This window comes from Lactuca sativa, chromosome 1 (genome assembly GCF_002870075.4).
Source record: "Lactuca sativa cultivar Salinas chromosome 1, Lsat_Salinas_v11, whole genome shotgun sequence".
Lineage (NCBI taxonomy): Eukaryota > Viridiplantae > Streptophyta > Magnoliopsida > Asterales > Asteraceae > Lactuca > Lactuca sativa.
The window spans coordinates 15730239-15802327 of record NC_056623.2 but is presented as its reverse complement, the minus strand read 5'-3'; the positions used below and the strand labels follow the sequence as shown (position 1 = coordinate 15802327).

The window sequence follows — 72089 nt, the reverse complement described above, 5'->3', positions numbered from 1 at the left end:
GCTATGGTGAAGGCAACCCAAAAGGACCATGCACAACCGGGTCAAATACTTGCCTAATATAGTTGCAGCCTTAGACACTATTCCAAAAGTTTCCCACTTGGATAAGTCTAGTAACTATATGCACAAGTACAATTCGGTTTGCAATCGTAGCTCTCAAACACGCTGTCAAACTCTGATCTAATCAATCTTGTCCTTTAGATAAGGGATCATACAGTCCTCTGTTAGATATCATGCTGACAATACTATGGAATTGTTAGTCAAGCATTTAGGTTTCTCGATCTCTGATTTATTTGACATAGAACTTAATCGAACACATCAATTCAGTTCTGATCGGGCCCGACACATAAGTCAAATCAAATCATCGAGCGGCCGAGATATCACTTTTACCTTCTTAGATAAAAGTTACAGATAAACTTCGACTTATATGCATTTACTTATTCATTAATCAACTATACACAACAATGTGTTTTATAACACCGAGTTACTGATGTGTTTTCGCATTATCAATGTACAATCAATTAACAAATAACAAACCATATATCTAGGTTTTAAGACTATATGATATTATCGTCTTGTGATCACCTTTTAGATCGTATTCCATAAGGTGATTCCAGCAAGCGCGGGTTTGTTCCAATGCTCAAAACTAGTTCATAAGCACTCATGAACGTTGCAGCAACCCTTTGCTATGTCTAAAACCATTTAGACAATCTACACACCAATTCATGACAATCTTCATTCATATCTACTTTCAACATATGAACGATTGTGGACAATTTGAACAATTCGATTATTCTTAATAAACTCAATTATTCTGGAAGTCAAAACATGCAAAGTGAAACAATAGTTAAACAATTAACATAAGACAGTAACATTACTCATAAATAAAACTCCTTTATTTAATCATCAAATGTTAATTACATTTATCTATTACACGTTTCTAATACTATCTAATCTATGCTAATATCATCCTTCAGCCCAATACTCCTAGCATGCTGCAAGTGCTTAACCCTACTCAGTCCCTTCGTAAGCGGATCTGCTGGGTTATCTTCTGATGATATCCTCTTCACTACGAGTTGTCCTTCTTCTACACGATGTCTAATGAAGTGATATTTTCTGTCGATATGTCTTGATCTACCATGATCCCTTGGTTCCTTGGTTAAGGCAACCGCTCCTTCGTTATCACAGAAAATCTCCATGGGCTCCTTTATGTCAGGTACAACTCCAAGATCACCGATGAAGTTCTTTAGCCATATTGCCTCCTTCGACGCTTCGCTCGCTGCAATGTACTCTGATTCGCACGTTGAATTAGCTACGGTCTCCTGCTTGGAACTCTTCCATGTCACTGCTCCTCCATTTAGGGTAAAGACCCAGCCCGACTGCGAACGGTAGTTGTCCCTGTCGGTCTGAAAACTGGCGTTACTGTACCCTCGCACCTTCAAGTCATCACTCCCTCCGAGTACTAAGAACCATTCCTTCGTCCTCCGAAGATACTTAAGGATATTCTTCACCGCAATCCAATGTGCTCTGCTAGGATTCCCCTGATATCTGCTAACCATGCTCAAAGCGAAGGCTACATCAGGGCGAGTACAAGTTATAGCGTACATGATTGAGCCAACTGCGGAAGCGTATGGTACTCGGCTCATTTCTGCTATCTCAGCTTCGGTACTCGTACTTTGAGTCTTACTCAACTTGGCATTACTTTGTATCGGTAATTCTCCCTTCTTCGAGTTTTCCATACTAAATCGTTTTAGTACTTTATCCAAGTAAGTATTCTGACTAAGTCCAATTAGTCTCTTACTTCTTTCTCTTACTATCCTTATTCCCAAAATGTAAGAAGCCTCTCCGAGGTCCTTCATAGCGAAGCACTTCCCGAGCCAGGACTTAACCTCCTGTAGAGTCGATATGTCATTTCCTATGAGTAATATTTCATCGACATATAGAACGAGGAACCTTACTATACTCCCACTGGCTTTGACATATACACAAGATTCATCTTCGCTTCATACAAATCCAAACTCTTTGACTTTCTCATCGACGCAAAGATTCCATCTGCGAGATGCTTGCTTAAGTCCATAAATGGACTTCTCAAGCTTACACACTCTATTCGGATGCTTCGGATCCACAAACCCTTCTGGCTGAGCCATGTAAACATCCTCAGCCAACTTTCCGTTAAGAAAAGCGGTCTTGACATCCATTTGCCAAATCTCATAATCATGAAATGCGGCAATTGCTAGCATCACTCTAATAGATTTAATTTTTGCAACTGGTGAGAAGGTCTCATCATAGTCAACTCCAGGAGTTTGAGTAAAGCCCTTCGCAACCAATCGTGCTTTATATGTGTGTACCTTTCCATCCACGTCGGTCTTCTTCTTGAAGATCCACTTGCACCCAACAGTCTTATGTCCGGGCACATAATCAACCAAATTCCAAACTTGGTTATCATACATGGATTGGATCTCGCTATCCATTGCCTCTTTCCATTTCGCAGACTCTGGGCCAACCATGGCTTCCTTATAGCTATTAGGTTCATCAAGAATTATTAGCGTACCATCACTAATATACATGTCCCCTTCGGTAGTAATATGAAAACCATAAAACTGGGGATGAACTCTAACTCTATCGGAACGTCTAAGAGGTAAGGATTCGTCAATCGGTTCAACCGGAGTTTCCTACTTGGGTTGAGTGCCAGCGGTAGAGGTTCCTTCATCTATCGACTCTTGAATCTCTTCAAGTTCGATTTGTCTCCCACTGTCTCCTTGGCTTATGAGTTCTCGCTCTCGGAAAACTCCTCTCCTCGCAACGAAGACAACATTGTCCTTCGGTCTGTAGAAGAGATATCCAAAGGATGTCTGCGGGTAGCCGATGAAAATGCATCGCTCACTTCGAGGTTCGATCTTGTCGTGAGTATCTCGTCTTACGAAAGCCTCGCAACCCCAAACCTTGATATGTGCCAACGAGGGAGCTTTCCCTGTCCACATCTCGTGAGGTGTTTTGGCAACCTTCTTAGTAGAGACTTGGTTAAGGATATGGGCAACAGTCTCTAAGGCATACCCCCAAAAAGAGATAGGTAGTGAAGCACGACTCATCATAGAGTGAACCATATCCAATAAGGTTCGATTACGCCTTTCTGCCACACCATTCAACTGCGGTGTCCTAGGAGGCGTCAATTGCGAAACTAGTCCACACTCCTTGAGATAATCGTGGAATTCAAGACTTAGGTACTCTCCTCCTCGATCGGACCGAAGCATCTTGATTTTCCTGCCCAATTGATTCTCCACTTCATTCTTAAACTCTTTGAACTTTTCAAAGGTTTCTGACTTTTGCTTGATTAAATAGATATACCCATATCTACTATAATCATCGGTAAAGGTCACATAGAAGCGGTTCCCATCCTTCGTGGTTGATCTAAACGGTCCACATACATCGGTATGTATTAGGTCCAATAGAACCTCTCCCCTATCACATGTACTCGTGAAGGGTGACTTAGTCATCTTTCCAAGTAAACAAGACTCGCATGTGTCATCTTCCCTAAGGTCGAATGACTCCAACACTCCATCCTTTTGGAGTTGGGCTATGCGTTTCTTGTTGACATGTCCAAGACGACAATGCCACAAGGATGCTTTATCCATACTAGTGGAAGAATCTATATTCAAAACATCATTTCCTAAGTTATCAACAATCATAACAGTTTCATATATTCCATTACATGGTATAGCTTCAAAGTAAAAGACACCATTTAGATAAGCCAAAATAGAACCATTCTCATTATTAAAAGAAAATCTTAATCCTTGTCTATATAAACCATGAAATGAAATGATGTTTCTAGCCATTTCTGGCGAATAGCAACAATTGTTCAAATCTAAACACAAATTATTCCTAAGCACTAAAGAATACACTCCAATCTTGGTCACAGGCGATGATCTTCTGTTCCCCGTGATTAGATTGATCCTTCCTTGCTCCACATCCCTACTTCTTCTTAGTCCCTGCGAAAGATAGCTTGATCTTTCCTTCTTTGATTGCTTGCAGGTACTCTGGGCAGCTTCTCTTCCAATGTCCTATCTCGTGGCAGTGGTGGCAACCTGCCTCCTTCAGGTTAGGACAGGGCTTAGCGGGATCAACTTTGGTCCCACTAGAAGAGGCACTATCTCGGGCTTTGACCTTGCGATAGTTCTTCGATGAAGCCTTCCTCTTCTTTCCCTTTCCTTGACCAATAGCCAAGACAGGAGCAGCAGGCGGATTGGGAGTTGGTGCAACAGACTTGTCTTTGAATTTGCTCTCAGCAACCCTCAAGAGACCTGGGAGTTTGCTTAGGGTGACCTCTTCTTTGTTCATGTGGTAGGTCATCCTAAATCGGTTGTACATCGGAGGCAAAGAATGAAGCACCATGTCGATCGACAAGTCTTCTCCAAAGTCAACATTTAACTTACGAAGGCGGTCGACATACCTTTGCATCTTTTGCAGGTGCACGGTAAGAGATTCTCCATGACCCATCTTAGCGGAAATCATGTTGGTGAAAATCTCATAACGCTCTTGTCTCGCGTTCTGGTGGTATCTCTCCAATAAGTCTTGGTGCATCTCGTACGGGTACATGTCCTTGTAGGACTTTTGGAATTCGGAGTTCATGGTGGCAATCATGAAGCAATGTACCTTCGTTGCATCTCGCTCATGAGTCTCAAAAGCGGTGATTTCGGCCGGAGTAGCGATTTCAGGGTTGATTTTCTCGAGCTTCTCATCGAGGACATACTCCTTATCCTCATAGCGAGCAATGGTGCGAATGTACCTTATCCATTCGCTAAAGTTCGTTCCATCGAAGGTGACCTTTTGGCAAAGGCTCATCAACGTGAAAGAACTAGCAGCAGCGTTGTTTGCGTTCGACATCTACAAAAGAAAAAGGACAAAGATAGATTTGAATAAGAATCCCTAATTATCACCCAATAAGAAAATTAGGCTAGGATCCAACAATAACATTCACATACTAGAAAAGGGATGCCATAATCTAACATGCAAATAAATTGAAGGTAAGTGAATGATGTGACAATAGTCAAATTCGGGTCAAGTCTAAGCCGGATAAGGTCAACGAGTCAAACCGGTCAACTCAATTAAAACCTTGTATAATAGGGTTTATATTATGTAATTACTGTATAACTCACTATCTTAATAAGAATACATCACTTGGAAAGTTCGTGTGTTTAAATTTCTTTAACCTTAGTGCTAAACAATGAACAAGAACAATAAAACAATGTTGCATACTCATAGGGAGTGTGTAAGATCCTAAAACATGGCATAACGGGGTCTAAGGACCTTGCATTGCGAAGCCAGACACTCACATTCATCACACACGAAAACGCTCTCAATCGTTTTCACTCTATCTCTTCTTATCAAAAATCTCTCCCAAATCTCTCTGAGTATGTGAAATCTCTCCCAAATATCTCTCTGTATGTGAAATCTCTCCCACATATCTCTTTGTATGAGAAATCTCTCCAAGTATGTCAAATCTCTCCCAAATCTCTCTGAGTATGTGAAATCTCTCCCAAATATCTCTCTGTATGTGAAATCTCTCCCACATATCTCTTTGTATGAGAAATCTCTCCAAGTATGTCAAATCTCTCCCAAATCTCTCTGAGTATGTGAAATCTCTCCCAAATATCTCTCTGTATGTGAAATCTCTCCCACATATCTCTTTGTATGAGAAATCTCTCCAAGTATGTCAAATCTCTCCCAAATCTCTCTGAGTATGTGAAATCTCTCCCAAATATCTCTCTGTATGTGAAATCTCTCCCACATATCTCTTTGTATGAGAAATCTCTCCAAGTATGTCAAATCTCTCCCAAATCTCTCTAAGTATGTGAAATCTCTCTCAAATCTCTCTCGAAATCTCTCCCAACTTTCTATAATCACTCGGGGCATCCCGACCCTCGAATTTGGCGAAAACAGCCCAAAAACGGAAGTCTAAGCGAAAAATGGACCTTAGGAACCAAAACCCCTCTTAGGAACCGAAGGTACTGTTCACACTAGCCGAACCTCGCCCATAAGGAAGATCCGAACCGAAGGTACTGTTCACACTAGCCGAACCTCGCCCATAAGGAAGATCCGAACCGAAGGTACTGTTCACACTAGCCGAACCTCGCATAAAAAGGAAGAACCGAACCGAAGGTACTGTTCACTACAGTCCCTTCGGTTCTGACTACACTTCGGACCGAACCTCGCTTCGCTTCTCGCTTCCGACTCAGCAGCAGCAAGGACCGAGCATCGGCCTAGGGACCGAACCTCGGCCTAGGACCGAGAGGTCTCGCTGGGAAGCTCTTTTCTCCCGGTTTTCAATTGAATTCGCGTTTTCAGCCCGTTTTTAATTGTTTTAACATGGGATTTTCACCCAAAACTTTATTTTAAAATATAAGACCCCTAAATTAATAATTTAATCATATTTTAAGGATAAAACCTTATCCAAAAGAGAGTAGGTAAAGTACAAAGGTAGAATGTTGACTTTACCTTATTTTATGACACAAGCAACCCCATACCCACTCCATGATTAACCCACACCCCTCCCCACCATACCTTGTCACTTCCTTGTACTTTTTACCCCTCTCACAAGCCATCCCCACGTTCTAGGGCTGGCCACTCAACCTCTCTCCTCATTTTTCTTCAATCACTCTCATTCCACCAAAGATTCAACTCCAACTTTTTCTCTCCAACTTCTCTCTCTAATTCAAGATCTCAAGGCTGATCATCAAGTGTTCTTCCACTCTTGGTAAGTGTAATCCATCCTCCTTGTGATTTTTACACTTCATTCTACTCAAATCATTGATAGCTTATACAAACTCCATAACTATGATGCTAGATTCTCAAAAATCTTCAAGGCATCTCCAAGTGTTCTTGAGTTAAACACCTCCATTCTTCAACAATCATCTACTGAAAACACTTAAGGTGAGTTCATACCCCTACATTTTTTATGTTTTCTTAAGTTTTTAGGGGGGGAATACAAGCTAAATCACCAAGAACATAACTAAATTTTTCTAACAGCTTTCATCAGAAAAGTTGGACTCCATTCACGGACTCTTTTGGGCACCCTAAACATTTTAGTTTGAAAAACTGTTTTAGGTGTAAGTAGTTCCAGTTATTAGCTTTAAAATGACTACTTGCACATCTCCATACGATTTTTCTACAATTTATGGTGATTTTTACAAAACTGTCTATAATTTCAAACACCAATCCGGACCAGTCTGTGATTATGGACTTGGTTACACAAGTTAGAGGTCCCTAAAAATTATGGGAAAATTTATGAACCAACTAGACTCATTTTCCAAAGTCCCAGAAGTTACAGAACTTGATTTGGACATTTTATGATTTTTCTACAAATTTTCTAATAACAGTTACAGAAAATGTTATAATCAGAAAAGCACTAGCAATTTCATTACACCTTGTAACATGTTGAGCAAGGTGTATATTATTATGTGTTTATGCATATTGGCAATATGTGACATTCTTGTGTTAGTATCTAGACATAAACCTGTTAACAAAGGGATTTTTACTAGATAAAGCATGGATTACACAAAGCGTTATTATTGAAGTATACCCATTACACACAAACATTTAATAAAACTATGTTAAGTAAAATTTACGTACTTTACTGTTACTACCTTTATTTTGATAAACTATAATAGGTATAGTTTACGATGGATTTCAAAATGCATACATTACAAAAGGGAAACTTTCATTATGTTAAGTGTAAATTCGTTAATAACTTTGTGAGACATTCACTTCGCATAAATCATAAGTCCTGTATTGTAACCAGAGTCTCCTGGAGGGAGAGCGTGATAGTTGTATATAGATCTATATTGGGCTTGACAACCCACACCAGAGCTGCTTGCAACAGCTAGACCGGCAGGTCTGTGGTGACAAGTGTCATTTCAGTTCTACGACGCCTGAAGAACGTCGTTTTCAGGCCACCTAGGTCATAGTATGGTTATAATAGCTCACGGAAAGTATTAACAAACTTAAGAATTTACGAGAATTTCACTAATATCATACGCGTTTGTATTGAAATAAACTTACATTATTTTCTGTAAATAAGGAAGATTACTCATACGTTTCAGTCTTTGGATACAAGACTACATTACTCATTTTAAGGAAAATATCGGATTTTTCTGGAACAACTATACAATTACATGACGAGCTTTTTCATAATTATATACAAAAACTTATGAACTCACCAACCATTGTGTTGACACTTTTTCAAACTGCTTGTATTCTCAGGAAATCGCTAAACAGGTAACAAAGTACTTTTGAGGATGGGACGTTGAGGCGTCAAACTTATCATATTTTGTCAACATATTGTAATTGATTTTGAAACATGTAATTCATACAATGATGTAACTCTTTCAATTATATATATGTTGGTTGTGTTTACTTTCATCACTATTACCATTGTGGTTATGATACTACACATGAAGTCCTCCACCCCCGGACGTTTCCGCCATCCTTGGTTTGGGGGTGTGACAAATGACGATTCACTAATTCTCCATCACAAAACTTAACTATTAGTCCTAAGTGTATTGAGAATTCCTAGGTTCGAATGAGATTCATTGAAACTATTCAATGGCATGTTTAAATCTCGATATGCCCCTCTTGTTTGTGACTGGGATACCGAGGATCACAAAGAGGGTGTGAATTACCATGCAAATTCACATGGTGCCTTCATTGTAACGATCACCTATTCGATGTGCCGGTAAACCACACACGCTCTATCGAACTATGATAAACAATGAATCACCCTTTGCCACCTTTTCTTAGAACCAATTAGTGTGCCGGTAAACCACACACGCTCCACTAACTTCTTAGCAAGGGTGCAAAGTGTAATTTCATGGGATTGCATCAATTCACTTTTTCTAAAGTAACTAAGATTGGGAAATTTTAAAAAAATGTTTAGTTACTTTGTATTACTTATTATACTTTTAATGAGAGGATGAGGTTGCCCTATCCTACCCGTTCGGCTAACGACCCTCCACCAATCAAGCAAGCGGTGGGTGTGAGTGTACACCCATTAAGCGCCATTTTATAGGCCGCAAACCTTATACCCACCTTATAGATCGGTTTCGTGAATGAGGCCTACTAACGGTAAGACTAGCATTTAGTTATATATATATATATATATATATATATATATATATATATATATATATATATATATATTATTCTAGTAATATCATATTAGTATAGGGTTGTATTTTAAACCTTTTTAAAATCTAGGGTTTGAAATTTAAATTGTCTAAATTAAAACTTTTAATCAAAAATATAAATTTCAAAACTTGAGGGAAAGTTTTAAAACATTTAAAACATAGAGGATCAAATAACAAATAATTCCAATTAACAATTAATATCCTAATTATCTATATTTGATTTTATTCAAGATTTCTTTGAAAGATAATTACCAAAATAATTAAAATAATTAATTAATTATCATATAAGGAAATTAAATATTTTATTAGTTGATAAATACCTTTAACTAGATCAAGATAATAGTCATATATATCAAAAAATCGGATTTAGGTTGATCTATTATGATTAAGGTAAGTTTCCATAAGATAATTATGAAAAAATCCCGAATCTGGCCATTCCTGATGCCTGGACTCGCCGAGTGCACAAAGGGACTCGCCGAGTCAGGCCTACTCGCCGAGTCCACTTTGGAACTCGCCGAGTCCATGACTCAGAAACCAAAAAATCAAATTTTGCAGGTTTGTTTCAGTTAATCAAGCAACAATTTAAAGAAAACCAAGCTAGGCTCTGATACCACTAATGAGTTTTTGCCATAAGAGCTTTCTTATGTGCATGCAAAACCCTAATGCTTGGATCTAGGCTTTCTAATTAAACATGCTTTGAATCTAAGACTTCTAATGGCTAATTAGGTTAAATAACAACATAGAAACAGATCTAGAACCATACCTTTGAATTCCTTGTTGACCTTGTTGTCTTGGAGCTTCTAGAGTCACAAATGTCACTCCTCTAATGGCTTACAAACACCAATAGCAAGGAAGATGATTTAGGAGAGAGGAAAGGGGAGGAAATCGGCCAGGGTTCTCTTACTTTTAGTGAGGTTCCGATTTCTCTTGCCCATGGGGTCTATTTATACTTGTAGACTCCTTAAGGGTTACAACCTAAACCCTAATTAGATAATCTTCTCTTAAGGCTATCCAAATCCTTTCCTTAGATAACTCATTGGACGATTTTTGAAGCTATCCTAGCTTCTAGAATCCGTCCACTATATATCTATAAGGATTTATAGTCTAAAGCTTAACTATCAAACAATTGACAGTTTATACCCCTTTATTTAATTAACCTCTTTAAGTCACCAAATTAATTCCAATTAATTCTATGACTTATATTAATCAAATAACAATATATTATTCTTTATATTATTCCCATAATATATTAATAATATTCACTCTCTCTTAATAAATTATCCTATCAAGTTGCTATGGTGAAGGCAACCCAAAAGGACCACGCACAACCGGGTCAAATACTTGCCTAATATAGTTGCAGCCTTAGACACTATTCCAACAATATGATGTGGTGATATTGATACACTATGTTGTCTGCTTTGTTTAGGATCGTTCCATGTGAACGGTATCCCAATACAGTGTAACATCCGGGATTTCAGGTATATTAATTAATCTTTTCATTTTGAGTTTTGAGAAGGGACTCGGCGAGTTGGTGCATAGACTCGCCGAGTTAAGACTCGGGTTCTCATCCGGATTGATGCTCGGACTCGGCGAGTCACCTTAGTGGACTCGGCGAGTCTGCGACGTTTAATGAAACCCTAATTTCTCGGGTTTGCGGCCTATTTAAAGGGCCTTATGGCCGTCATTTGCACTCATTAGTCCCCAGAGTGAAACCCTAGATCAATTGAGTGATTCAAGTGAGGGAAGAAGCCATTGTTGATTCTTGGAGTTATTGTCTAGCAAGGGAAGAGAAGATCTATCCAAGAGGAAGCAAGAGAGGGGTGGATTCTTAAAGAGCTAAGGTCCAGGACATCACATCTGAGGTACCATTCGAATCCTTCTTTGTTATTGTGATGTTCATATAGATTTAGGGTTTTTGAACCCATTTGTGGCTAGATCTAGCATCATTATGGTCCCTTGCCGAGTTATGGCTCTGAATCTAGACCCATAGAGGTCCAGTGCACCTCCTTGCCCAAGCTTTATGTGCATCCATGGAGGGTTTTAGATGGAGATCTATGTATTTGAGGCTAAACCTCCATTAATGAGCTATATGATTCTTATTGAGCACCAAGACTCGGACTTTACGTGGTTAATAAGCTTAAGGGGACTAGATCTATGAGTTACTAGAGTGGATCTGACCTTAGAAGGTCATTTAAGGTTGTGCATGGAGTGCACTCGCCGAGTCCAATCCCAGACTCGGCGAGTTGGTGCGGGTTGTTCAGGGACTTCGGACCAGGGACTGTGTAACCGAGTCGGGTGAGTAACTCGGTGAGTTGGAAGAGATTCAGAGGGAATCGGGTTCCTGTAGGGACTCGGCGAGTCCACGCCAGACTTGGCGAGTCGGGTTGACCATTGACCGTTGACCGTTGACCAGTGTTGACTGGTTTGACTTAGTGGTATTAGTCAGTCAGAGTCAAGTAGTATTAAGTAAAGATACACCTGTGTTGTAGGAGGACAATAGCTCGGGAGATCGAGCACTAGTGGTTGAGAGCTTTACGAGTTACCGAGACATGCGAGGTGAGTCTTCTCACTATACGTTACCCTGAGTGGTATTATGAGTTGACCAGAGGGTCTTATGTGTTATGTATGAGATTATGTGCTATTTATGAGATTGTATGCTATGTGTTATTGTATGTTGTATGACTATATACACCGGACCGGAGGGTCCAACGATTCAGATCGGGCCAGAGGGCCCAATGAGCTATGACTGGACCAGAGGGTCCGACGAGCTGCGGGACTGGAAGGTCCCGCTGAGACATCTTGACCAGAGGGTCGGGTTAGCCTCGAGTGGCGTATTTGTTGTATGTGGTATTTTGGGGAACTCACTAAGCATTTATGCTTATAGTTGTTATGTTTGATGTCTCAGGTACCAGCGAGGACCGTGGGAAGGCGACGGCTTGACACGTACACACACACTGATGGAGATTTTTATATCAGAGATCTTGGGAATTGTTTTGAAAACAGAATTGATTATGGATTTTGATTTGTGATGTGATACATTATGTGATTTTGGAAATGAAAAATTATTTTGAAAATTTACGGTGTTACATACAGGTGTTGTTTGACTCAAGTGCCACTCGATCATTTATCTCTCTCGCCCTTAGCAAGAGGTTCCCTGAGTCTTCGGGCATGTTGGATTGCCCCCTTGAGGTTGAGATTGCAGACGACCGGGAAGTACGGGCGTCAGAGGTTTATAGAGATTGTGTTCTGAGATTATTCTAGGAATGCTACTTGGTCGACCTAGTTCCCATCCCGTTGCGTGGGAACAAGGTCATCATCGGCATGGATTGGTTGAGTCCCAATAAGGTTGTGATCGACTGCGCGCAGCAGTTGGTACGAGTGAGGACCCCTGGTGGGGGAGAGCTGGTGATACAGGGCGAGAGGCCACAGTGTGAACCAGTATTATGTTTGACAGCAAGGGCTAGGCACTACATTCAGCAGGGTTGCACAGGGTATGTCGCCTATGTTATGGATACCTGAGAGGCGGTTAAGGCGACGGTGAGCAATGTACCGGTGGTGCGAGAGTACGCGAATGTATTCCTAGAGAGCTTCCTTGGATACCTCCGGAGCGACAAGTGGAGTTCAAGATCGACCTAGTCCCTGGTGCGGCTCCAATAGCCAAGGTACCATATTGGTTGGCTCCTCCTGAGATGCAGGAGCTGCTGGACATGGGATTCATCAGACCGAGCAGTTCGCCTTGGGGAGCCTTGATCCTGTTCGTCAAGAAGAAGGACGGGTCACATCGCATGTGCATAGATTACCGGGAGTTGAACAAGGTAACGGTGAAGAACTATTATCCACTCCCGAAGATAGATGATTTGTTCGACCAGCTTCATGGAGCATTTTGGTTTTCCAAGATAGGCTTGTGGTTGGGCTACCATCAGATGAGGGTTAGAGACGAGGATATACAGAAGACTGCTTTCCGGACTCGCTATGGCCACTGAGAGTTCGTAGTGATGCCCTTCGGGCTCACCAATGCTCCTGCCGCGTTCATGGACCTCATGAACTGCGTGTGCAGACTGATGCTAGATCGGTCTGTGATAGTTTTCATTGATGATATCTTAGTTTACTCCAAGACGCAGGAGCAGCATGAGGAGCATCTGCGAGAGGTTTTGGATACCCTGAGGAGGGAGAACTTGTATGCCAAGTTCTCCAAATGCGAGTTCTGGTTGCACGAGGTGCAGTTTCTGGGGCACCTGGTAAACCAGAACGAGATATTGGTCGACCCAGACAAAGTGGAGGCAGTGATGAGGTGGGAGCTTTCGAAGTCTCCATCTGATATTCGGAGTTTCCTCGGATTGGCGGGCTATTGCCGGAGATTCATTCAGGACTTCTCCAAGATAGTCGTACCTTTGACCCGACTGAAAAAGAAAGCCGTTGTTTTTCGCTAGGGGCCTGAGCAGCAGGCGACATTCAAGACACTAAGACAGAGACTATGCGAGGCGCCAATCCTCGCCCTGCTAGAGGGCTTGGATGATTTTGTAGTATATTGTGATGCGTCCATTTCAGGTTTGGGCGCAATTTTGATGCAGAGAGGGCATGTCATCGCCTACGCCTCGAGGCAGCTGAAGCCTCACGAGGCGAACTACCCGACGCATGATTTGGAGATAGGGGCGGTCGTCTTCACCCTCAAGATTTGGCGACACTACCTCAATGGGGTCCGTTGTACCATCTACACGGATCACAAAAGTTCGAGGCACCTCATGGACCAGCCGAACCTGAACATGAGGCAGCGTCGGTGGTTAGACGTGGTGAAAGATTACGATTGTGAGATCCTTTACCACCCAGGGAAAGCCAATGTCGTGGCCGATACGCTTAGCTGCAAGGCAGCGCCAATCAGAGACATCTGCATGAGGATGACCATGGTGACTCTGCTGTTGGAGCGGATTCGAGAGGCCCAACAGGAGGCTATGAAAAAGGAACATCGGAAGAGCGAGCGTATTGTGGGACAGGTTTCCTCCTTCGATTATGACAGCCGAGGGTTATTGACACTACATCGTAGGGTATGAGTTTCCTATCATGGGGGTGTGCCCCAGGTTTTGATGGAGGAGGCACACAAATCCCGATTCTCGATTCATCCCGGGGCGACGAAGATGTATAGGGATCTTCGACCCGATTACTGGTGGCCCTGCATGAAGCGGGACATCGCCTGGTACGTAGAGCGGTGCTTGACCTACAGGAAGGTCAAGGTCGATCACCAGAGGCCACACGGAAAGATGCAGCCGTTAGACATTCCCATGTAAAAATGTGAAGATATTACTATGGATTTCATCACCAAGCTTCCCAGTACTGCACGGGGAGTGGATTCGATTTGGGTCATCGTGGATCGGTTGACCAAGATTGCCAACTTCATACCGATCCAGGAGAGCATATCGGCCAAGAAGTTAGCCGATATCTACATCTGAGAGGTAGTAGCTCGACACGGAGTGCCAGTTTCGGTGATTTTGGACCAAGACGTGCAGTTTACTTCCAGGTTCTGGAAGAAGTTTCATGACGAGTTGGGTACTCGTCTACACTTCAACACAACGTCCCACCCGCAGGAAGACGGTCAGAGCGAGCGGACTATCCATACATTGGAGGATATGCTACGAGCATGCGTATTGGACTTCGGTGGTAGCTGGGATACCTACCTTCCATTGGCAGAGTTTTCTAATAACAACAACTATCATGCGAGTATTGATTATTCCCCCTTCAAGATGCTATACGGGAGAAAGTGTAGGACCCTGATATGTTGGGGTGAGTTGGGACATAGGGTCATGGGGAGCACCGAAGTGGTGCTCAAGACGACGAAGAGGATACTATAGGTTTGGAGCAGGATTCAGACTACTCAGAGTCGGCAGAAAAGTTATGCCGACAAGCGACGTTTAGACCTAGAGTTCCAGGTCGGAGATATGGTTCTCCTGAAGGTGTCACCTTGGAAAGGTGTCATCCGATTTAGGAAACGGTGCAAGTTGGGCCCCAGGTACAGTGGCCTTTTCCGAGTTGTTGCCTGAGTGGGCAAGGTAGCGTATAGGTTGGATCTGCCAGCTGAGCTTAGCCAGATTCATAGTACTTTCCATGTCTCCCAGCTGCGAAAGTGCCTGGTAGACGATTCTGTGGTGGTAACTCTTGAGGATATTGAGGTGGATGACAACTTGAATTACATCGAGCGACTGATAGTCATTCTAGATAAGAAGACGAAAGTGATAAGGAACAAAGAAGTGGAGCTGTTGAAGGTGTAGTGGTAGCACCACAAGGGCTCGAAATGGACTTAGGAGCCAGAGGAAAAAATGAGGGAGTTTTAACCCAAGTTATTTTCGGCAGCAGCAACGGACTTCGAGGACGAAGTCTAATTCAAGCGGGGGAGATTTATAACATCTGGGATTTTGCCAGATAAAATGAGTAAATACCTTAAGTAAATAATGGAAATGTGTGGTTGGGACTTAGATTGGGCTAAGGGAGACGCGTACATAGGGCGTATATTGCCATGTACGCCCAACGTACACATGAGAAGGAAAGGCGGATGCCTTGCACGTACGCCCAGTGTACCAGGAGTATGCGCAACCTACGTGTGCAGGTCATTAAACCCTAAAATTTAGGGTTTACTAGAAGCATTTTGAGAGTGTTGTGAGGGTGGTGTTAGTAAGGAAAGAAGAAAGGAGTTTGAAGAAGAAGCAAGGATCCATCAAGAGCTTGTAGATCTAGAGGATTGGCATCATTCTTGATCCCTTTGAGATATCAAGTTCCGTTCTTGATCATAGCACGCTTAGATTTGTTATTTTGGGACTTTAGGTCATCTTTAGACCCCATTGTTGAGAATACTTGGGTATTAATGGGTCCAGAGCTTAAGAGTTGTCCTTTTTTACTCTTGGAGGCATTTAAGGTCATAAAAATCGGATCTTGATGGTTAAGCAACAACCATGCAAGTGCTAGTTAGTCTTGAAGCTTGTTAGATGGGCCAAGATCATGTTTTGACCTCAACCATGCATGCAAGCACATAAAGTTTGTGACTTTATGGCTTAGGAGGTCTTAAACGACCTGGATATATATTCTGGACAAAAAGACTTAACGGATTAAGCCATAAATGAAGTCTTAGAGAAACTGACCAGTACAATGAGCGTACTCCCTAGTACGTCGCGCGTACTAGGTCAACACCCTGTTTTAGTCAAGGCCAGCGTACACTGGGCGTACGTGCCAGGTACGCCGCACATACGCATGCAAACTGGGAAAATTAGGCTTTAGGGCTCTAAGAGAATGGGCCTGGACTTTTGGGCCTCATGGCTCACTATGAAGCATCATTTTGAACTTAGGAATCTGAAACTTGAGTATTGGGCCTTTTTGGGCCAAGATTGGGCCCTTAGGAGCTATGTTATTGGAATTGAGAATTTTTGGGCCCATTTGGGGAAGTAGGGTCCAATTCAAAATTGAACAATGAGTGATCCCTTAGGGAATCCTTAATGGTCCATAGGAGAGCTGAGCTTAATAAGCTAGAATTAGGATTTCAGTGCATCCTAATGGGGCCGAAGGGTAAAATGGTCATTTTACCCTGAGTAGTTGTAACGCCCGTAGATCCGGGCTAGTCAATTTTAAGACGATAGGCGTCAAAAATGACTTTTTGATGGAAGATTATCTAGAAGGATTAATCTCAACCAATTTGTAGTATATGTCACAAGGTTTCCGTGCATATAAAGAACGCCAAAATCCGAGTTATAATGAAGAAGTTATGACCTGTCGAAGTTTTACGGCAAAACCGGCACGGCACCGGGAAGCGTAAATAGTGAATTTACGATAGAGCGAGATTTAGCCTTATCAATCTAAACAAAAGTTGTAGAATATGTTAAGATAAGAGCGTCAATAAAAAGAACGCCCAAATCTGACTTCGTATGAGGAAGTTATGATTTTTCTAAGATTCGGCTTAGCAGTGCACGACCCGAAACTCGAATTTTAGTTCGAGCGGTTTTTGGCTTACGCGACCTAAATAAGAGTTGAAGGTCTCATTAATAGGAACTCAACGGTAAAAATATGGACGAAAACGGAGTTCGTATGAAGGAGTTACGAATTCTTCGCGGTCATTTAACAGTGTAAACGCCTCCTACTGTTAAATTTGAGATCGGTCAAGATTTAGCCGACGGAGTCTAAACGAAAGTTGTAGGTCTTGATTTTACCTACGCGTGGATATAAAGAACGTCAAAAACGGAGCTCGTATGCGAAAGTTATGATTTTTCTAAGTTCGAAGGCTAATACGCGATAGGGGTGACGTGGCACCACCCAGAATTTGACACGTGGCGCCACCAGAAAGCCGCCACATGGACCAACTCGGCGAGTAGGTGTCCCCTACTCGGCGAGTACATCAGATATTTTCACTATAAATAGGATGCGAGGGTTCAGGGTTTATTTGCTCATTTCTTCTCGTCTTTGCGCCGAAGCTCTGCATTTTTACCCCCGAAGCCCCGGTATCATACTCTAGCCCCGAGGCAAGTCCCGAGATCCCGAAGAACCCGAGAAGTGTGGTTCCCGAGTCGAAGCTCTACCTGCGAGAAGTTCGATTTTTGTGAAGATCTTCCAGATCTGCTGTGGATTACTACTTCTATAAGCCGTAGTGCTGTCCGATCATCTTCTGATCAAGTGAGTGTGTGGTTATTTTCTTCTAACGCATAATTATTAAGTATTTTCTATGAAATACATGCTACGTGTATAATATGAGGTTGTTTATATGTGTGGGTGTATAGTCCCTTTCATAAATACGGGTATAATACAAGTATTGTTTGAATGTATTAAGTGTATGTTTGGGAGAGTGTATGGTTACTTTCTTCTAACACATAATTATGAAGTATTTGGTATAAAATACGTGCTATGTGTTTATATATTGTTGTTTATTTGAGATGAGTATGGAATGAATGTTTTATATAGTTTTAAAAGAGATAAACTGTATGTGTATTCTATATCTACAAATATGTTGGGTAGAACATGGGTAGATGAGATAGTTGGTATGTGATAAAGTGATGAGGTATGAAAGATAATTAAGAATGATATTGGTATACGCACCAATTAAAGAATGTCATAAAGCTAGCAGATGTGCTGGAGAATAATATCGGTAGATGCACCAAGTAGCGAATGTCATAATCCTGGCAGATGCGCTTATAGGATAATGTCGGCAGATGCGCCAAATAGAGATTGTCATAATAATAGCAGATGCGCTTATAGGATAATCTTGGCAGATGTGATTATAAGATAATGTCGGCAGATGTGCCTAAAAGAGAATGTCATAAACCTGGCAGTCGCGCCTCATAGTGTATGACGTAATCCTGGCAGAGGCGCTTAAAGGATAATGTTGGCAGATGCGCCTTATGTAACAATGGAAGTTTGTGTAAATTCCTTAGGTCAATCCTTAGGAATGAAGGAATGACGAGTAGTTGAATTCCTAGGGTAAAATCCTAAGAAACATAATAGGGATGAGTAATTGAGTTGATTGCTTGATGGTTGAATATAATAATTGTATTATTGTGGGTTGAAAACCCTATATGCTCACCAGGCTCCCAAGCATGACCCACTCAGTTTTCTTTGCATTACAGGTAATGACACAAGAGTATAAGTTGGTGGACTTGACGAGAGGTTTTGGATTATAGATCAGTAGTTGAATAAATATTGTAAGGTCTATTTTATATTGTTTATGCTTTTGGTATGTATCGGAACATGACATCCCGAGGTTTTATTATTTAATGGAAATACATTCTCTTTGAGAAATGTTTTGATAAATGGTTATCATATTTTATTTTGGGAACAAATTCTGCAACCGTTTTCTTAAAACGATCACTCTGATTTATAAAACAAAGCATAAGCAAATCGGTCTTTTCTGGCCGTGAAAATGGGGATGTCACAGTTGGTATCAGAGCATTAGTTTAAGCGAACTAGGAATTTGTAGGAAATTTCTAGACTTAAACTTAGAATGCTAAGTAATGATTGTGAGGAGTGTGTCTAAAATATGTTAGGTAGTACACCTAAATTGACACAAGCACTAGTTTATTTTAGGAGTGATGCCTAAAATGCTTTTATGTGCTAATTGTTTTGTGTGATAGCTAAATTGATGCTATTATTTGTTCGGATCTATGGTCTGTTGCCGACCGGATCTGGAAACCTTATGTGTGTAGGATTCTAAGCGTACGTCTACGATATTAGAACTAGCATGTAAACGTTTCGGAGTGATAAGGATGATTTGAATATCTATCGTGAATGAGGATCTAATTTCACCTTATTCGGTGTATAGATCAAAAATGGTGAGAACAAGAAGTGAAGTTGGAAATGCTGATGAAAACAGGAATCAACCACCAGTGATTGAACAAGTACCTGTCGTAGCAGCAGCACCTGAGCCAATAACCATGGCTGGTGTGCAAATGATGATTCAGACGATGTTGGATCGTCAGATGGATGAAACTAGACGGTTGCTTCAACAGAATCGTGAAGAACTGTCAATTCGCGTGGAGGAGCCTGAATTAAATGAAGGGCACTCGGAAGGTGGAAACTTCAGTGGGTCTGTTGGTCAAGCCAACCCACCGATAGTTAGGCAAGACAACCATGGTGGAAGGAATGATGGAATGGGATGCAAGTAAAAGGACTTTCTAACTTGCAAACCATCGACCTTCAATGGAAAGGAGGATCCGATTGGAGTTATGGATTGGATTTCCGAAATGGAGTTAGCCTTCATGACTTGTGGCTGCAGAGGCAAGTTGCAAACTATCTATGCAGTACGTCAGTTCAGGGGTGGGGCTGTTCGTTGGTGGAACACTTTGGGGAAGATCCTAAGTCCTAATGAGCCACTGCAACTGACCTGGGCAGAGTTCTTGGTGCAATTCAAGCGCAAGTTCTGCTCTGCTCAAAATCTATTGGAGTTGGAGAATAAGTTTCTGATATTGAAGAAAGGCAGCATGTCAGTGGATGAATACACTAATGCCTTCACAGACAAGATGGAGTTTGCTTTACGCATCGTCCCAGACGAACTGACAAAAGTCGACCGGTACGCAAAGGGACTCCCTTGGGAGTATGCGGTGCCAGTGCGTCAGGCACCTACCTTAGAGGCAGCTATTTGGGCTGCCAAGTCTGTTGAGAATATGATCAAGGGGAGGACTGACAGTAAGGTTGAAGTTGGCGAGAAGAAAAAGTTAGAAGGAACTTCAGGTTCTAATGAGAAAGGAAAATCCTCGAAGTCTGGAGGAGGAGGGAGAGATGAGGCACGGTGGTGCGATAAGTGCAAGAAGAAGCACTCAGGAAAATGTGGCGTGGAAGTGACATGTTTCAAGTGTGGAAAGCATGGGCATTACGCCGATGAATGTATTTTCAATAAAAAGGTGTGTTACGAATGTAACGAAGAGGGGCACTTCAAGCAAGACTGCCCAAGGAAAAATCAAGCAGCAAGGCTAGAGGCGCCGCCAAAGCTAAAGGCAAGAGCATTTCAAATGATCCTTGATGAAGCAGATGACAATGCAAGGAATCAGGAATAAGGATCTTATATCTAAAGATCAAGTTATAAAGTAGCGATATGAAAAGTAACATGTGGTGTAGCCTATTAGAGGCATAGTATAGGGTGAACTTGAACTTTTGTGTAATCGTTTCAAGGAATTAATATAAACCCTAGTTCTGTTAACTGATGTGTTGAATGATTGTCTGATTTTCTTGTATGGTGACTTGGTTGACTACGAGACAATACTTGGGACGAGTATGAGTAGGTGTGAAAGGTAGTAGATGCATATACTACCGGAAGCACAGGACTCGCACTTGGATCAGGGAAAGTCACAAGGTTACCAAGAAGCTAGTGATTGATTCAATTTTATTCTGGTATGTCGTTACCATTGTTTCGGTGATGACTAGTAAGATGGTTCTTGTTCCGACCCTAGTGGTCGTATTTAAATTTGAGTTCGATGGCGAGGAGTATGTACGTGGTCTAAAGGACCGAGTTAGATGTAACATCTGACTTAAGACAGAAGGTTGAAGTTAATGCGATTGATAGTGTCGCTCTCGTTGTTAAATGAAGTTTGTAGGTAGAAATGTTACATGCTGAAATGTGATTATATCACATTAGAATATGAAGGAAGGTATATTCCATTCTGGAATTTAACTTTATTAAAGACCGAGTCTAAGCGTCGCATCGTGCGATGAGAGGTCAATAGAGCACGACCCATCGGTTTGTTGCAATAGATAAAGGAAAGTATTTATCCTGAGAAAAAGAAGGAGTCCAAAATGAGGACTTATTTGGTAACTTGAAGGTTACGATTGAAAGTACAACATAATACGATAAACAGATGCAAGATTGGGCCTCGTTTGCGGTCAAGAAAGCCATAGAGTTAAATACTCTTTCGAGAAAACATAGAAGTTACGGTTATTACCTAGGATAAATAAATAAAGTGTGGAATCATTATGCAAGTCCCATTTCGTTGATGATTCCGGGACGTAATCATCCTAAGGGGGAGATAATTGTAACGCCCGTAGATCCGGGCTAGTCAATTTTAAAACGATAGGCGTCAAAAATGACTTTTTGATGGAATATTATCTAGAAGGATTAATCTCAACCAAGTTGTAGTATATGTCACAAGGTTTCCGTGCATATAAAGAACGCCAAAATCCGAGTTATAACGAAGAAGTTATGACCTGTCGAAGTTTTACGGCAAAACCGGCACGGCACCGGAAAGCGTAAATAGTGAATTTACGATAGAGCGAGATTTAGCCTTATCAATCTAAACAAAAGTTGTAGAATATGTTAAGATAAGAGCGTCAATAAAAAGAACGCCCAAATCTGACTTCGTATGAGGAAGTTATGATTTTTCTAAGATTTGGCTTAGCAGTGCACGACCCGAAACTCGAATTTTAGTTCGAGCGGTTTTTGGCTTACGCGACCTAAATAAGAGTTGAAGGTCTCATTAATAGGAACTCAACGGTAAAAATATGGACGAAAACGGAGTTCGTATGAAGGAGTTACGAATTCTTCGCGGTCATTTAACAGTGTAAACGCCTCCTACTGTTAAATTTGAGATCGGTCAAGATTTAGCCGACGGAGTCTAAACGAAAGTTGTAGGTCTTGATTTTACCTACGCGTGGATATAAAGAACGTCAAAAACGGAGCTCGTATGCGAAAGTTATGATTTTTCTAAGTTCGAAGGCTAATACGCGATAGGGGTGACGTGGCACCACCCAGAATTTGACACGTGGCGCCACCAGAAAGCCGCCACATGGACCAACTCGGCGAGTAGGTGTCCCCTACTCGGCGAGTAGGTGTCCCCTACTCGGCGAGTACATCAGATATTTTCACTATAAATAGGATGCGAGGGTTCAGGGTTTATTTGCTCATTTCTTCTCGTCTTTGCGCCGAAGCTCTGCATTTTTACCCCCGAAGCCCCGGTATCATACTCTAGCCTCGAGGCAAGTCCCGAGATCCCGAAGAACCCGAGAAGTGTGGTTCCCGAGTCGAAGCTCTGCCTGCGAAAAGTTCGATTTTTGTGAAGATCTTCCAGATCTGCTGTGGATTACTACTTCTATAAGCCGTAGTGCTGTCCGATCATCTTCTGATCAAGTGAGTGTGTGGTTATTTTCTTCTAACGCATAATTATTAAGTATTTTCTATGAAATACGTGCTACGTGTATAATATGAGGTTGTTTATATGTGTGGGTGTATAGTCCCTTTCATAAATACGGGTATAATACAAGTATTGTTTGAATGTATTAAGTGTATGTTTGGGAGAGTGTATGGTTACTTTCTTCTAACACATAATTATGAAGTATTTGGTATAAAATACGTGCTATGTGTTTATATATTGTTGTTTATTTGAGATGAGTATGGAATGAATGTTTTATATAGTTTTAAAAGAGATAAACTGTATGTGTATTCTATATCTACAAATATGTTGGGTAGAACATGGGTAGATGAGATAGTTGGTATGTGATAAAGTGATGAGGTATGAAAGATAATTAAGAATGATATTGGTAGACGCACCAATTAAAGAATGTCATAAAGCTAGCAGATGTGCTGGAGAATAATATCGGTAGATGCACCAAGTAGCGAATGTCATAATCCTGGCAGATGCGCTTATACGATAATGTCGGCAGATGCGCCAAATAGAGATTGTCATAATAATAGCAGATGCGCTTAGAGGATAATCTTGGCAGATGCGATTATAAGATAATGTCGGCAGATGTGCCTAAAAGAGAATGTCATAAACCTGGCAGTCGCGCCTCATAGTGTATGACGTAATCCTGGCAGAGGCGCTTAAAGGATAATGTTGGCAGATGCGCCTTATGTAATAATGGAAGTTTGTGTAAATTCCTTAGGTCAATCCTTAGGAATGAAGGAATGACGAGTAGTTGAATTCCTAGGGTAAAATCCTAAGAAACATAATAGGGATGAGTAATTGAGTTGATTGCTTGATGGTTGAATATAATAATTGTATTATTGTGGGTTGAAAACCCTATATGCTCACCAGGCTCCCAAGCCTGACCCACTTAGTTTTCTTTGCATTACAGGTAATGACACAAGAGTATAAGTTGGTGGACTTGACGAGAGGTTTTGGATTATAGATCAGTAGTTGAATAACTATTGTAAGGTCTATTTTATATTGTTTATGCTTTTGGTCTGTATCGGAACATGACATCCCGAGGTTTTATTATTTAATGGAAATACATTCTCTTTGAGAAATGTTTTGTTAAATGGTTATCATATTTTATTTTGGGAACAAATTCCGCAACCGTTTTCTTAAAACGATCACTCTGATTTATAAAACAAAGCATAAGCAAATCGGTATTTTCTGGCCGTGAAAATGGGGATGTCACAGTAGTGTTATAGATTCAGATTAAGTTTTATGTATCTATGACAGCCGGGAGTCATCGGAGTAGTTGTTAGAGATTCCCTCGCGTGGTTCGACACGCAGTTTACAAAGTAAGTTACCTTCTAGTAGAAGTGAGTCTAAGGCCATAATGCCGACCCACTAGTAGGAGTTGTATGGCAGATGACAGTCTTTGTAATAATCATCTAGGTTGCTACTACATGATATGTGTTGTGTTAGCATGGTATGATGTTATGTGCTAGTGGTAGTAGAATAGGGGAATAGTCCCCAAGTTCGGTTGTTAGGATCGAGAGGTAGGTAAGACACCCCGATATGTCTGACAGGGAAGGTTGAGCACCCCGGTATGCCTGACAGTATGTGTTTTGTATGGTATGCGGTATGATGGGGGAACTCACTAAGCTTCGTGCTTACAATTTTCAGTTTTGTTTCAGGTACCTCTTTAGCAAATGGAAAGGAGCTGGCGCGGTAGCAACACATCACACTCACACATGATTTCCGCATCGAGATTTCTGGGATGGTACTCTAATTTTTATTATTATTGATGATATGGTATTGAGACATGTTGTTACATTTTATGAATTGATTTGACATTAGTAATGTTTTTAGTAAACTATTTTATGAGCTCCTTAATTAAAAAATGAAATTTTTTGCCTTGAAAATCGGGATCTTACAGTTTGCTTCCTTTCTCGTATAATTAAAATTTTGATTGTCTTTGTGAAGATGTTAGGGTTCTTAATGGTGTGTTTGTTGTTATTCTTACTACAAGAAGTTAAAGTATATTGGGTTTGTTTTTACTTTTTGATTTCATTTGAAAAAGTCTAATAAAAATATATCTTCATAAAAGGTTATATTTTTTGTTAAACTTTTGCCCTTTTAACCTCGATCTTTGTATTACATTTTTAAAGTTGTATAACATTATGTTAAATTTTTCCCTTAAACCTCAAGCATTATTTATGTTGTTTAACATCCTCATTTTTTTGTGTTTACAACATTTCATTATTTTATAACAAAACTACTTCTTATCGATGTTTGGTTTTCTTTGTGTTTACCTTGTATATTATGTATATAAATTTGATATTTCAAATAATAAAACTTAATGAACCAGAAAGAAGATGATAATAAGTCAAAAACTGAAAGTTAAGAAGGTCAATTGTGGTGATGCCGTGATGCTTGATACGAATAATGATACCAAACAAAATAATTTCACGTACCTATCCTAAGACATTTGTTGTTTTACAAAAAAAAAAAGACATAATAACAACATAAATAATATCATCACGGTTGAACGAACAAAATACATAAGTCATAATCCAACTGAACAATAAAAGTCTAAACATAACAAAAGAGTGAAATTCATAAGTCATAACCCAATTCAAAACATAACCAAGTTTCAAATCACCTTCAAATGATTCTTAGTTTCACTAAAATATTCATAAATCTTGCATCTTCACATTGCCAAGTTCATTTCCATATCCAATCCGAGCTCTAATTATACGTACCAACTTCTCTCAATCCTATACAGATAGTATAAACATTAAAGGACAAAACATAATATGTCAAAATATTAAAGATAAACAACTACCTTTATCAATTTTTTGTAGGTTTTCTCTATCTTGTTCAAAATCGATGTTGTCACTTATACCACCCCGAAGCCAATCTTAGGTACAAATTATACTTTCAACAATCTTAGGAGTCAAAGAACCCCTATACGGATCCAAAACCCTCCCGCTAGTGCTAAAAACAGATTTCGAAGCCACATTCGAGACAGGAATGACAAACAAATCTTTAGTCATCAATGATAGAATCGAGAATCTTGGACTATTCACTTTCCACCAATCTAAAATGTTAAACATTGACGAATCTTCTTAGACACTTTCTTTCAAATACTTTTCTAACTCGCCAATTGATTCAACTATGTTTGTTTTCATCTTTTCTCTTAGTTTATTTCTCAATTGTGGTTTTGGTGTCATAGCATCCGGATTTTGGCATTTCCCTAAAATCAACGATGAATTACTAGACCCAGTAGTACTAGAAGTAGTACTTGGAGAATGAATTCTAATGTAATCATTATATAATTCATACATAGAATCCATAATATATTTCTTTTTGTCCTCCGTCTTTTCTTTTCCATAACAATCCTCAGGTAGTATAACCAAATACTTTACTTTGTTCCTCGGGTCAAGAATCAAAGCAAATTAGAGCAATAAATTCATTTTTTCTACATCGCCAAAATACTTATCAAACTTTACTCTCATTGCCAATGCAATATCACAGAGGCTAGCATCGGAAATAGCATCATCCAAGAGTATACGAATGGAATAAATATCTTCAATGCACATGTTTGATGTCACGTATAATGTCCCAGAAATCCTTTCAGTAACATCACAAAATGGTTTTAAAAAATGACACGAGTGCCTAACATGTTACCAATCGCTCGGTGAAGGAATCGATAAACCCACCTTTTCAATGTCGGAACACAACTCATATTCCTCTAGATCATATCTCTCAAAAGTTTTTTCATAATCTTGGGCAATATTCAACATACGATAAATAGAGTTCCATCTTGTTGGAACATCTCTTACCAAGTGTTTCGTTGTACCCGGATTAAAAAGGTTGGCAAACTTGGTGAATTTTCCAACTCTTGAAGGTGATTGCCTAATACACTTTACCGCCCATCTAATTATCTCCACCGCTTATCAACCTTTTTAATACCATCTTGCACCACCAAGTTTAAAATGTGGGCAACACATTTCATGTGTGTCCATTTCCCATTTAAGAGACACTTATTGGAATTTTGAAAGACTTTTAAAAAAAAAAAAACTCAATTCCACATCATTAGCACTTGCGTTGTCAACGGAAATTATGAAAACATTTTTATTCCCTAATCTATTAAGCATTTCTCAACCACTAATCCAATATCAACTCCACGATGACTCTCTTGAGGACAAAAACTCAACACTTTTTTTTTCAATTTCCATTCGTTGTCTACAAAGTGGGCGGTGAGATACATATAACTTGATTGTTGTGTAGAAGTCCAAGTATGGGTGGTCAAACAAATCCTACCAACATTTTTTTTAATAAAAGCTCGAAGTTTTTCTTTTTCTTCTTGAAACAATTGGTAGGCATCGATTGTACTTGTGCTTCTACATGGAATTTTAAACATTGGTTGAGTAACACTATTGTAATGTTTAAAGCCCGCACCTTCCACAAAACTAAATGGAAGTTCATCAACTACTAACATGTGTGCCAAAGCCTTCCTACTCTCTTTTTGATCAAATTTCCAAGATGTTAATTTGTTTTCATCACCAAAAGCTATTTGTGTTTGACCGGCATTTACTTTAGCCAAGTAAGGCACACATTTGTTTAAATGAGTTAAAAGATTTTTGGTACCATGCCCTTTCCCTTCACACTTGTATCGCCCGGAACCACAATGCGTACATTTCGATCTTTCAACTCCCTCTTTGTCCGTAAATATTTCGAATTCATCCCAAATTTTGGATCTTGGTTTGTACTTTTTTTGTTGTGTCTCATTTACTACCGGAACTGAATCATTGGTTGTGCTTTCAAGGTTAATCGTCTCATCTTCAATATACTCATTCGTTTCAGGCATCTACAAGTATATAAAAAAAGTTCAACCCTTAAGGGAATGGAAGTTTCTTTGATATATGAAAATTAAATATGAATTGTATGGAGGTTAAGATATAAAAAAGGGGGGAGGTGCAAACTGACTAGAGACCCGCTGCAAAAAATAAAATAGACGTCTTTCAAATTACCAACATTTACATATAAAACAGTAACAAGGAGCAAAAAAATTTACAACTTGAGGTCATTGGGATTTAAAAGAAGAAACTTTGTTACTACCTTGATATTTTCCTTACAAAACTCGTACTACTTTCAATCAAACTTGAGATAAAGAGCACAAAAAAATCTTACTGTTTTCCATCACTGATATATCCCGAGCTGGATCAAATAATGTCATTAGAGGATCCCAATTCAACATAGAACATATTTTGCAGCACACTGGCATACAATTAAGGAGCTCAAAATAAACTTTTAATTTTCGAACTAATTTCGGGGACCAATTATAGGCAGTTTTTCGACTTTTAATCTAATTATTCTTCCCATAGCAATTCATTTTTTTCTTGTATAAATAGCAATGAAGTTTCAGGATTGTGAATTGGAAAAGTAACATCTCATAGATTTTACTAGGAATCAGCATAATATTAATGCCAACTAGATTGATATCACTTAAGTAACTAAATTAAGATAAAGAAGGATAAACAAATAGATCAAAATGGTTTCAACACATACAAAATTCATTCAATCAACTTCAACATAAGAGGCTAAAAGCCACAATAACTAGATCGGAGTTTCTTTGTTAAGATCGACATGCATATATAATACGGCCAAAATTTACTTGATACTTATTCTTTATATGATGAAATTGTTCCAACTTAACATGTGATTAACAACAACACGACAAAGAAATTAAAGAGGATGCAAATTTTGATCAATCAAGGTTCAAGGAGACTGGTACTTTTCTTTTCGGCGTGATCAGATGGAGAGGGAAGAAACCAAAGCGTGATCCGTTGGAGTCGATGAGGGTTTAACGTCTTTGAGGCTGAGACGATTGTGAGAATTGCGATTGCATGGGATTGCTTAACATCATATTTGCTTGCGTCGATCATAAGAAGAAACTGAAGGGTTATTTTTTGAAGCGTGCCTACCTAACTACCTCCTACTCATGTATAATGTATATTGGGTATTATTTAAAAAATGAATTCGGGTATTTGGGTATGCCTGAAAATTAATATTCATTTCTTAAAACTGACCTATATTATTATCGGGTTAACCTATTACCCAAATGTTCATACTCGTTACCCGTTACCCGCTCTATCCGACTCATTTTACCCGAATTCGGAACAGATCGGATGGGTAGAACGGGTTTCGGTGTTTTTCGACAGGCCTACTGTCTATGGTAAATAGTGTTATAGGTGCTATTTGTTTTTTCTGAGGCAAAATGTCTGCAGTTTGCGGACCACATTTGTAGACCTCTGCAATAGAAGAGGTGGATCAAACGTCTGCAGCATGAAAAAAGAAGACTGTTTGTTTTTTTAACATCTGCAGGCTACTAAAATAAACTGAAAGCTACATAAACTGATTTTTTTAAACTTCAAAGTGATTTTTTTAATATTTCTATGACTCTGTTATAAATAATTAACGAATCTAAATCAACTTTAATGTATTATTGTATAAAAAATAAAAATAAAATTATATGAATTAACGTATATATTTGATAAAAACCAACAACTTTGGTTGCAAAGTTATAACTAAACATTATAATTAGTGATCAAAGAATTTGATACATAAATGGATGTAAATAAACTTCGATTCAACTAAATTCATTAAAAACGTATCATAAATATTTTCTCAAGAAATTGACGATATTGTATTAAATAATGTTTTACAAAATTTGGCAAAAAAATATAAGAATATATGATGATTTTTTTCATATTTATATAAACAACTTCAACGACTATTATTATAACAAATCTTTATTTATAAATTTGTCAAAAAAATCATGTTTATATCGTAGAACGTTTTTTTTTTTTTAAGTTTTGTAATTTTTTTCAAATTGTTTATCATTAATAAAGTTGGAAAAAATATAAATTAAAAAAACTTATAAATAATAAAGATATATATGTTTTTTTTAGGCTAGAAGATGTTAGAAGACTTTGGTCTACATCTGCGCCGAGAAGAGGGCGCATAAACGTTTTTAGGTCTGTCCACATCTGCGCCAAGAAGATGACACATATATATTTTTAGAGGTCTGCAGTCTTCGAGAAAACAAAGGGTGCAAATGCTAATGTGTGGTGTGAGGTCACCAAAAACTAAGGGTGGCAAATCGTACTATCGTTTCGTGTTTCTGTCTGACACGACACGACACGACAAAGTTTTTGGTAACACGAACACGACACGACACGATGTCGTGTTTTTCTTAACTAACACGAAAACGAACGAAGTAAAACACAACAAACACGACACGACACGACAAATATAACATATACTAAAAACTAGTTTATTTAATGAATAATTTATCAAATATAACACGATAAACACGACAAACATGAAAACACGATAAAGAACTACTAAATCGTGTCAATTTCGTGTCGAATTTCGAACACGAACACGACACGACATAGCATCGTGTTTTTTATAGCTAACACGAACACGACACGAACACGAATTCAAATTTTAATTTCGTCCCAATTTCGTTTCGTACCGTGTATTTTTGTCATGTGATGTCATAAATTACCAAAAACAAACACTACCTTAGTGTTGCCTAACACATTTATTCGTAAGTCTTGGCGCTTGCGAGAATTTCCCGCGTAGCTGCTTTACCTGCCATGTTCCTTAATTCCAGAATACCCAAGAAAGCTCTCAGTAATCATCACATCAATTTAAAATTCTCAATTTACTCCACCAAATTTCTTTCCTCCCTTGTTTCTGCTCTACAGGTCCCATCAATTTTCCCCACAAAACCACACAACCAGCAAAATTTCCCTACTACGTTTGACCCTTATCAGTACCTCAATGAATCAGCGAAATCACGAGACTATACACTTGAAGAAACCAAAATCATACATACCCATTTCCTCAAAACCAACGCCTTCCATTCGAATCCCGAGTTTTCGAATTATTTATTGCGCTGTTATTATAAAGCTTCGGCCTTTGATCACGCACTCAAGGTGTTCGACGCAATTCCTCACCCAAACATTAATTCTTGGAATCTCATCATCTCGTGTCACAATGGAAACCTTAGGTATGCAGAATCTTGGGGAAGTTTCTGTAGGATGCATTCTTTGGGTTTTTACCCCAATGAATTTACATACGGGAGTGCTATTTCCGGTTGTATAGCTTCCAATTTTGTTAATTGTGGGAAACAACTTTACTCACTCGCATTAAAAGATGGTTTCTCTTTGGATGGTTATGTTCGGAGTGGGATGATAGATTTATTCCTAAAGAGTTGCAATTTCAATGATGCTTTAAGGGTTTTTTACGATGAATCTTGTGGGAATGTGGTTTGTTGGAATGCGATAATTTCCGGTGCCATTAAACACAATGAAGACCGTCTGGGTTTGAATCTTTTTCAGCAGATGTGTCGCGGACTTCCTTCTCCAAATAAATTCACATTTCCTTCTGTTTTCAGTGCTTGCGCTAAATGTCAACAACTTGACCTCGGCAGATTAGTTCACGGGTTGGTTATCAAATATGGTGATGGAGAAGACGTATTTGTGTCCACTGCTATAATCGACTTCTATTCTAAATGTGGCCAAGTAGATGAAGCTGTGAAGATATTTTCACGAATGTCTGTTCATAATGTGGTTTCGTGGACTGCTATCATCACAGGTTTTGTTCAAAAAGGTGAGTTTGAATCAGCCCTCCGGTTATTTAAAGAAATGCTATCTTTAAAGGTAGAAATAAACAATTACACTCTCACTAGTGTTCTTTCCGCTTGTGTAAACCCAATATTATTGTTCCAAATCCATTGTTGGATTTGTAAAACCGGGTTCTATTCCGATCCAACCGTGAAGAATTCTTTGATAAATTCATACTCAAGAACAGGAGCAGTAGAATCATCCCAACAGATATTCAAAGACTCAAAAGATTCAATGAATCCAAGTACATGGGCAGCAATGATAACTTGCTTTTCTCAAAATGGAAGATTAGAAAAAACATTTAGTTTATTGAAAAGAATGTTTCGAGAAGGTTTAAAACCCGATAAATCTTGTATACCGAGTGTATTGAGTATCACAGATCGATTACAATTAGGTGAACAGATTCATTGCTATACGCATAAAACCGGGATTTTTAATAACCCTTTAGTGGGTTGTTCTCTCTTCACCATGTACTCGAAATGCGATTGCTTAAAAGAATCCTACAAGATTTTCCGGGAAATTCCCGAGAAAGACGAAGTCTCTTGGGCATCAATGATTGCGGGATTTACAGAACATGGGTTTGCATATAAAGCTATTGAGTTATTTCAAGAAATGCTTGTTAATCATATCGTATTAGATGAAAAGACTTTAACACCCGTCCTTGCAGCCTGTGCGTCTCTTCAATCTTTAAAATCCGGCAAGGAAATCCACGGATTCTTTTTCCGGCGACTCATCTTTGCCGGAAGTCCGATAGTTCATATGTACTCGAAATGTGGCGATTTGAAATCGGCTAAATTGGTGTTCAACATGATGCCTTTTAAAGACCCGGTATCGTGTTCTTCTTTAGTTTCGAGCTATGCACAAAACGGGCAAATCGAAGATGCATTTCATCTTTTCCGTGAGTTAATCGTGTCCGATTTCGAGGTCGATTCGTTCACAATCTCCTCCATTTTACGATCCGTAAACGGGCCCGAAACCGGGATCCAGTTACACGGACGGATTGTAAAACTCGGGCTTGAATCCGATACATCAATCGGGAGTTCATTGGTCACGATGTACTCAAAATTCGGGAATCTTGAAGATTGTTGTAAGTCATTTGAACAGATTGATAACCCAGATGTGATCACGTGGACCGCAATGATCAACGGGTATGCTCAAAATGGAGACGGGTTAGCCGCGTTGAAAGTGTATGAACTCATGGTCGAGTCAGGGTTCAAACCGGATTCAGTGACTTTTGTGGGTGTGTTAAGTGCGTGTAGCCATGGTGGTTTGGTGGAAGAGGGGTATTGTTATTTGGAATCGATGGTTAAAGATTATGGGATTGAACCGGGTTTGAGGCATTATGCATGTATGGTGGATGTTTTGGGCCGGGCTGGGAGATTGGAAGAAGCGGTTGGGTTTATTGGGAAGATGCCGGTTGAACCGGATGGGTTAGTGTGGGGTACATTGCTTGCTGCATGTAAAGTGCATGGGGATGTTGAGATTGGGAGAATGGCGGCTGAGAAGTTTATTGAGTTGGCGCCCTTGTCAGATGGAGGGTATGTGGGGTTATCCAATATTTTGGCTGAATTGGGGAATTGGGAAGAAGTTTTAAAGATTAGAAATGAGATGAAAGGGACTGGGATAAAGAAACAGCCAGGATGGAGTTATGTATGAGACTTAGGATTGTGTCTTTTTTTGGGTCTATCATATTAGAGGCTAGATGTAACTCAGTCAGATTCAAACTGTTTGATATCATAGTAGAAGTCTCGGTCCTAACTCTTCTAATTGTCCCTTACTTGGTTAGATTCAGGGCAGGCTAAGTTTGACTCAGTTAGATCGTGATTCAATCAACAACTATCAAAGACGCCATACATATAAAAAACTAATTGCAAAATAATTGAACTAAAGTTAAAAAAAACACTTGTGGATTACTGATTCAATGTTTTATTAATTGAAAGTTTTTTCTTTGAAAGTTTTTTATCTCTTACACCATCATACAAAAGTTCATATGCATAATAAGTAATATGACTCTTCCTTAACAAATCTTCCACAACAATCTTCGGAGCTGCAATCACCTTTTTATCTGCTTCAAATATGGTGTTTACAGTCTCAGGGACTACTTCCTTCTGCACCATCAGGTAGACGACACCTACTGCTTCACGCACTCTATGCTTCACACAAAGACAATTTATCACCTGCCCAAATGTAGCAACCGATGGTATGAACCCATGGTCAATCTCATCAAGAAGAAACTTGTAGCCATGGTCAACGTCTCCTATTCTGCAAAACCCATCAATCATGCAACGAAAAGTGAAGTTATCTGGTTCAGGCATTTCATCAAACAGCTTCTGTGCGTCATCCATCTTCATCTTCTCACTGAAAGCTTTTATCATGATATTGAATATGGGAGTTGTGTGGGAGAGATTACATTGACGGAAGAGCTCATAGGCTTGTTCAAGATCCCCATTCTCACAAAACCCGCTAATCAATGTGCCATAGCTAACTTCATCCGGATTTACTCCAGTTTTCTCCATTTCCTGAAAAGCTTCCATGGCTTTATCTAGTTTTCTAGCTTTACAAAGGCTTTCGATCAATGTGTTGTAAGAAATTACATCAGGAACAAACCCATTGTTTTTCATTTCTTGAAAAGTTCCAATTACGTCTTCAGATTTCATATTCTTGCAAAGGCCATTTAACAGAGTGTTGTACGTGATAGCATCAGGTGTCACATGATTCCACATTTTATCCACCATTTCAATGGCAATACTCATCTTCGACTGCTTACAATAACCATCAATCAAAGTGTTAAACGTGTATATATCAGGAATAAAACCTTTTCCCAAAGCATCATTCATGAATCTATCAGCATCCAATACACAACCCATCTTGCAAAGCCCATCAATCAACAAATTATAACTCCATGTATCAGGATAACACCCGTTTTTTGGCATTTCATCCATTAACTCCAATGCCTGCAAAATTAGACCTTGTTTAGCCAAACCTTTAATCAATGTGTTGTACATAATAGTAATTGGTTTCACACCCTTTCTCAAACAATCTCTAAAAACAACCATGGCTCGATCCACATCACCATCTTGGCAATATCCATAGATTAAAGAGGTATAAGTAAACTTATCAGGCTTAAACCCCATAAAAACTGCATCTTTAAGAATCTTGGAAGCACTTTCCACCATGCCCAGTTTGCAGTACCCATCGATTATGGTGTTGTATGTGAAATCATCTGGCTCAAGACCCTTGTTTACCATCATTTGTAAGTAACTCTCAGCTTCCATAACTTTCGAGTTTTTGCATAAACCCCATATGAGTGTGTTGAATGTGACAACATCGGGTGTTAAATTTTGTTTACTGGCAGAATCCAGCATTCTGGCAGCCTGGGTGAGCTTTTTGGATTTGCATAGACCTTGAATGAAGACATTGAATGTGAAGACATTTGGAGATATGCCTCTCTTTAGTACCTTGTTGAAAAGTCTCTCACTCTCTTGAACATTCCCTTTCTTGCAAAGTATGTGTATAAGCTTGTTAAAAGTGACAACATCAGGAAAGATGCTTCTCATGAGCATTTCATCGAACAGTTGGTATGCGTCGGATTGATTGTTTTCTTCATAGAATCCACCTACCACTGTACAATAGGTAACTGCGTTGAACTCACACCCTGACGCAGGCATGTTCTTGAGAAGCCTAAGAGCAGCTAAAGACCTTCTTGTCCTACAAAACGCTTTGATTCTAATCGTAAAAGTATATACATCAGGAACAACTCCTTTATCTTTCATTCTCATATAAACTTTATGGGCTTGATCAAAATACCCGTACTCAACTAATATATTCATAATTGCGTTATACGAATGAACACCTGGTTCGCAGTTATAGAAATCCATTCTTTCAAATACATTTACAGCTTCTTGAACCTTTCCCTTCCTGCCATAACTTTTCATGGCGAATACATAAGCTCCTTCTAATAAATAATTATCAATATCCGACCTCATTTCTGTAAACACATGTTCCATTGCTTCAAACTCACCATGATAACCGAGGTTTTCAATCATACACTTGTAAGTTATCAGATTATGCTTAAACCCATCTTCATTCTTCGCAGAATTGAACATTTCTAGCGCCCTTAGTGGATCCTTTTGGTATTTCACAACAGCAGCTACATGTTTCGTAAGTAAATTGCGCCTCATTACATATCATTGATCGTAGTGAAAAATGGAATTTGGATCGAGTAATCAACCTAAAGTGGGTGCAGAATCGTTATGTCAACTCTTGGTCCCCGAGTCAAAGTAAGTTCAAGAACTTGTGATTGAAAAAAAAGTGAATCACCCACTCACATAAATTGTGAAATTACGGGGACACTCCCATTCATAATTAGACAAAACAATTGGGATACATATAAAATTACCTTAAAGATACTCATTCTAAAGAATCCCGACGTCATTTACATCCTTTCATACACATATAATGATAACTAGTTGTGTGAAACCGTATATTATATGAGTTAATTAAAACATAATGATAAATATGAGCGATTAAATGAGAAGTTTATTCGAATTAGAAATATGAAATATATGAAAATTCTGAAAAAAAAAAAACATGCAAAAAATAAATTAATTAAAATTATGTGTTTAATTGTTAGACTCATGTACTAAACGAGTTATTATAATAAAATGTTAAATACAAAGGTTTAATTAAAGTGTAAATTTATTTGAAATTGAAATCGAAATTTTAAATTTCAAATTTGAAATTAATAGTTATTATAGTAGCTTTAATTTATGGAAACTAAATTAATGATATAATGGAAATGAATAATGAACTAATTGACAAGTGGAGAATAAATATATTTCAAAATTATGACAAAATGATATGCGACCAATTAAATGAGAGAATGACAAGTGGCAATAACATTTTCATTTATTAGGGTAGATGTTTTTATTTTTTTAGACAAAATTACTTTAATTGTTGGGTAGAAGGGAGTGGACTTGATGTTAGCTGAGTTGGCTCGACAATATCATCCCCTAAGCTCAGCATGCCGAGCTCAACATCCCAACTTAAAAGCCACTCATCGAGTCTCTTTCCTCCTTTTCTTATCCCACTATGCTTCTCCCTCTATTTTCCCCACTCTCTTGTCATAGCAGTGGCCTCAACACTTCTCCCATCAAATGAGGTGGATGTTTGTTTGGCTGAGGTGGAGCTTGGTGAGCTCAAAATCAATACCTTTGGCCTTAGTGTGGTTGTCAAAACGATCCCATATTTGGTCTTTATACATAAATATATCTTGCATAAATGATTATTAAGTACAAATAGGCTTTTGGTCAATCGTTATGGTGAAATGTTCTCTCTCTAAGCTTGAGGGAGTGGTGTCATATTTATCATCATGTCACCTTAATTTTTTGGCATCCACCTCACATAATATTTTTGCCACATAATATGCATGTCATGCCATTTAGATAGGTTGTTAAACATTGTGCATGACTTGGAGAATAATAAACAGATTTTTGCATGTGTGTTTGTACATCGTGCATAAAAATACATCATGTGAACTTTATCTCTCCTCTCAATATCTCTCTTCAGCAGTAGCGTATCGTTTGAGCTTAGCCAACTTGGCATACCAACCACCGCGGGGAGGGGGGGGGTATGTCAAGTTTGCCACCCCTTTGCCAAACACTATGTCGAGCAATTTCCACAAATCTGAGAGGTCAAGGGTTCAACTCTTATTTAGGACATATGTGGATTTAAGGAGTATTTTATGAATATGTTAGAGAATGTGTTATCATTCCAAAAATAAAATGATTATTAACTTTGAAAACTCTTGTGAGAATGGTCCTTATTGCTAACACTCTTAAAAACAATTGTTAACTTTTTATGAAATGTCCAAATTACCTTTTTTATATATTTTTTCCTTTTTTGTAAATAGTTAATAATTAAAGAAAACGGGCCCCAGCCCTCTCCCTCGATATGTATCTCTCTTCGTACCTCCATCATTCTGAAAGAAAAGAAGAGAAGAGAAAAAAAAGTCACGAGAGAAAAGAAGAGAAATGAAAGGAAAACAAAATTTTCTTTTGTGTTCCCAAGTTGGAGAGAAATGGAAGGAAAATAAATCATTTTGTTATTTCTTTCCAAATCTTCCCAAATTGGAAGGAAAGTTAGGAAGGGAAAGTGATCCTTCCATTTCCCTCCACTTCTCTCCTTTAATGAAACTCGGGAACACCAATTTCTTTTATTTTCTTCTCATTTCCATCTATTTCCTTTCCTTTCTCTCATTAAGTTGAACTCGGGAATAAGGTGTAAAAGAAAGTAAAAAGGATAATTTGGATATTTCTTAAAAACTTGACTCGTTATTTTTATCAATGTTAACTATAAAGACTATTTTTAGAAAGAGTTTTAAAACTTAACTGCCATTTATAGGGGTGTTCGTTTGGATGGATCGGTTTGATCCGATCTAATCAAGTAAATCCAAATTGATTTCGGTTTTCAAAATATGGATCTGAATTGTCTAAACTAAATTCAAATCCGATCCGATCCGATCCAATTACAATTCGGTTGGATCGGTTTTTATAATTCGGTTTTCAAAAACCAAAACATTTTAAAACGACATATAATTATAATACTATCCAATTTTACATAAGAAGCAAAAACAAATAATTTATTTGTGATTTGAAATTTATAAACAACTAATAAGAAGATATATTATAGTTAAATATTTTATAGATACAAAACTTTTTAGAGAAATGCATATTAATGTTATTTTTATCGGGTGAAGCGTTTTGAACATATTTGAAAAAATAAATTACAAAATTAATAAATAATTATAGATATATATTTTAAATAGATATATAATAAATGTTTATTCGGTTTTTTTGGACTATTCGGTTCTTATTTTATAAACCAAAACCAATCCGAAATTCAAAATAATAATTCGGTTTTGTTGAAAACCAATCAAAAAATCCGAATATCCGAACCAAATAGTCAAATCCAAATTGTCCAATTGGATAATTCAGGTTTATCCGAATAATGAACAGTCCTAACACATTGACCGTTTATGTTTTTTTTTTCTTTGATTAATGATTATATGTTATTTTGGGTCGAAAAACAATACAATTATGTTTTGCATATGTAACCAACTAATCAAGCACGATTGAATTTGATCAATTTCGAAAATGGAGGATCAAATCCGTTAATATGACAAAGTAAGTGGACTTATTTGCATGAACCCTAAAATTGTGCTTAGGAGTTAGGCTTGTAGGCGTAGCAACTCCTCTTTTGGTTCAATTGCCTCACATCTCTCTCGATCAGCAGCAAGACCACCGGAGACTCTGTACGGTGTAGAGAGAATGGAGACGGCAGGACAGTGGTTGGAGAAGGCGTTACTAGATCTTTGTCGGAAGACAGACGGTTTGGAATTAGATGGAGATCTCATCTCAGGGCTAGTCTCCTACTGTGACCTTGCTCCTCCTGTTGACGCTAAGGAGTACCTCGATGTAATTGCTCATATTCCATATCACTACTTATTCTAGTTTATCTTCCTTACGAATTTAATTCATCATTATGCTATTTATTATAGACTTTCATCTTTTGGTTTAGTTAACTAGTAGGGTTTTGCATATCGTTTTGCTGAATCAATTGATGCAAAAGGCAACTTGATGGTTGAGTTTATTTGAGGCAATCCGTTGGAGTTTATCGAGTTTATGCATTGCTGTGAGTCAAAACGCTATATTGATCATATGAAAATCAAGTTAATTGGCTCAATATGGGAATATTGTAGATGTTTACTGACAATCTAATAATATTGTTAGATCGTCTTGTTGATTGTGAGAATACACAGTAGCATAGCTACAGTGCGGAATTTACCCTAAGTATGCTTAGAATTTTGATAGATATGCATTGGGCATTATCTTTCATTTGATTTCTAGAGTAACAAAAGTAGAATGTTAGATCAGTGTTTAGCTTTTGAAAATTCCAACATGAAATGCATCTTGCTCTCTATAAGCACACCTATGTGTTTTCACTATATTACCATATTCATTTTGCAAGAGCCATTTATATGAGGTTAAACAAAGATATGTTATGGCTCATCAGTTTACTAGATGTAGGGAGAAAGTGTTAGGAATCAAATGTAATTGCACAAAACTTTTAACACATTTTGTTGTTTTCTTCTTGTTGTGATATACATATACAGAATATAGTTGGTGAGGAAGCTGGTCGACCCGTGATTAATGAATACCTGAAACGAAGAGGTTATATAGAGACCACCACCCCGCCAGATCATCCAACCACCCAATTCCGTGAGTATGTCAAACCACCATCAAAAGAAACCGTAGTCATGTCTAAAAAACCAGTAAAACCTCCAAAAGAAACTCCACCCTCCACTTCGAAGAATGTCACAGCTCAGATCACACAACCACAAAACCAACAAACGGGAAGTCAAAGCAAGTCAAAGAAGAAAAAAACCGGAAAAGTCATATCTCTTGCTGAAGCTTCTAAGGGTTCGATCATCTTTCAGCAGGGGAAACCATGCTCATGTCAAGCCCGTAGACACAGATTGGTTAGTAATTGTTTGTCTTGTGGGAAGATTGTGTGTGAACAGGAAGGAGAGGGACCTTGTAGTTTTTGTGGGGCCCTTGTTTTAAGAGAAGGAAGCACGTATGCTGGCTTAGAGGAAGAAACCGTTCCCTTATCGGATGCTGAGGTGGCAGCTGAAGCTTATGCGAAAAGACTTGTTGATTATGACCGCAACGCTGCTGCTCGTACAACAGTTATAGATGATCAGAGTGATTACTATGAGATTGAAGGAAATAGTTGGCTGTCAATGGAGGTATCATGCTAGGTCACATTTGTCAGATCAAACATGACATAATAGGTTGTACTGTGTTTGTTGTGCATTGAAGACATTACAACCTATCATGTCATGTCATGTCAAGATTTCTTTGATATCTGATATGTGGTTGTCTAAACTTTTAACTCTTGTTGGACACAGGAAAAGGAGCTTTTGAGGAAGAAAAAAGAGGAGATAGAGGAAGCTGAACGAGTTAATCGCAGCAAGGTTGTCATATCGTTCGACTTAGTTGGGCGTAAGGTAACTTCTTTACCTTTGTTATTGCTTTTTTGCATTGCCCTTCTTTCCTTTAATATCTTATTAATGTAAAATTATAAAACTGAAGTGTTTTCCATCGAGTCCTAACATTTTGCACGACATAAGAAAGTAGACCATTCCTAAATTACGACTCTATTCATTAATATATAAATTAACATTGTAGGTTCAATATTGTTAACGTTTTGGAATTTCATTGTAGGTTCTTCTGAATGAAGACGAAGCGTCTGAACAGTTTCAGAAGAGTATCATGCTACAGCCTGTTAATGAACGAGAAGTGAACCGCATCAAGCCCAATCCGACCCTTGAAATACAACCGGTTTTTATCGACCCGGGCCACAGAAAGAAAAAGCCCGAGGTGAAGACCAAGAACAGTCATGTGAAAAAAGGTGTATCTACTGGCTTGTGCTTGGAAATTAGTGGGAGAGTGCAACATGATACTAGTGACAACTGACACACCATTACCATTTGGTGGATATTAGCAACTTTTAAGATGGAGGTAAAAATCTGATGTCTATAAACACTTATGCAATTTTAAGAAGAGAATATTTTTGACAAACTAAGATGGGGGTGTTAGTGTTACATATAATATTCATCATATCTTTTAATCTAATTGGCGATTTTTTTTAATGAAAAACTAAATCTCTTTAATACCAATTCAACAAAAAAAGTTATTAAATAAATATGTATGTGCTGAATTGGTCTCATTTTGCGCCACTAGTTTTTTTTTTCTTAGAACTTTATACATCTCTGTCTTTGAGCATAGCCTAAACCCCACTTGTTACTCAAATGTTTGATGACGATAAAGTTACTAACAAATACTAAACTATCGTGTTAAGTATATTTTGCAAATGTCATATCAACAAAATACATCATCCCTACGCAAGCGATACTTGATATATTTTGCAAATAGTTAACCATTTTTAGTGTTTATTGCTTTTAAGGCTATCACACTTGTCACGGTCTAAGTAGACGTCACGTTAACTTTGCTACATTCCTTGCAATTTTTGTCATTTTATGGCATAGGTTGCCACACTTGCTATGATATCTTTTTAAAATTAATTAATTTAAAAAAACTAAAAATTTCAAATATACTATTTTTTTTAAACTAAAGTTCCATTAACTTCAAAAAAAAAAGCACACACTTACATTTGAAAAACAAAACACATTTGAAATTAAAATAATACACACTTAAATTTAGAAAACATAACTGACAAGGAAAAAAAACTTAAATTAAAAGACGACTAGTTTAATTTGAGCAAAATTTGGGGAGTGTCTCACAATTTGCCAAAACTCTACAAGCTGAAAATGTTTGTTAACTTCAACATGGTAAGCTTCAAGAGCATTCGCTAGCAAAGTATTTTTATTTTTTCATCATTTTCGGCTTCATGCATCATCCTATGAAACACATTGTTAAAATGAGTTGCATTTGCATGTCTCCATTTAGAGAAGAGTTGATCTTTACTTCGAGGAACATGGGCTGAACATGGGCTTGTCTGAGGTATGTTTCCGCGACTCTCCCCCAAAAATTACGCGCATTGTCGTTAATGTGGATTGGATCTTCTGTTACATCAATGTATGCACGAGCGAGTAACATATTTTCTTTAGAAGACCAAACACGAACCATTTTTAGTGATGACATTTAAAAGAAGATGACAAATAAGAAAGTTAAAAGAATTGAATTAAGAAGATTTGAATGAATGAAAAATGAATAAGGATGATGGTATTTATAGTTGAAGATGGAAGGTTTAAAATTTGAAATTTTTGAAAGAAAAAAAAAAAAAGGAACGGTTACATTTTTGAAAAAAAATGTATTTTTTTTATAAAAGGAATGTGAGTTAACGGGTAAAAAAAATCCTCTCTCTCATTGGCGAGTTTCCAGCGAGTAACCGAGCCGAGCTCGGCATGCCGAGACCTCGGCCGGTGTTTCGCCGAGAATGCCGAATAAGATGTCGAAGCTTCTTTGTGTGGCCTAATTAATATACTTTTTGAATGAATAATGATTTACTATTTTTAACACTATTCCCTCGAAAAACTATGAAAGTAGTTTAGTTATTGGGATATCGACATTTGACCATACAAGCGAATCAAGTCTCACATAATAACCACCATTTTTGAAAACAACTACTTTTGACCACGAGTTTGTTTTTCGAAATCAGATTTTTGACATAAAATGATAAAAATGTTTGGAATTAGATTTTGCGACGTTGACTACCATCCTAAGTTTTTTTTATTTATTTATGGTTTAACGACAGAAAACATTGGGTTATTACTTGGTGGTTTGAGATTGCAAACCCTTGTATTAATTGGGAAATGGCCTTGTGGTGGTGATAACAGACAAAAAAGCGACACATCATGTAAATTAAATTGGTTATCAAGTCTTTTATAGGGGGGGGGGGTGATGGTGGTTTGGACATGGGGAGTTCGACCAAAATGAAGGTGAGGGTTTAGTGCTTGGTTATCAAACTCTCAAAATCTGCCTTTAGTTGATCTTTTCTTCAGATTTGTTGGTTCACGCAACAACATCATGTTTTGGTTGAATGATTTGGAGACACCATTAGCTTGATCATTCCTTAGGCTATTTGTTTTGGAAACAAAACCTTCTGACCTTAATTACAAGACGTTGCAACGCTCAAAGAGCTCTGTATCGCATGCACAGTCTGTCGATTGATCAATGTAAATAAGGGTGATCGAGTTTTGCTTTTCATCCATAACCTGATCGACATTATGACATGACGGTAAATCAAGTATGTTAGTCCTTTCAATATACAAGTTGCTCGTAGGTTTGTTTTTTGTGCATAGGTCTTTTCTTGGTTTCAGTCCGATCACATTTTTTTTCTTTTACGATAAGAGGTTGTTTGGTATGGTCTGAATTTTTAAAATGTTTGAACTTTTAAGAGGCTCTGAATAATATGTAAGAGGTCGGAGAGGATAGTGAGAAGTAAAATGGAGATTGATGTGTGAAATGGAAAGAAAACATGGAAAAATATTTGTTGAAAAATTAGGATAGTTGGAACACGTTCTTCTTTTTTTGTTTATTTATTTATTTATTCACATACAACTATTTCTTTTAAAAATTAAGAGACTCATGGACATTTAAAAGACAAAAAATTAAGAGGCTATCAAATACTTTAAATCTAAAAAATTAAGAGTTTGTCTTTTATTTGATTTTTCAAAAAGTTAGGTTTGGAATGAGTTTGGGTTTAAACCCGAAACCGATCTAGTAAAACTGAGAAACCGGACCCACTAATTTTGGGTTGGGTTCTAGTTTTTTAAAAACCGACAATTCGGTTTTGGGTTCAGTTTTACCTCAAAACAGATCCAACCAGGCCCATGCTCACCCCATGTATTTTCCAACACTATTAACAATAAGTTATTATTTTCAAACTAAACCGTTATTTTGAAATATTCCATGCATTTTCGAATATCAATCAAACATAATACTTTTGAATATATTGACATTTTTGAAAATATTCTTTATTTTTCCAAACTACTTTACATATGAAGCAGCTTGAAAATATAAAAACTTTTAATTTTTGAAAATTATGGTCAAATGATAATATCATTTAAAAGAATGTTTAGTATGTGATTTGCATTTACTTCAGCTACGTCTAGTCATTGACAACTTGTTCTTATGTTGTTATTAGGAGAAAAATGGGAAAGAAATGAAAGGATCGAGATGGAGAACGGTCTTTTTATCCTTTTTTTTTTTTCTTTAATCGCACCTTGAAGTCAAAACCTAAACAAAAATAAAAATCTCATTTGACACTAAAATATAGTCATTTTATATTTGACATTTATTGTTTTTTTAATTATAACTTACAAATATACATAAAAACTAGGGTTGAGGGCGGTGCGGTTCGGTACGGTTATTAGCCAAAACCTCACCAATAACCGCAAATGCGGTTAATCTATTTTCAAAACTGCTTGGTGCGGTTATTTTTGCGGTGTGATTAAGCGGTTATTTTTGCGGTGCGATTTTGTTTTTTTGCGTTTCAGTTATTTTTGGTGTGGTTATTTTGTATGGTTTTTACTGCACTTTGGAGTTTAAACAGTTTTAAGAGTTTAAAGATATTACATGTAATCATAAAAAACCATAAGGTATAAGACAATTAGCTTAAACTACAAACAACTAATATCATAAAAACTTTAAATCACTAGTAATTAACAAAAAATACATTAAAACTGTCAAATTTCATCACTTTCCAAAGTTAAATATAAAAAAACAACCACTAACCGCAAATGCGGTTAATCCATTTTCAAAACTGTTTGGTGCGGTTATTTTTGCGGTGCGATTAGACAATTATTTTTGCAGTGGGGTTTTGTTTTTTTGTGTTTCGGTTATTAACCGCATGGATTTGGTGTGGTTATTTTGTGTGGTTTTACTGTACTTTGGAGTTTAAACAGTTTTAAGGGTTTAAAGATATTACTTGTAATCATAAAAAAACCATAAGATATAAGACAATTAGCTTAAATTACAAACAACTAATATCATAAAAACGTTAAATTACTAGTAATTAACAATAAATACATTAAAACTATCAAATTTCATTATTTTCCAAAATGAAACATAAAAAAACCAAACACTTTTGTTTTTTAGAATTTTATCATTCTTTCATTAATAAAATTTATCTTATTTTTAATATTTAATATATTAATAATTAATAAAAGAAAATTATATATAATATATGCGGTGCAGTTCAGTTTTTTATGGTTTTTGAAAACTAATAACCGCACCGCTCTGTAAATTTGCGGTTTTTGAAAAACAACAAACCTCATCATTGGTTTTTATTGCGGTTTATGTGATTAATTTTAATTGCGGTGCGGTTTTTGCCCACCTCTAGTTTCATTTAAAGACTATATTGTTTTCAATAAAAACAAAATAGCCTTTTTATTTTTAAGGGAAACAATAACGAGAAGATGGACAGAGATTCATGTTTTTCTATAATCTATAATTTTATATCAAAACATTCTTTAAGAAGATTAAAAAGTAACGGATAAGGGACCTAATTTCTCGCTACCAAGGACATTACACATATGATGGTATTGGGGAGCGCAGGTAGAGCCTCGTAGTAGGTGATTATAAACTCCCCAAAACCCTAACTCATCCGTTTTCACTTTTTCCTTAAACTCCCAAAAACCCTAAACGAAGCTCCTCCTCAACTCCTCCTTCAACAACACCATTTCTCTCGGACGAGAGCAAAGCTAATTCTCTGTTTCAAAAATGGTGGCTGACAAGGGTAAGAAACCCAAGATCGCAGAGAAAATCGTGGAAGAAAACGCCGAGCAAATCGATGGCGAACTTGTTCTATCTATCGAAAAGTTGCAGGAGGTCCAAGACGAACTTGAAAAGGTACTTCCTGTTATGTTCTAGTTCATCGATCTTCAATTTGGGTTTCAAAAAACCCAATTCATTTATCTTAAAAAGGTCCGGAAGTCATGATTCTTGTTTAATATTCTAAGAGCATTTATTACAAATTTGATAGTTTCAAACTTATTATCGTGTTTATGATGTGTTCTAGTTTGCGCTGTTAGTTGTCTTACTAAACTTATGCACATTCGATTAGATTAAGTCGAATATGGTGAACTGGGAATCGTTGTGTATTTTAGTGGGGTTGATCTGAATATAATTCATAGATTGTTGTTGTTTATCTGTATTCAGATCAATGAGGAGGCAAGTGATAAAGTATTGGAAGTGGAACAGAAATACAATGAAGTTCGGAAGCCAGTATATGATAAACGGAGTGAAATCATCAAATCAATTCCTGATTTTTGGCTGACTGCTGTGAGTGGTGTAGTTTGATGTATTACATTGAGTAGTGAACAGTTTTCATTACTCAAATCTAATATTGCTTGTTCATGCAGTTCTTGAGTCATCCTGTTCTTTCTGATCTTCTGTGTGAAGAAGACCAAAAGGTTGAACCCTTAACACAATTAAAGAATTAGGGTAGTGTTTGGTATGATGGAAAAGAGGAATGGAATGGTTCTTTCTGTTGCAATGACAAACGAGGGAATGGAACAGACCATTATTGAAGAAACATGATTCCTTTCATTTTGTTGATTTTTATTCTCTAGCCATTAATTTTCTTTTTCCATTCTCACTATACATGATCATGGAATGTAATAATTCATTTCATTATCTTGCTTACTCCATTACCTTGTACATTCCATTCCCCTGTCATTCCATCGAACCAAACAGACCCTATATGTATTAGACTCTGTAATCTGTTGACTTTTTCCGGTTGTACATGAATGCTAACTTGTTAAGTGATCATCTTGTTTCAATTTTTGCTTTTAGATCTTCAAGCATCTAACTTCTCTGGAGGTGGAAGATTGCAAAGATGTGAAGTTGGGCTACTCAATCTCATTTGTGAGTAATATATATTAATGTCCCTGTTATGACACAAATCGAGAGATGACAGAACAAATTGTATTGTATTTGACATGCATTGTATTGAGATTTGGATCAATGTCAATGGGACAAAAATAGAAACTATTTGTCCATCCAAAAAGACATAAATGCTCTTTTCAACTCCTTGTTTTTGCAATACAGCTAAAAAGCTTGTCCTGTTCTGTCCAGTTCATTCCTTGTAATGTAGACTCTTCCATCATATCCATGTCTTTGAGAAGAGACATTCAGTTGTATGTCTTATTTTTTCAGAGAGTTTCATACAAATAATAGTTATGGAATTTTATTTACTTTTTTTCAGAACTTCAGTCCCAATCCATACTTTGAAGACACAAAACTCACCAAGACGTTTACCTTTCTTGATGAGGGTACAACAAAGATCACAGCTACCTCCATAAAGTGGAAAGAGGGCATGGTATTATTTTTTTTTAACTTGTCTTATGTCTTGATTAATAATGATCATAAAATTATTAATCACAAAAGAAACACTTGCATATAGTTTAAAAAATTGTGTCATGTGATCAAAGTCCATTAAGTAAAAAAGTAAAAAAGAACATCTTAATATATTTTGTTTTTCTGAAGGGACTTCCTAATGGGGCTGCCCCTGAGAAGAAAGGAAACAAGCGGGCCCACGAGGAAGAGAGGTTATTGACTTTTTTTTTTATTATTTAATTCTTTATGGTGGATACACACTGTTTCTTGCCTAATTTTTGTATTTCTTGAATGTCTTGATGCAGCTTCTTTTCCTGGTTCAGTGGAACTCAACTGAAAGATGGAGAGGAAGAGATCCATGATGAAGTATTAATCTTTGTGTATTATAAATTGATCATTTTACATCTTTTAATCAATTTAATGTTACAATCATTTATATTTTACAGGTTGCTGAGATCATTAGGGAGGATTTGTGGACTAATCCCCTTACGTATTTCAATAATGTAAGATCCCTTGTTAGTCTTTGCTTATTTTGAGAATATAGATAATCAATGGACATTAAATGGGCATAGTTGACTTTTTTACTTATTGTTTGTTGCAAAAAATTTATTTGTTTTAGGATGCTGATGAAGAAGAGTTTGAAGGTGATGAAGAGGTAAAAGTTTGGTTTTTTTTTTTCATGATCAATTCTATGAAATTAACTGAATCACTAGCACCAAAATAACATTTGGTTAAAATCTTTATTAGAATTAAGCCCTTTTTTCTATTAAATGCTATCTGTATAAATGATGTTGTAAAATTACTGGAGAAAATGCTCTGATACAGTTGAGGAAATGGAAGGAAAAAACAAATTAGGGTAATTCTGTAAAAAGTTGTTAACTATCTCTATTAAGTTGTTTGTGTGTTAAGTAAAAAGGAGCACTTATAGTATAGATGAAGGTGTTGTTTGTTTTTGACTTAAAGCAAGAAGAATGACTTAATGGACTGTTGTTGATTAGAGTTGGTTTTGGTATTTTGACAGGAAAATGGGAGTGATGAGTCTGAAGATGAGGGTGAAGAAGAAGAAGAAGATGAGGGTGAGGATGAATGAGTTGGTGTAAAGTTTTCAAGTTTAGTGGTTAGATGCTTTAAGATATAACTGTGTGGACGTAAAGACAGATGATGTTTATCGGTTCATAGGTCTATAATTAGATGTCATGTTAATTGTGTGAAGTTTCTAAGGTTTAATTTTGAGCTTTAAATCGCTTGATGCTGATCTAATGATCCCACAACTTATACATTTAAGCTCATTAATGAAGTTAGACACTAGTATATATTTTGGAAGAATTACCCATTTAGCAGCGTATGTATGGTTTCTTTTACCAAATATAGCAGTTAACTTGCTATATTTGATATTGGATCACTTAGAAATGAATGTTTAATGAAAATCTTTGATATGTATTGCTTGTGTTGGTCCTTTAATCTTTAATGATATTGGTATTCATATATGATAAACAAAATAGCAAGTAGTTGCTAAAAGTACTACATATACTAGTTCATATTTTTTAATAACTAAAAGAAATGGATATAGCAGTTAGGGATGAGCATTTGACATGGTAGAATGGACCGGAAATAAATCGGCACCAGAACCAGGTTCTTTGGTTTTTGGCTCGGTTCAGGACGGGCTTGGTATGCAACATATCCTTAAAGAGCGTGCTTACTTGTATAACCGAACTAAAACAATTGGGGTGTTTGGTTTTTAGTTCTCCATTTCCCGCTAAATCGGTTTTCGGTTCTTGGTCCGATTGGTCTAGTTCTAGTTTGATGCTTATCCCTAATAGTAGTTATATGATAAATAACTCATGAGCTATAATGAATATTGAAAACAAGGGTTATTTACATATAATAGAGGAGCTAAAATGAAAATGGGATGGCATCTTGTTTCATCGGTTTCCTAAGTAACATCTGATAACGTGTTAAAGGGTTTGGGTGAGCTAAATGACATCGGTCGACATATTCAATATTACACCACTAACTCACTCTGTAAAACTCTCATTTGTACTCGTCTTTCTCGTTTCAAATGATTGGTTCATTACCAACTTCAAGCATTAGGGCATCGGCTCAAAGTATAAAAAATACGCAAGGCGTGAAGTGCTGTCGTACAGTTGAAACTGAGTTTTTGATTTCATGGACTAACTAGAACCCTAGAAGAAAGTTCAGGGGACTCTCAAAATTTAAGGTATATTTTAGCATCAAGATGATACATTGGGTAGGTATTTACTCCCTTTTGTCCTATTTTTTTTTTTTTTTGGGAAAATGACTTATCAAGGTAATTAATTTTTCGGTATGTTCACATATAGGTAACTATCTTTTTTTTGTATATATCTAGATAACAAACTTGTTGGAAGTGTTCACATATGACCTGCTATAGCAGGTTAAATCCTAGATGTGTACTTTCAACAAGTTCGTTACCTAGATGTGTACAAAATAAATAGTTACCCAAATATGAATAAAACGAAAAGTAAAAATAAATTACATGAATGGTCCCTGTGGTTTGGAGGAATTTGTGTTTTTGGTCCCTAACTTATTTTTTTAATTCGGATGGTCCTTACTGTTTATTTTTTTTGCGCGTTTGGTCCCTGCTTACCTAAAAAAAAGACTATTTTGCCCTTATTAATTTATTTTTTAATTAATTTTCTTATTTATGTATTTATTTTTTATATATTTAAAAAAAATTAATAGACCCCACATATCTGTATCTCCTCACCATAAACCTCGAACCATTTTTGAGAAATTTAATTCAGAAGATCCCGACTGTTTTTTTGTTGCGCGTGTGGTCCCTGTCTTACCTAAAAAGACCATTGTGCCCTTATTAATTTATTTTTTTTAATTAATTTTCTTATTTATGTATTTATTTTTGATTTATCTAAAAAAACTAGGTGTGAGCCCCATGTATTACATGGGTGTATGTAAAACAATTAAATATGTATAAACATTTGAGAAATTTGAATTTATAAGAAAAATGAGAAAAATATTGAATTACTAAAATTAAAGTGTTTGTTTTTTCTCTTTTAAATTTAAACAAATCATTTAGATAAAATAATCAAAGCAAATTAATGAGATTTTATTTTCAAAATTTGAAGTTATAAGGAAAGACCATTAATGAAATTGATATGCATTTATTATTAAATTTAAATACTATATGAAATTTAATAAAATAGAAAAACCACAAAATTACATATGGAATATAAATTAATTCAAAATAACCACAAAATGACATGTGGCAAAATGAATAAGAGTGTGACATGTGGCAAAAAAACCTTCATTTATTATAGTAGATTAACAGACTCCACATATCCGTATCTCCTCACTATAAACCTGAAACCACGTTTGAGAAATTTAATTTGGGTCTTACCGGTCACCATCCCATCTCTCATCCTCCCCAAATTTTATTTCTTTTCCATCTTTAGTGACATCGACGTCTTCATCATCCTTCTTTTTTTTTGGTACTTCAATTCTGGCGAACCAACACCATAACCTACTGTTTCTTCATATTTAGTGGTTGTGGTGTTGATTCAATGGAGTTGAAGGACCGAAAAAAGAAGGGATGGTGAAGACTTTGATATCACTAAAGATGGAAAATAAATAGAAGTTGAGGATGATGAGATATGAGATTGTAAGGAGATATAGATATGTGGGGTCTATTAATTTTATTTTAAATATATAAAGTATACATACATAATTAAAAATAATAATAATAATAAAGGCACAATAGTCTTTTTAGGTAAGACAGGGACCAAACTCGTAACAAAATTAAATAGTAGGGATCCTCCGAGTTAAAAAATAAATTAATTAAAAAATAAACAGTAAAGATCATCCGAAGAGATACAAATATGTGAAGTCTATTAATTTTTTTAATATGTAAAAAATAAATACATAAATAAGAAAATTAATTAAAAAATAAATTAATAAGGACACAATAGTCTTTTAGATAAAACATGGCCCAAACACGCAATAAAAATAAACACTAGGGGCCATCCAAGTTAAAAAAAATAAATTAGAGAAAAAAAAAACAAATTCCCCCAAACCACAGGGACCATTCGTGTAATTTACGTTGTTATACATGTTTTTAATGATTTAAACTGTATATGTATTTTATATCTACGAAAATGTTGTGGTAAAACATGGGTAGATGTAATAGGTGATGTGTGATAAAATGATGAGAGGCCTCGATGTTGATGTTGTTGATTCTGTCATCTAGCGGAGTATGGATGACGACCACGGACTCTTCTAGATAGTCCAGTGGAACACTAGCAGGCTCGCAACCTGTAGGTGTTTATGCACGATGTGTTCACCGGTGTACTCCATCCCCCACATGGTTGCCTTTAGGACATTTATTGCCGAGGAATCCCCTTAGCAGTAGTGTCCGTCCCAATGATGATCCTTAGGCTAGGTCCCTTATGATAGATGTTTAGGGACGTAAAGTGAGGATAACGGGAACGGGTAATCGGGTTATTGTTGATTGATGAAATTAATAAACTTATTTATTGTGGGTTGAAAACCCCATGTGCTCACCAGGCTCCCAAGCCTGACCCACTCAGTTTCTTGTATTACAGGTAGTGGCGCATGAGCATAGGTGTGATGTTCTGGACGAGGGATTACAGATATAGGCCTGTAGATATGAAATAATGTAGCAAGGCTTATATTGTACTGTTTATGCTTTTGATCTGTACGAACATGACATCCCAAGTCTTTTAATGAAATACATTTCTATGGAAATGCTTTTGATAAATCTTTATCATATTTTTGTATTGGGACAAATTCCACAACACTTTCATTTAAAATGTAACTCTGATTTTTAAGCAAAGCATAAACAAACCGGTCTTTTCATGCTGTGATTTTAGGGATGTCACACGAGTCGAGTCGCGATTATGGTCATGTGTTAAGTGACTAACTTGGCGAGTCGGAAGTGGACTCGGTGAGTTAGTGCTGAAGGGAGAAAACCCTAATTCCGGGAGTTTTGCCCTATATAAAGCACATTATAGCCACCCTCAGCCTCTTTACTGCCCATTTGAGTTCCAGAAACCGTAATTAGTATGTGTGAGCCTCCATTGTTAAAGTTTGAGCTTGGAAGAAGAATTTAAGAGGAGAAAGTTAGAAGATCAAGAGGCTAGCATCGGGGGATCATTGTAGATCCGGAATCTACTCCTTCTTGGGCACATTTCTGAGGTAACAAGTCGTTACCTTGAGTTTTCTCCTTCCAAATCCATTCTTGGTTGTTGTTTTGGGAATTTTAGCTTGATTAGAATCCATTTCGGGTTTAGAGGTTAGATCTGAAGTTGCAACTTCAGATCTAGGTTAATAGTGAGCCATGGAAGCTTAAAGCATCAGCCATGGGGCTTGATTTAGAGTATCTTTGTCCCAAAACCTCCTTGTAGCTTGATTAGAGCTTGTTGAGCCTTGCATGCACGTAAAGTTGGAAACTTTACATGTGAATCTGGCCCTAGGAGTCCAGATCTATGTATTGGAAGCAATGAAATGGCCTGAAATCGTCTGAATGAAGATGTCACGTTTTGGACTCAGCGAGTGGAAGAACAACTCGGCGAGTCTGTTGAAGATTGCCTTAGACTCGGCGAGTCTGTTCTCGGAGTCTGGTCGTGGAACCATAACCTTTTCTTGTTAAGCCTCGAATCGGTGAGTCGAGGGACGACTCGGTGGGTTAAGCAGGATGGGACTCTGAGGTTGTTGGACTCGACGAGTCTTGGGGCGACTCGGCGAGTTGAGTCGTATTATGGGAGTTCTGAGTAAAGGAACTCGACGAGTCGACGAGTTGACTCGGCGAGTAGGGTCAACCAGGAAGGTTGACTTTGACTGAGGACTTTAACTTGGACCAATGGTTGACCAGTTTGACTTCCAAGGATATTTTGGTAATTATTGGTGTTTATTGGTTTTGGTTATTTGTTAATGATCAGTGGTGGAGTTCGTGCTGGTGGTTGGAGCAGCGTGGTCTTATTTCTTCAAGTCGCAGTTGCAGGTGAGTTATCCTCGCTATATCAACAGGGTCTAAGGCACCAAGGTCGGCCCTTTATCGGATAGAAATCCGGGTGGTTATTGTTATCTTATTGCTTTGCTATGTCTGCATCCTGGTAGTTAGGATGGTATATGTTAGAGACCTGGTTAAGGTCGGTATCATGGTATATAAGATGATGCTATGCTAGTGACCAGTTAGGTCGGTATCTTGGTTAGGATGTTGCTATGTTATGTGATATGTTGGATCAGTTTGATTAGTTGTGAGATGTTATATGATTATATGTTTATGTGCACACGGTTTGTTGGACTGGGGTTGGGTTGAGGCGGGTCCTGCTTTGTGCTGTAGGCCAACATACTCAGGGCAGACCGATTAGACCGAAGGCCCAACGAGTGGTCCGAATAGGCTGAAGGCCCAAGAGGGCGGACCAGACGTGTCGAGGCTCGGAGAGTGGACTAGACAGACTGAAGGCCCGGTGCGGGCAGACCAGTCATATTGTAGACTCAGAGAGTGGACCAGGTGGACTGAAGGCCTGATGCGGGCGGACAAGTCATACTGTAGACTCGGAGAGAGAGTGGACCGGGTGGACTGAAGGCCTGGTGCAGGCGGACCAGTCACACTGTAGACTTGATATGCATGGTTGTTCTGTTTATGATATGATATGTTATGTGTGTGGTATTGTGGTTGGTATTTTGGGGGTAACTCACTAAGATTTCGGGCTTACAGTTTTAGTGTATTGTTTCAGGTACTTCCGGAGACCGTGGCAAGGCGAAGGCGTGATCGTACCGGTCCTCAGTTTTATGTTGATGTTTCTGGGATACTCTGATAATAAATAAACTGAAAACCTTTTTGTAATAACTTAATGTATATGGGTTGTTTTTGAAAAGTTTAAATTGGTTGTAAATTTTCACGGTGCTACAATATGAGTTCAAATAGACTCGGGGGTGAAATAGACTCGATAGAGCCTTGCACTGGCATATGAGTTGAAATGGACTCAGGGGTGAAATAGACCCGGTACAGCCTTACTGCTGATACATGGGTTGAAATAGACTTGGGGGTGAAATAGACCCGACACAACCTTGATCTGGCATATATGCATGGTAAGTGGTATTTTGGGGAACTAACTAAGCTTTGTGCTTACAGTTTTGTGGTTTGAACATTTTCAGGTACTTCCAGTTTTAAAAGGAAGAGCCCGAATTAATCGCACTGCATCCCCTGAAAATTTATTCCACAATGATTATTTATGATTTTACTCTAATGTTTTGAGAATACTCTTATGTCAATCATCTTTTGAGATCATGTATGAATGGTTTTGAATTATATAAAGTGAAAATTTTTACTCGAAAATTTTGGTACATTAAACTTTATCTTCTCCTCGTTGATCAGTTGATAAATTGCGAAATAACACTCAGCTTGGGGGATCCACCTATTAGGATCAGACCCGTCGAAGGAGGACATATTCATCTTACGATGTCTATAATCATATCTTCCCCTAATCTCATATTAGCATCAAAGCATGCAACCCTATATGTTGGGAATATTGGCAGTACCGAATCCTCCCTTCCCGTTCTGCTTCGCACCCAGTTCCCGAGTTTTAGCAAAGAAAAGAAAGGAAAGGAAAAGACTGTAAGGAGATAAAAGAAAGGAAAGGAAAGGAAAATAAATTTGTATTTTGTGTCACCGAGTTGGTGAGAAGTGAGAAGGAAATTAAACATTTTGTTCTTTCTCTCCGATTCCTTCCAAATCAGAAGTAAAGTTAGGAGGGAGCGTGATCCTTCCATTTTCTTCCACTTCCTTCATCTAATGAAAATTTGGGAACATCAACTTCTTTTAATTTCTTCTCACTTCCACCCATTTCCTTTTCCTTTTCCTCGTTAAGTTGAACTCGTGAACAAGGTGTTAGATCGATGAAAATCACTTTAAGGGTTTCTTATCCTTCCATTCTAGAACCACCACTAGACCCTTCCTCTATGACTTTATTCCCATGGTTTAGGTGCACTCCATCTTTTTCTGTGTTCTTTGAGACAACTTTTTGGATTTATTCTTCAACTATATCATCCTTTCCCAGTTACGTTTCAAACTTAACAATGATCTTGTGTGATGTTGAATCATAACCCCTTACTTTTGAATCTCTTATTGTACTATTCTCCATGCCTCCTCACATTATCCAATATTTTATTGGTTGCAACATCTTATTTAGTAGCGACCATTGGTTCTGATACTAGTTGATAGCCCTGTTAATTTAGAAGAACATTGGTAGTAGCAATGATCAATTCTGAGAAACAAGGAGCCAAATTGAATTCAAAGAAAACCCACTTTAGAGAGGTGGAAACTCTTCATACACATACTAAACAATTATTTGCATACTCTCTTTCCTTTATATATATATATATATATATATATATATATATATATAGAGAGAGAGAGAGAGAGAGAGAGGATCGGGTGAGGACACAAAAATTTATGAGGACTGCGAGGATAAATCTTAGTCATTTAATGGTCTAAATGGATGATTGAGATTTGGTTAAAGTTTTGACCCAAACTAAAAAAAGAGATGGTGTAATTTCTTGTAATTATATATGGATTTTCGTCACTTTCCTATAAGAGTAAAATGATTTAGGGGGTAAAATGGGAAAGGAGAAGAGAGGTGGTATAAGACCAGGCTGAGTGGTTGCGGCTGAGGCTGCACTCTCCTTGCCACATAAGCATGAATACCGCCCCTGGGTACAGTCCAGGTGCGGTTGAGGCCGCACTACGGCCTTTGGAGGGAGCATTTCTCAGATTGCTTTGATTCGTCAATTGTATTACCGTTTGCAAACGGTCAAAATTCAACAAAAAATATTTTTTTTACTAACACTATAAATACCTTATCATATTAACCAAAATCACTCATAAAAACTTTATTATTTTACCATCTTCTTTATTTTAAAACCCACAAAAATGTCATCCTCCAAAAATACCACCAACCAAAAAAACACCCACTAGAAAAACCAGAACTCCAAGACCTTCACTCGATCAACTAGTTTATTCGCCTCCTTTCTAGCACTACGGAGATATGATTCCTTATTTTCCGTAACATATCCAACAACCACAACGCCCTACGCAACCATTTCCGCAAACAAAAACACATTTTGACCTAGATTTTGATCCTTTTGATTTTGATTCTCAACCAAAATTTGTTTCGCAAACACAATCACAACCACAAACACCAATTTCCGAATCTGAACCATAATTTGTTCCACAAACTCAACCATCTCAACCAGGAAATAAAAGAAAAGAGAAGACATAATCTAAATTGTGGGAACCTTAAGAAGTGTTAGTAGTAGCACAATCATGGATTGACGTTTCAGTCGTTTTAGAGGACGTGAATACGGGAGGGGATAAAAAACATGATCGTTTTTGGATGTGCGTTAGAGCTAGATTCCACAAGGAATGAACCTAGAACCATATCGTACTAAACATCAAGTGTACTCAAAATGGGGAAAGATGAACAAAGATGTCATGTTGTTTAATGATTTATATAACAACATGAAACGACAATGGAAAAGCGACAAAAGTAACGAAGTGATTTTGAAGACAACTTATAACATTTATCAAAAAGAGCAAAAGAAGACTTTCAAGTTTTTTGAAGTATGGAATCTACTCAAAGGCAACAAAAAATGGCAAAATTTAAAAACAAGTGACGAACACATCGATAGTGAATCAAAACGCTCAAGAGCTTCCGAAACTGAACACACTTCATGGGATGTTCGTGTTGGTTTCGACCTCAACGAAGATGAGCCCGTTCAAGTGTCACACCCCCGACCAATAGGAAGGGACAAAACAAAAAAACAAAGGCAAGGACAAAGCGCTGGAATCGGATGACTAGAAAGAAATGGACGATAATGTGCAAGACAAAAAAAATAGAATGGATATTGCAACTTGCTTTGGATAGAGAGAGTCGGAAACAAAGGGAAAGCAAAATGAGAGTGCTAGCGATGGACACGTCGAATATAACTAGGGATGCGCTTCAAACTTTTTTGGCAATAAAGGAAAACGTGAAAAAACGTTACGTTAATCGTGGATAATTAATTTGCAGTCGTTTTCCATGTTTTTAATCATTTGACATGCGTGTGTGTGTTTTTTTAGTTGTAGGTTTAAGCTTTCTAGTTTTTTTATTTTCGAATTCCTAGGATTTTTTTAACATCATGTTTTTTTAAGTAATGTAATGTTTTTTTTTTAATTAATGAAATCTTTTGATTTTAATTAAAACTAAATTTTTTTATTTATTTAAAAATAAAAATAATTAAAGTAGCGTGACACCAATCCTTGGGTGTGACACAAAACCACATTGTTGTGATAGTCACTGACGTGTCGCCTAAATGTCAGTGAAAGGAGTGCAACTTTTATGACACCACTTACTTCAGCCTAATACACACTCTAAAACTAACGTACTTCACCAAAACATCATATGCACCCACTACAACCTATGCCACGTGTACGCCTGAGATTAAATGGGTTTTTCCTTTCTTTAATTTGTTTTTTTGCCTTAAAATTTTATTTTCTTTGTAAAAAAATCTGAAAAAATCAAAAATTTTCAAAATTAATTCTCTACAAAATAAGCATAATCATGAAAAATTGAAAAAAAAATATTTTAAAATTTTTAAGTTTATAAAAACCCAAAAAGTAAAAATATTTTCTAAAATTATAAACATTTGGGGAATACTTCTAACACACTTTACTAGTATGATATTGTACAAATAAATTTTAAAAAATAAGTTTTTGAAATGTCCATATTTTAATTTTAAAAAATAGTAGTTTTATTAAAATATAGCGGAAAACTTTTTTTTATCCAAATTTGAAAAAAAAAATAATAGAGTTATTCATAATTCTATTTTAGTGAGTTTGTAAAATAAAATTAAAAAATATTGTTGTTAGGAGTAAAAACGTTTTGTTTAAATGATTTTAATTTTTATACAAATTTAAGATGTGAAAATTTTCATTCTCTAAATTAAAGTTCATTTTGAAGATTTAATAAATATTATATAATATGAACTTTTTGAATTAGAAATTTTAAAAAAATAAGGTTGTTTAGATCCTAAACTTTATTTTAAAAGATTACAATTTTTTTAATATTATAATCCAAAATAAAATGATTAAAAAAATATGATTGAACATGTATATGATCTTTTATTCTTTATTTGTTATAATCTAAAAATATTTTGATTCAAATATTTTATAATTTTTAATTATATCTTTTATGATTCAAAATAATTTGATTCAAAATATGTTAGGAACAAAATTTTTATTTAGTTGAATATATTATTGATCCAAACTTATATGATTCAAAATTGATGTGATTCAAAATAATATTATCTGAAATATTATGAATTAAAATGATATGATCTAAATATATTATGCAAGCTAATATGATATAAAATGTTATGATGTAATATATTTTGCAACAAAATGTTATTAATATATATATATTAAGATTGTGAAAAATTTCAACAGTAAAATGTTGAAATTTGTCCACCTATCGTCCCTCTGCTTTGGTTATTTATAATTTGGCCGATTTCTATGATTTGTAGGGGCTATTTTGTAATTTTTCCATACCAATATGAACGTGTCTTTGCGTCGTTTATTTGTGTGTTTTGTCGATTGGACGTGTCAATGGATGGGTCCCTGTACTTTGCACTGCCTCAAATGCTTTTCTCCGTTCTCTCCATAAACCCACCGCCTCAGGTAACTTTCTTCTCACAAAGGAAGAGGGTGAAGCCAGTAGATGTGTCGCTGTTGTCGGTCCAGAAAGAAATCACGACGGGCGATGAAGACGACGATCGATCGGCTTCCGATATTGACTCTGAGTCGGGATCGGAGTCGGGGTCGGGGGAAATCAGTGTGTTCTTCAGATGATGTAAGTTTTTCGCCGACTTCCTCGATTAAGTTTCAAAGTGTGATCAGTTTATCTCCAACTCAGGTGACCGCCATAGAAGACACCACCATCGCCTTCTGCTTCTCAGGTATCGAATCAACCTCAAATAGATTTCATTCTCAGACGTACAGAGGTTATAAGGTATTGATGCATCATCGGTGCCGTCCAGGAAGATTCCGCCGGCTTCTTCGATGTTATGGGCCCGTAACCTCCGTCATTTCATCGAATCTGGTGTTTGTCTTAGCTCTGAAGCTTTAATGGGTAAAATTAATTAGGGAAATCTGTCTCTTCTATTACTGTCCACTTATGAATACATTTATGTGCTAAGATCTTTGTTTGGGTTCCCCATCTTCTCTTACCTATTCCAACTGCTTCCCACAGTCTGTAACTTGATTTCAGCCTCCGGTTTGACAAATTTGTTTTTAGCATTGATTTTAGGAATGTTTTCAGGATTTTGAAATCCCCGGCGTTGGTGGTAGAGCACAACACACCGCCTCCCTTCTTTCAATCAGATGGTGTTCTGCTGCTCGCTTCCTTTTCTTCCGCGTCCGGTTTTTTAATCTCGGATCAGGTAACTAATAATGTCTAATTCTTTGTGATTTTATTAAATTATATCTGTTCTACTGATTTGAATTGAAAATTAGGTCCTTGCACAAATAAATTTTGTCTTCAGGTGGAGTTTGAAAGATTACACGCCAAGTGTTCGATGAAAGTACTCAAATACTTCAACTGGTGTTGTGGGTTGAAGAACAACCATAGTGTTGACTACAACTAAAAACATACAAAAAGGTAGTCATATGGTTTATCAGCTTTCTTTCAAAAAATAAAAAGTTTTAGTTTTCTTACTAACAAATCCCACCCCGCAAGGGTATTTCGCCATTTGACTAAAAATACACAATACATATATATACCCTTTCTTATCATTACAAAGTTTTATGATGGCACAGCAATTATTGCATTACACTTTCATCTAAAAGCTGTAATTAAAGTAATTTAAGGTGTCGTCAGTGCTAGATTCCCTGTTCAACCACCAGATCTTGAGGTAATTTGTAGTATTTGGCAGATCTTTGACTTTAAATTAAAAGTGGGTTTGTAATTTATTATTAGCTTCTGTCAATTTTCATATCTTGCAGGGACTGAAGAAAGGATGCTTTGGGGAAATATGTTTCCTTTACAAAGTGGTGATTGTCCCAAGAGTTTCAAGGGGTTTAATGCAAAAATACATTCCTGGTGATATTCTCAGAAATTTCTCTTTTATGCTAGAAAATGCAGTCATCATGGGCCAAAATTGCCATTGTTTGGAAGCAATCTTCGAGTGCATTGACATCCATGTTACAAGTAAGATGAAAAATGTTAAATGTTTAGATTAATGATATGTGTCGTCATGGTTTGTGAATACTTGACCAAAATACCCCCTCCCATCTGGTAAATCGTACAACTAAAATTGATTAAAAGAATTATGGAAAAGCACAAAAATATTAGATTTCTAATTTTGTTAGTGCCAACTTTTTTTTTATCATATGGTAGTACCAAATAGACTAAAGAAACACTTTGTAAATGCAGATATTACGCTTTCCCATGGTAAAAAAGTCAAACATAATAATAGAAGTCCAGAAGGTGGCCGATATATGAGCTCCCCAACCACTACACTACCAAATACAAAACCCTCTGATGTAATCCTACAACATACAAACCGGCAGATACACGGATACTTATCAGAGCAAGCAGACATGATTGAAAAGTAAGCTATTTTATAGATTTTATTTTACTAAAAATACTTACCTGAGAATATCTTCTCTTTTAATAGGATTATAAGTTGTTTTTTTATGAGTGCCTTTGAATCTGTTTTAAAGCTTGTCCAATGCATGAAGGTACTATGTGTATGTGTGTATATGTGATGTGTATCTGTGCATCTGGAATTTTAATTACATGAATAAGTGCTGTGATAAAATAAAAATTATATGCCATTTTTCAGAATTTGAATTTGATAAAACCTTTACTTTTTTGAGAAATTCTAAAGCTTTTCCTTTTCTTTCTTTGCCAAATTTTGAACATAAATTTCCTTTTCTTTCCGGTGGGAGTTTTCCAAAAGGTAATGTTATTATTCTTTTGTCTAGAAAAAAAATCAATTTTTATTTTTTAAGGGTCAAAACTATAATTCTTTAACAATATACTAATTTCAATATGAAATTATTGTTGCTAAGCCTATTGAAGGAAATTTTAAAACAGTTAAAGCAAGTAGCAATGTAGAGATAATAACCAATATCTTTAATAAATAGTTTTTGTTTTTTCTATTTCTAGCTTTAGCTTTAATAAATTAAAAAAATTTTGATTTGTGTTTTTATGTCATGGTAGGGTAATGGTATACTTATGTTAATATATTACCGTACATAATATATATTTTTAATACTTTTTTTGTGTGGCATCAGAGTAGAGGAAGATGAGATTATTGGGCAATTCTTCCCTTTATACAGACAGATTAGAAGAAGGCATAGCCTATTGTTAACAGAAACATGCATAGTCATAGGCTTTACTCTATTCAGTGGATGATTGATTGCAACACGAAATATGCTTTTTTTACAGTTTTTTTGATCGATTGTTATTGTTTCAGTTCTTTGACCATGGAATGCATGGACAAAGGAGAGAATTGGCTGGAAAGCTATTGGGACATATTTTGACACTTACTCTTCAAATGTATGGCTGTCAACTTATTTAAAAGGTAAAGTTTGGTATGTAGGAATCACATAAGGGATGGAATAGCGCATTCCGTTTCCATTACATAATTTTGGTTATTTTGATATTGAAGGGTGTAAGCTCTTGAGTTGGGAATGGTGGCCCTGGTTTGATTATATGCTTCACATAACGAACAACAACCTTGACTACAAAATTGGTTTCATAGACAAAACGCAACCACATTATAATCAAAAAGTCAAAATCGTCATTTGGAGTTGTACTTTGGTAAAGAGGTGTTGTTACAAAAACTTTATTAATAATTGTTGCTGCCGCACTTGCTATTTGCTTTGCAACACAAAGGGGTCATTATATTATAGCATAGTGCAACATATTTGTGTGTTTGTAAATGGGCAGAACGTACACAATAGCAACATACTTTATTGTATTTACCAATTAGAACAATGTAATATACTTCCACACAAAAGCAACACCTTCCGACCCCCACAACGCGGGGGTTACCTTTCTAGTTATCTTTAATTATTAAGATCCAAAACAAATTTAAAAATTTTAAATCCGACAATCGAAGAAAAACGAAAAAAAAAAGTAAAAGAAAAACAACGTAAAAAAATTAGTATGTCTAGATTCGTATAAATGAAAAAAAAATTATTATTATTAATAATATTGAAAAATACATACAAGATTATGATAATAATATTAAAAGAAGAAAAAAAAACCAGTGAGATGCCTTTAATGATTGAGTCCGAAAAAGAATAAAAAAATGATTTTTCAACTTGATTTTATGCTGCACAGTGGAAGTGTCTAGGCCTCACGATTTGATTATGCATCCAACCATCTGGGTACCGAAATATATCTACGCACCACTATTCAATCCAAAAATGTGGAAGTGGCCCACACGGCTCACAACATTTGGCCCAAAACACGGAAGTGGTACAGTTTTGACGGCAGAACATATGTTCCAATTGTTAATTAGTTTCGATTATATATATATATATATATATATATATATATATATATATATATATATATATATATATATACCTTAATAAGCATTTAACATGTTTTGCTGAATTTTAAGAGGTGCAACTCATATTACAAGATATACAAGCATTTTATGCATTGAAAACATAAAGGTATTACTTGGTCAAAATACTTGTTAAAACCTCGACCCCTGTTAACTCGGTCCCATTCCCTATCCTGTTCAACAACCTTCCCACTACCAACTATATCGCCCATTATATCGCCCTTTCTTTTGCCCTACAATGCTACTTACTCCTTTCTTTCCTTTGTACTTTCTTTCTCATGACGAGCTAGGTTGTCGCACACCCTTCAATCGACGACCACTTGTTTCTTCTCATCCCCCCCTCAACTCTCTCTCTCTCTCTCTCTCTCTCTCTCTCTCTAACGTCGAGTCAGTCACCACTACAATAATCACCACCGTACCTCTTGGAACCATAGCCTCACCACAACGCTACCACCATCACTTTCTTTTGTTTACCGGGTTTGTATTGATGACTTTGTTGGATAAAAGAGTCATCTCTCTCTCTCTCTCTCTCTCTCTCTCTCTCTCTCTCTCCCATCATCATGTTTATCACCTAGATCTACGATCTGTTGTATACCTTTTCCAACAAATATAGTTGAAGTAGAATTCATAGATTCTCTGATTTCGTTATTTTATCGTTTTGAGTGATCCAGTTGAAGGAGGGCCTCTGCTCCCTCTTGCTTCTTTTCATTAGAGACAATGGTGCTAAATTCTTACCTCGTAGTCTTGACAAAGGTAAAAAAAGCCCTCATTTCCTAAAAAAAAACGATTTTCTAGGTTAAGGTGTGTTTGGGTTTTTGAATGAAACCATATGGTGATTCTTTTCTTTAATTTGTAAAGTTCACACCGTTTATGTTCATCTTTCAGGATGTTAGAGGAGAACTGGTGCAATTCAGAGTTCAGAGCAAGCATGATTATATCTCTATGAAGCGGGGCACATTTTTGGGGTACATAATTATATCGGTCGGCAACCTGCTACACAACTGCTTTTCTTTCTAAAATCATAGACATCGTTGCTGCTCTTTTCTGTTTATATGCTATCTTGTATGTGTTATTTCTTAGATTGGTTGACATACTCCATGAGAGGGTAAAAAACTGCTATTACTCATACAACCTATTTTTTGACGAAAATGTCCTTATAAACTTGTGTATTATGTGTACAGGAAATAGAGAGTTTGCTTGAAAGGGGAAGACAATATAAAACTAAAAATAATTGTGTATTTTATTTATTGAGATTAATTTGGACTCTAGATATGAAATATGTTATTATCTCGACCTTTTGTATTTTTTTTAGGTTAATGAGTATAGTTCTCAGAAATAGCTTGACTGGAAGAGACAAAATCAGCTTAGCAAACACTACTTCAGTCCTTAGGCCTACCGGTATGCTCTCCACGAACGGATCCGTGGTTGAGGTGGCAACGAACAACGGCCGTGCACACCAGCCCGGCCGTTCGTGGTTGAGGTTTTTCGTGGTGTTTCGTGGTGGGCATCACGAGTGTAAACGAACAATAGTCGTCTTCTTCTCTCCCAGCTTCCTCTTCTCTCTCTTCTGTATTTCTCTTCTCTCTTTTCTTTCCGGTGGTGGTGAGTATACCGGTGGTTCATGGTGGCCTGAGGTGGCTGACTTGGAAGCTCTCCACGACCGTTGTCGTGGAGAGTATAATGGATGGTCTTATAAGACATTAAATTAAAATTAATATGTGTAAATAAATTACTAACCCTTATCAAATCTCTAGGGGATATTAAATTTTAAAAGCTAAAAAGTTCATAGCTTTTTAGAATATTGAGTTCGTTTGATCCAATTTGGAATATGTAAGCAATGGGTATTTGTTTTTACTTTATTGCTCTTTTTCAGTTAATGTCAACTAATGCAATTTTTTATTTTCTGATTAGTCAGAAATTATCTTAGCTTTCGTGGTTATGGACATATTTGGCATCAAGGATGATCAGGGTTTTTGTTGAAGTTATCATTTTTATAAACCCACATGAAAGGTACAAATGTTTATTGATTACCATATAGCGTTAAATGTAAGAAATAATGGTTTATTTCTGTGGATGTGTTTATAATTGCATCATACTTTCGTTTTATAATAAGAACTAAATTGCAACTATAACACTATAATTGTACTAAAAAGAAATGGAAGTAGGATACTTTAATACACATATAAATAAAAGTATGTTTCTCTTTCTTGCATTTATCCCTCGTATTTAATGTAAGAAACAACAATATATTTTTGTTGATTTGTTTATTATAGCATCCTACTTTTGTTTCTTTCTATTTAAGCCTTCATTTTTAAATCTTAAGCTTTTGAAGAAAAGAAATTATGTTGTCATAAATGGGTAGATCTGTAGATATAACAATGGAATTCAATTTACCAAAAGTTATAGAAAAAAAAAATTCAAATTTCCTTTTTTGTTGTTAGATGGTAGCATAAATTAGAGCACTCCAGGTTTATTCCGTGTCCATTTAGGTTAGACTTCTTCATCCATTTGAATCTTGACTTTTTTTGATATTTTTATAATGTTCATATTCATATTTCAGCAACCAGCTTCCACTAAAGATAAAGTTAACAGTAAGATATATAGCGAGAAGAAGATGACGGTAATGTTCCTTATGCATGTTCAAAGGTCATAGTGCTTGTGTATCTGGCTTGCAATAGGTAAACCCAAAATAATTCTTTAAAATTTCTACAAATCTATTTAATTTTCAATGATTTATTATTATCTTTTAGATTGAAAGAGAAGTGGTAATTCCTAAAACCGAAACAGTCACATCCTGCACCCCCCCCCCCCCCCCCCCCCCCCCCCCCCCCCAAATCACACACACGACAAGTTTTGACGTTGAATATAATTCTTTTAAATGAGTAAATCATGGGAAATTACTAGGATACCCTCATAGATATCTTCATTGTATTTAATGTGTCTAGAAAACTTCCAAATTCTTTCTTAGAAGTCTGATATTTGTATGGTTGAAGGTAACATTCATTGATTGATGTGGCTCATATAGGTAAAGAAAATGGTAGTTCCTATAATTATTAAGTCCGACATTAATCTTGCAAATGATGTCATAAAGTACATCATCAGTAGCGTGGGGAAGAATGTAAAGTTATGTCATACATCCACTTACAAAATCAGTAATCCCAAGAAACGGTGGAATAAGTACTTTTTGCAGAAGCGATTTATTTTTTCAATATTTTGATGTTTATAATGTTTAATAGTTTTGTTTCTTAAATGTTGTGCAGATGAAACGCATCTAAAACAAAGTGTTTGTATAGTGGTCTTTTAATATGTTTTTTTTTTCATGTGAACTAAATATCTGATTTGTAGAGACATTTCTTAAAATCATATCACCGATGAAATCCAATACAATATTAGGGTCTTTCAAATTTCCTATCCATTTGACGATTAATTTGTTCATGTATATTTCTTTTATCAATGGTTGTTTGTGTTTTTGACATGAGAATAAAAACAATGGCACTATTGGTTTATATATATATATTTTTTTTATGAATTATGTTGTTATTGAAATTGATTAATAAGAATTAAAACTGTATTAAAAAGAGAAAATAAAGTAATTATCAGTTAAACAAATGGTTGTATCATGCACTATTCTCATTGTTATTTTTGGTTTGTTACTAAATTCAACAATATCTTGGATATGGGCCGGAAAGAACTAATGTCCTATAGCAAAATAATTTGAAAAAAAAAGACTATTTGTACCCTTCGCTTAGCGCGGGTAAACGGTTAGTATATATAGGTTTAGGTTCTATGGAAAAAAAGCCCTAAAAATCATAAAAATGCATAAAAAAAATACTTAGAGATCACAAAGCTTTTTTTTTTGAATTTTTTATCAAAAAAGCGCATCTTTTAACATAAAATCGCTGAAAAATTTTCTGAAATTTTTTTTAACAAAAAATTCAATTTTTTTTTTTGATTTTTTATTGTTTTTTCAGCGAAATTGTCAAAAAGGCTACGATTTTTTGATAAAAAATTCAAAAAAAGTTTTGTAATGTCTAGGTATTTTTTTATGCATTTTTATGATTTTTAGGGTTTTTTTGTTTTCCAAATAACTCTTATATATATATATATATATATATATATATATATATATATATATATATATATATATATATATATATATATATATATATATATATATATATATATATATATATATATATATATATATATATATATATATATATGGTTAGGTTCATGTGAAACGATCTAATTTATGAGACCGTGAGATGCAATCTTAGCTACTCATTTAATAGATAAAACAAAAAAAGATTAAAATGCAATGTTTTTAAGTTTTTAATTATCAAATAAACTTAAATCGCAATGCTTTTGTATCTCAATTTTTGGCCTATTGAGTTGACAACTTATGTTAAAACTTTCCCAAAGATATGACATTACAAAAATTACAAAATAAAGTTAACCAAATGTAACTATTTGAATGTGACTTAAGTCATAAACAATATTTTTCAAAATACGATTATTATTATTATTAGGGGTGTTCGTTTGGATGGATCGGTTTGATCCGATCCAATTAAGTAAATCCAAATTGATTTCAGTTTTCAAAATATGGATCCGAATTGTCCAAACTAAATTCAAATCCGATCCGATCCGATCCAATTACAATTCAGTTGGATTGGTTTTTGTAATTCGGTTTTCAAAAGTCAGAACAATTTAAAACAACATATAATTATAATATTATCTAAATTTTAAAGAAGAAGCAAAAATAAATTATTTAGTTGTGATTTAAAATTTATAAACGACTAGTAAGAAGGTATATTATAATTTAATATTTAATAGATAAAAAACTTTTAAGAGAAAATGCATATTAAATTGTTTATTATGTGAACCTTTTTGAACTTTTTTGAAAAAAATAAATTATAAAATTAATAAATAATTATAGATATATTAAAAATATATAAATAATAAATTGTTCGGTTTTTTTGGACTATTCGGTTCTTATTTCATAAACCAAAACCAATCCGAAATCCAAAATAATAATTCGGTTTTGGTGAAATCCAATCCAAAAATCCGAATATCCGAACCAAATAGTCCAATCCAAATTGTCTAATTGGACATTTCGGTTTTATCCAAATAGTGATCAGCCCTAATTATTATTATTATTATTATTATTATTATTATTATTATCAAAAAACAAGTGTTGTTATTTAGTATTATTTTTCCCTCTAACATAAACATAAGTACATAATCAACCGAACAAGGTTATGTTTAATTGGATTTTGGTTATTTGATTTGGCTATGTTTACACTCATATTAACAATTTGTCGGATTTGGGTAGAGTTGTCATTATACAATGCATGATAACAAAGTTGAATATAAGAAATAACAATGTGTTTTTTAATTTTATTTTTATTATAGCATTGTATTTTTGTTTTTTCTTATAACGACATTGTACTTTAAAATTAGTTTTTATTAGAGCATTGTAGTTTGAAAGATGCTACATATTGAAGCAATAAAAGCATCCATAATATGTAGTTTAATACAATAGTTGAATGAGCTGGAATGCATAGTGTTTTTTAATGACTATAATATCATAAAATCAACTAGCAAGGAACATCAAAATGACATAATAGGGTTTTGAAATTTATTAAACTTGAGAATGCACAATGCAATGAATTCTATCAGAGTTTAATGAATTGACATTAGCATTCCACTATCCGTATCTACTAAACTCTCACTATTATATTTTTGGTTCTAACCAACCGTACTTGAAAGTGCAATGTGGTAATAAGAAAAAAAAATCAAGGTAGATTTGTCATTGTACAATGCAGGGTAACAATTTACATAATAATGATATAGAAGAAAGTAAAATAAATATTTTTTTATTACACCGGTCAACCATCCACTGAACAGGTATAAAATTAGTTAACTATATGAGTTTGAGGCGAGGCGTAGGGAATGCTAAGTCTCATCGGTATAGTATGTCGAAATTGAGTTAGATTATTTAGGGATCAGTATTGATTGTTTTTAGAAATATTATTTTTTTTCTTATGATTTTGATTTGACCATTTACAAATAAAATATTTGGACATTTCTACTTTTTATTTTAATTAAATAGAAATAATCATGATAAAGGTATAAAGTTAAAACATATTTTTTAAATTGGAATAATAAAAAACACTTATGTAAATATCAACCCATATTTTTATGTTATGAGACTATCCTTGTTGGTCTAGCAATAAGTTAGCCAAAAAAAAAAAAAAGACAAAAGAAAAGAAGTATAATAACTTTGTTGACATCTTTTGTGTTATCGTTGAAATTGATTGAAGTTGATCAAAAAAGGAATTGCTTTTGCAGATTTTGTTGTGATTGTTGTTTTTAACCTTTTTTATAAATAAACAAAAAATAATTCCCAATACTGTCATAATTTTAATGTACATATAGTTTAAACATATTTATTAAGAATAAAGTATTTGTTAAAATTAAGAACAATTGTGCAGCACTAATCAACAATTGTACTAATACATTAACACGATTAGTAATTGGTAAGTTCAATATTTATTTCAAAAGAAAATCATACATTTGATGGGAAATTCAACAGAAACATAAGATGTAAGATATTTTGTTGAAGATATTGAGCAACAACCGACAAACGACCATATACACTCCAGTTATAAGTTGTTTTTCTTTAACTAAACATGTACCACCACAAAAAAACGCATTCATGTCCATGTGTCATCCTTCTTCTAGCCTACATTTTTTAATCATAAAATGGATTTAAAATGATAATAAAAAATAGATAAGTTAAAATTGAAATAAATAAATAATAGTGATGAATATGAGGATAAAAATTAAATATAAATTCATTAGAGTTAGATTGATAAAATAGAGTTGGAAGGACCTTAAATCATACGGACTTAAATGTTAAATATATGATTGAGAAGGGTATTTATGGAAATATTGTAAAAAAATGGTCAAAAGCATATTCCCAACATAATCAAATCTTTTATTAATGGAAGAATCACATTGTTTTCGTTTACTTGCAACTGAAATCTCACTATACAAGACCTAATTTACTCCCAACCCAATCTATACATGCAATGATAGACTTATGAATAAGAGCAAAACAAGATAGAACAAAACCTTAGAATTGAAACCCTAGAGGTTTCAGTTCGAGAAAACACGAGAGAGCTTGAGAGGTGTATGTGTATGTGAATTAATTTGATTGAGGAGAAACAAGTTGCATTTCCAAATATATATTTAGGAGTGCTAGGGTTTCTGCCAAGAAAGAGACACCTGTGAATTTTCTGACTGACCCGTTGGAAGGAAGATCAACACTTAAACCAGCTGATGTTTTAGTATTTGGATGAGTTGGAGGAAAACATGTATGCGTGGATCTAACAGGAGTTTCCCCTCTTGTGAGTTTAGGGAGTGGGGTTTTCACTGTGGGGCAAGCTGCTTTAAAGTTGTTTCAAGCAAAGTGACAAAACAACGTGCATGGAAAATCAATGCACGTTTATACCCTTTGCATTTGATACTTTCGGTTTCCTTGTGCCAGAAGCTGTGGAGCTACTCAATAGAGTCCAACTCAATAGAGTCCAACGGGTCATGTATAGTAATGTTATGACTCCAAGATCAATAGATGTTGTTTTCAAAAGAATTAGTTTTGCCATCCAAAAGGGGGTTGCGGCACAGCTTGTTGTTCGCTTACCCGCTACGTTTATGTAAAACTTTCTTCTTTATTTTATATATAAGAGTGATCTATGTGTAAAAAAAATTATAAAAAACAACCCTTGCTCTAGAGAGAATATGTGTCAATGTATATAGGTAAGCCATTAAGTCGTTGTAATCTTCAGTTGAATATTACTATGATATTGTTCTTCTAAAAAAATATTCAAGTAAAGATCCGACTCATGGATCACAAAGGTCTATGTGTAAACCCGAACATCTTTGAAAAAAAAAGAGCCACATTTCAAATGTTCATGTATATTTACAAAGTACACCTAAAATACAAATATAGAACAAACTTTACCCTTACACACTTACCAAACACACCCATGCAATTATATAATATGTTAAGGTTGCACACATTCAATTTAAGATATTTTAACACCCCTTTGCAAACTTAACATGGAAAAGTTAATCATTTATGAAAGGATCAATTAAACCAACCTTTTTGAGAAAAAAAATCATGTTGAGAACTAACCAAAGACTTGGTTAATAGATCATCATTTTGATTTGAAGAATCTGTTTTAACAATTTTCAAAATTTCATTAGTAACATTTTCTCTCACAAAATGTAAATCAACTTCAAAGTGTTTAGTTTTTTCATAAAAAAAAATTGGATCTAAGAAAAGTTTAATGGCTGAATCAGTATCACAACAAACATTAACAGGAATTAACTCTTTTATTCCTAAATCAAACAAAGTTTTTAACACCCACATAATTTCACAAACTCTTTTATTCCTAAATCAAACAAAATTTTTAACACCCACATAATTTCACACGTTATAGAGCCTAGAGCCATATATTCAGATTTAGTAAAGGAGCGTGAAACAATAGATTTACCTAAATATACAAAGTATCTAGTAACAAACCTTCTTGAAACAAGACACATAGCCCAATCAGTATCCACATACCCCATTAAATCAAAAACTTTAGACTTAATTATAGAAATACCTTTACCAGGGCTTCCTTTAAGATATCTAAGCAATATATGTAACGCCTGGTTCCTGGTATGCATTTAACTCATTGATTTATTTATTTTGAAAGGGTAACTCGACGAGTCGGTGGCCCTAACTCGTCGAGTAGAGAGCAGATTATACGCAAGGTTTAAGCTACCTACTCGACGAGTCAAGAGCCCTCGAATCGACGAGTAGACCGCCCAGAGTGAAACCCTAATTTCGGGGTTTTGCACCATATTTAAGTTCCTTAACCCCCACCCCTTGGCCTCATTTCCATCCTCCCTATCCCAAACCCTAATCCACGAAACCCTAGAGTGTTATTTGAGAGTGTGAGCCATTTTTAGTGATCTTTGTGTACTTTTAAAGCTTGTGGAATAAGAAAAAGATGTTGG

General features: G+C 36.2%; 4 protein-coding genes and 1 long non-coding RNA gene across 27 annotated transcripts; 4 read left to right on the top strand and 1 right to left on the bottom strand.

Moving 5' to 3' along the window:
• Positions 1-30360: 30360 nt before the first annotated feature.
• On the top strand, positions 30361-33294 carry LOC111916750 (pentatricopeptide repeat-containing protein At1g74600, chloroplastic). The gene has a single exon (XM_023912407.3). The coding sequence runs from the start codon at positions 30427-30429 to the stop codon at positions 33112-33114; it is 2688 nt and encodes an 895-aa protein (XP_023768175.1). The 5' UTR covers positions 30361-30426; the 3' UTR covers positions 33115-33294.
• Positions 33295-33361: 67 nt separating this feature from the next.
• On the bottom strand, positions 33362-35875 carry LOC111916751 (putative pentatricopeptide repeat-containing protein At1g74580). The gene has a single exon (XM_023912408.3). The coding sequence runs from the start codon at positions 35637-35639 to the stop codon at positions 33369-33371; it is 2271 nt and encodes a 756-aa protein (XP_023768176.1). The 5' UTR covers positions 35640-35875; the 3' UTR covers positions 33362-33368.
• Positions 35876-38693: 2818 nt separating this feature from the next.
• LOC111916752 (uncharacterized) lies at positions 38694-43291 on the top strand. Of its 2 annotated transcripts, XR_006188171.2 has the most exons (6): positions 38694-38933; positions 39632-40267; positions 40430-40528; positions 40746-41042; positions 41991-42044; positions 42799-43291. XR_006188171.2 is itself a non-coding variant. In XM_042899194.2 (4 exons), the coding sequence occupies exons 1-4, from the start codon at positions 38787-38789 to the stop codon at positions 40995-40997; spliced, it is 1134 nt and encodes a 377-aa protein (XP_042755128.1). In that variant the 5' UTR covers positions 38695-38786; the 3' UTR covers positions 40998-41156. The 2 variants fall into 2 exon arrangements, 1 of the variants encoding a protein (XP_042755128.1); XM_042899194.2 differs by lacking the exons at positions 41991-42044; positions 42799-43291 and having other exon boundaries at positions 38695-38933; positions 40746-41156.
• Positions 43292-45546: 2255 nt separating this feature from the next.
• On the top strand, positions 45547-48710 carry LOC111916753 (NAP1-related protein 1). The gene is made up of 10 exons (XM_023912411.3): positions 45547-45896; positions 46206-46328; positions 46409-46459; positions 46842-46913; positions 47254-47367; positions 47535-47596; positions 47690-47750; positions 47831-47887; positions 48004-48039; positions 48406-48710. The coding sequence occupies exons 1-10, from the start codon at positions 45768-45770 to the stop codon at positions 48472-48474; spliced, it is 774 nt and encodes a 257-aa protein (XP_023768179.1). The 5' UTR covers positions 45547-45767; the 3' UTR covers positions 48475-48710.
• Positions 48711-59030: 10320 nt separating this feature from the next.
• LOC111916754 (uncharacterized) lies at positions 59031-66424 on the top strand. Of its 22 annotated transcripts, none has more exons than XR_006188156.2 (12): positions 59031-59287; positions 59351-59393; positions 59475-59566; positions 59756-59876; positions 59979-60347; positions 60439-60643; positions 60869-61046; positions 61917-62024; positions 62112-63773; positions 63906-65030; positions 65581-65698; positions 66281-66424. It is a non-coding gene; the product is annotated as an uncharacterized LOC111916754 (long non-coding RNA). The 22 variants fall into 22 exon arrangements; XR_002858629.3 differs by having other exon boundaries at positions 66046-66424; XR_002858628.3 differs by having other exon boundaries at positions 63906-65509; positions 66046-66424.
• Positions 66425-72089: the final 5665 nt, after the last annotated feature.

Bases quoted from the DNA above. Each gene is read 5' to 3' on its own strand.
- LOC111916752 (XM_042899194.2), top strand. From the start codon at position 38,787: ATGGAGACGGCAGGACAGTGGTTGGAGAAGGCGTTACTAGATCTTTGT. The intron at 40,268-40,429 runs GTATCATGCTAG...TGTTGGACACAG, and splicing joins ATAGTTGGCTGTCAATGGAG to GAAAAGGAGCTTTTGAGGAA. The intron at 40,529-40,745 runs GTAACTTCTTTA...ATTTCATTGTAG, and splicing joins TCGACTTAGTTGGGCGTAAG to GTTCTTCTGAATGAAGACGA.
- LOC111916753 (XM_023912411.3), top strand. From the start codon at position 45,768: ATGGTGGCTGACAAGGGTAAGAAACCCAAGATCGCAGAGAAAATCGTG. The intron at 45,897-46,205 runs GTACTTCCTGTT...ATCTGTATTCAG, and splicing joins TCCAAGACGAACTTGAAAAG to ATCAATGAGGAGGCAAGTGA. The intron at 46,329-46,408 runs GTGAGTGGTGTA...TTGTTCATGCAG, and splicing joins CTGATTTTTGGCTGACTGCT to TTCTTGAGTCATCCTGTTCT.
- LOC111916751 (XM_023912408.3), bottom strand. From the start codon at position 35,639: ATGAGGCGCAATTTACTTACGAAACATGTAGCTGCTGTTGTGAAATAC.
- LOC111916750 (XM_023912407.3), top strand. From the start codon at position 30,427: ATGTTCCTTAATTCCAGAATACCCAAGAAAGCTCTCAGTAATCATCAC.